At 43.7% G+C, this 72,089-nt stretch overlaps 1 long non-coding RNA gene across 5 annotated transcripts; it reads right to left on the bottom strand.

The window, feature by feature from the left end:
• Positions 1-25,718: 25,718 nt before the first annotated feature.
• Positions 25,719-66,168, bottom strand: LOC146789784 (uncharacterized). Of its 5 annotated transcripts, none has more exons than XR_014970168.1 (7): positions 66,081-66,168; positions 65,809-65,934; positions 65,600-65,713; positions 65,258-65,385; positions 58,091-58,181; positions 42,289-42,391; positions 25,719-26,418 (listed from the first exon to the last, which is right to left on the bottom strand). It is a non-coding gene; the product is annotated as an uncharacterized LOC146789784 (long non-coding RNA). The 5 variants fall into 5 exon arrangements; XR_014970167.1 differs by having other exon boundaries at positions 65,268-65,385; XR_014970166.1 differs by lacking the exon at positions 42,289-42,391.
• Between the last annotated feature and the right edge of the window lie 5,921 nt (positions 66,169-72,089).

Genomic DNA, 72,089 nt, shown 5'->3' with positions numbered 1-72,089 from the left:
TTACATCAAGTTTTAATATTGCAATGCACTAAATATATGGCTTTTTGCAGCTTTTCAGGTTTGGGGTTCAAAAGAATATGCATCAGGTGTTATTATTTTCTGTCACGATTGGTGTTTTTGTACGATTATTAACAGATGGTAATTGTGCGTAGGATATTATTTCAGTAAATAGTGTTCAAGACCACATTTCAGATATTAGTTTGTTTCGTTGCAATGGTTTATGGGACATGTAGTTAATGAGGACGAGAAGGAGGGACAGGGATTTGAACATAAGGATAACCGGGTTCGCAGTTTCTAATTGGATGCGAGTTTAGCCTATTGAGGTAATCTAGAGTAACCGGTGCGAAAGGGAAAGTTTAAATGGCGCACACAGCAACATGAGAGTTGCTCTAGCATTCAGTCGATTTGGCAGAACAGAAAAGAACAGCGTTAGAAGCAGGTAAATTGGAGAGTATGGAACCGCGGGAGGGCATAGTGTTAAACTGCAGGGTAATAGGACATGGACATACAATTCATATTTAATTAATGTTTGATAGTAGGGATTAGAGTTGCATTCAGCGTTCAATTTAGGTACACAATTATGAGGGATGTTCAGTGTTTACTTAGCAACGCGGGCAGAGTGGCAGGTTAAACATCGAGGATGGAGTGGGGGAGGTTACTGCGTTCAGTAAACTCTTGACAATGACAGAATACAAGTGAGGTTTTGTTTACGGTTTATTTGTAAGGACAGGACTTTAACATAATTACTGTAATATGTGCATCTGTGAAGAAACAATAGCGTTGCTTTATGGAAGATTAACATGGGTTTTTATCTTATCTTTAATTCTAAACAGCTTCCCATGACGAAGGGCAATTAAAAGGCCCGAAATGCATTGGAATAAAGATTTTAGCTGTAATTCATGAAGTAAATGTCCTGACGTGATGTAGTAAGAGGCCTGGATTGGCACAACTACTTTATGTGAAGCAAAGGGATGTTTGGATGGTTCTCATCATGTATAAAGCCAAGCTGGATGAAATGTGACAAGCACAGAATAAAACGAACTTTAACAAGAAAAGTTTGCATCGTATTTTGTCGCTGCTGTGCGATTGGGTATGTAGCACAGCATTGCTGCAATCTTTGTTTCTATGCTCCAGGTCATTGCCAAGCAGATATTCCACAGGCATGGATGGACTCACAGCTACCTTCAAGGAACCAGAGACCCACTTCCTACTCAAATGGAACCAGAGGCACTGGATAGTGACTCTCATGGTTGTAAACTGCAACAACTTGGTGGAACACATTGGGGATTACCTGCTTTGAGGACACCAGATTACATCTGACTGTTGTCATGCTGGCTCCAGTGTCTCTCAGAGCCTCCACCCTCTGCCCATTGATGGTGACCCACTGCCTGTACTTCCTAGTATTACTAGGCTTATGAGTCATATGCACCATCTCTCCATCACCCAGGGACACCAGGGTAACCTCTACTGTGCCCCGTACACTATCTGGGACAATCTCCTCCCAAAGCGCTACACTAGCCAACCCCAGTGACTTGGCATCCCACTTGTAGGGCACTTCCGTTTGGCACTCATAGCACTTGAGTGGTGCCTACCCTGAAGACTTAATGTCAGGGAGTCATCTCTTCTTTTTCTCAGTCAGGGATGGGAATCCTGACCCATGCACACCAGGTTTAGCAAAAATGACCCTTAGGAACTAGTTTGGGGCCCTTTAGAGAACTCCTTGTTTTTATGTTTATCTCCCCCTTTCGTCTTCTGCTGGGGATCCTGCCCACTCTTGTGGTGATCTCCCCAGATACCTTTTTATGGACCCAGGTGCTGATCAGCGGTCTGCCTCTTGAGCAAGCTCCCTGGGGTCGGAGAGCCTGCTGTCAATCAGGTGTTGGCGCAGATCTGGAAAACAAAGACTAAACATGTGCTCATTTACAATTAAATTATACAACTCCTGATAATCTGTTACTATTATGCCATCCACCCAACCATCCAGTGCCTTGCAAAAGGAATCCACACAATCCACCAAGGTTTGTTGGGCCAGTTTCTGGCTGTCCCTGAACTTCTTTCTGCACTTTTCTGGGGTCAGACAATATACCCTGACGAGGACTTCCTTCATGGGAGAGACATCATTCTGTCCTCCTTCTCTAGGGCCAGTAGAGTGTTCCTCCCCTCGCTAGGAATATGCCTCCACAGACTAGCCCCCCAATCCCACTCAGGGATCTTGTGCATCTTTAAGGCAATCTCATGAGCCTCAAACCACTTATACCCCACAACAAAGTCAGGCACCAGACCTTTTGGAATATGGACCCTCTGGTCTCCGAAGGGAACTGAAGAAATGCTGCCATCCTCATTGCTGGACTCTGCCTATTTGGCCTTGATGTCCAGCTCCTTGGAGGTCCTCTCATGAGCCAAATGCTCCAAAACAATGATCTCCTCCATCCCCAGTTTCTTTTTCTCCATGGCCAATTTCCTTTGCTCTGCCCTCATGGCCAGGCTCCTTTTTTCCATTTTGACCTTAGTAATTTCCATTCTGTACTCCCTCTCCACCTTCCTCTCTGCCTGCTTCTCTGGGGACAGGTTGTTTGGAGGACACACTACTCCCTGCATGTGAAGGGATCTCCAATCCTGGTAATAGGTTACCCCGTGCGTCAACAGGTCACAGTCCAAGACCCTCTTGTGGATACTACTCTGACCCTTTCTCATCCTCCTCATCTTCCTGGTCATCTGTCGTGCCTGGCAATTGATGGGCTTCTGCCCATGCTCTCAAGGCTTTTTGGAGCTCCAATTTGTTGATGCTCCTTTTAGCAGGCAGCCTCCTCTCCGGGCAAAACTCCTTGAGCTAAGCCACGACAAAGCTCTCCAAGTTGACATCTTCAAAATCCATCTTTGCAGGTGATGTCAGAGACACAAACAGTCAAGTAGAGCAAGTATTAATTTGGAAAAAGAAAAAAGGCCAATCATGGAGAATTTAAATTCAAATTGGTCTTAGATATGGAAAAGTAGTGTACACCAAATCACTGCACAAACACAAGTCCTATCCTCACTACTGATTACCAATGTTAGAAATTGGGTTACTGGTTGACTGGGGTGTGAGCCCTGGTCAAGCAGTGACCACAATCCTAGTCAGGGGAAGTCACAAGCACACCCCAAATTAACCTTCGCTCAACCTCCTGGTAGCTTGGCACAGAGCAGGCAGGATTAATTTAGAGGCAATGTGTAAAGTATGTTTACAACACTTCTAACAGTAAAACAGTTAAAATTCCAAAGAAAAAGATCCCACACTAGGTTTAGAAAAATAGACTGATTTTTAGTAAATAAAACAATGCCAAAAAAACAAAAGACCAATTAGTAGTAACAGGGATATTGAATCTGAAAGTTTATAGTGAAAATAGCGCCAAAAAGCACAAAGCATCAATATCTGGTTGCGATGGACCGGGACAAAATCACTAGTTCAGATTGACCACAATGGAGTATAGGCCGGCTAAACTGACCCAGTTTGGCCTGCTGAAAAAAAGTACCTTAAATCCTGGTTGCAGAGCGTTGTGCAAATCTGCATCAAAGATATGCCACACAGTCGAAGCGATGTGCTGCTTGACAAATAATTTCCTAATCTGGGAAGTTGTACAGCTATTTCTGCAGTTGAGTGCTCAATTTCAGCAAACTTTAATAACCTTTCTATTACCAAACCCAACAAAGTGTACAGCAGGTGTACTGTGAAGAACCCATCCTTAAATGAATTAAAATTCCAATACAAAAGTTCCACTGATGCTCTCACCCCAGTGCCACCTACTGGTGGAGGGGTGGCAGATACGTTTTCTATGTGATTTCAAACTGTAAAATGTAAGCTAATATTCACCCAGAGCATAACCTACAAGTCTAAGAGAACACACATCAAAACTTTAAGTAGAGACGAAAAAAGGCTTCACTGAGAGGTTTAAAAAATAATTTGACACAGCATGGCTTTCAAAAGGACAATGGTTAAGTTGAAAGGTGTTGTCTGTTTTTTAGGAGAAAAGGAGAAATGTATGCCAAGATTATAATATATTGTAATATATCTATGGCCCTGATGACCAGGTGGGGGATGCAATATCAATTGCGCATGATGAAATCTGATACCCTGGGTTCAGTATTTCTTGAGTACAATAAATACAAAATGTTACAAATGGAGCATGCCAATCAGATTTTGGTGCTTTCTGCAGCGAAATCCCAATGGCCCAATATTTCTAGTGCATTTTCGCCGAGTAAATATCAGCAAATTTGATATGGCAATATGTACCTGGAGAACATTGCAGGGGTGAGTCCTTAATTACAGCTGGAAATTGCTGGGTGTGGTAAACTCCAAACAACTCATAATTCTTACTTGGCTGTAATCAAAGTCCATGTCTAGCAAATATCAAACCATTTAATGATTAAAGACGACATGGTTGGTGCCAGAGATCACCCATTCAAGTAATAACTATTGTCGCCTCACCCATTGCATGGTCACGTACAGTGAAGCTACAGTTCAGACTAATGATGAAACTTGTTTATCAGTGCACACACTATGGGAGAACAGGAGTGTGTCTGGGTCAGCTTGTTACATCTGGGCTGATGCAGCCATCAGTCAGGACTGAGACAGTAGGTCTCAGATGTTCCACTGGCTGTCAACAGAAAAGAAAGGGACTAGCAAAGGTTCATCATCAGCAGGTATCATATTTTTTGCTAGCTGTCAACAGAGAAGAAAGACACAAGAAGAGATTCATCAGACAACTGAGATATACGAGGTAGAGTACTGCAAGAAGTCCAAGAAGTTAGAGAGATAGAGCTGATAAATGAACATGGAGCACTGTGATAATTTATAGAAAAGTGAGTGAGAATCAAATTAAAAGGTGCCAAAATCTAGGGGATTTTCATGAGTAAATTTTTAGCTGAGAAATAGGTCAAGAATCGGTAAGCAAAGGAATCTTCCAAAAGGACTAAAAGCTAACGCTGGAGACAAAGTAATCCATTGCAAAGATAATCTGTCCATTCAGACTTGTGCACAGGTGAAAGAACAGTCAATTGTATGCAGCCAACACACTCGAATGTTGCCCCTTACCTATCATTCTATGAATGTTGATGTACTAGAGCTATAGATTCCGCAACACACTTAGGCCTATATTTTATCTGGCAACAATCCAGTGGCAAAGACTTGCACAACCACCCTTCTTCCTCATACTCCATTTGCTCCCTGTACCACTCTCAAACACCTAATAGTGTCCCTAGGAACAGGGGTCACATCAAGAACATGGCAGGGTTTGCAGGCAGAATGCATCATGTCTCTGAGGCTAGAAACAGTGAATAGGGAGTGCAAAACAGTTGACAGAATTGTCAGTCTAGAGTTGTGAAGTATAAAACAGAGTATTTCTACCATTGTGTTTGTATTGTGTTGTTACATTAATATAGTGCTTTATATGAGGCTGTGAAGGGCCCAGATTTGTATCGGTTCCTGTTGGCTCTTTCAGAGTGTAAGGGTAGGAGGATGACCTACATGAGAAATTTTTGTTCATTTGCATGAGGGTCAGACAGGTTCTAAACATGTTAGAGTAAGCTTTGCAATGTTAAACATGTAGTGTTGCCTAGAGTGTGAGGATAGGCACAGTCGTGCATACCCACTTATTAATTTATTTTCTCAGCTCACATTATGATATTGCATGTATACTGTTGGTAAGAACCATTTTAGTAGGGGTGCAACAAGATATATTCCTTTGAAGAGATGGGAGAGTACTTGAGCAATAGCTGTAGTGTTCTTAGACTGGGTGTGCTAGGACACTTGCGTTTCTTGGGAGATTTAACAAGGAATTACGTAACTTGCTGGGAGGTGGTAAGATATGGTTATAAACAGTTATGACATAATGAGAGTGCAGTGTGTGATTGTATGCTGAGTGATAATGAAGTACAATCCAGGACTCCATGTGTGCCATATTCCTTTGAATGCCTTTGGGACTGGGAAGGCCATTACAACTGGCGAGGAGGGTGGAATCCGTGTCCCGAAGAAACAAGACTGCTCACCCTGAGAGTTTGCAACTCTACAGCAAAGTGCTTGTGCGTGCCACATGCACCCATGTCAACGAAAAGCAGTTCTATGTTGGTGTGTGTGGAGTTAAAGCCCAGCTACAGCCCATATACGGCCCTCAAGAAAGTTGAAGGCCCTGTTGAGGAGCACATTCGAAAAGCCTACCAGAAAACCCCTGGTAAGGCCAAAAGAAGAGATATTGCGCAACATCGTAACACAGAGCCATCATAGATACAAAGTGAAACGCTAAAAGCAGTGATAACCAGGAACGAAAGTGCAAACATGCTTACCAACAAGAGAAAAGGAAGTGCCACATGACCTCGAATCAGGTGTGATGACCAGGCCCAGCTGAGCCGCCGACGTATGCACAGCGACAAGTGGCATCCAGTGCACTGAAAGGCCTTTAGGATAGTGACATATTTCAATGGCTACAGAATGGAGCATGAAATACAGTTCAGCCGTATTCTTGAAACCACCACCACCACCATTTGACATGGCCAAGAAGCAGAATATTAGCACCAGATGGACTGCATGGATTAAGACGTTCTATGATTTTATAGACACACTGAAAGAGGCAGACAATGAGAAAATAATTAAGTGCTTAAAAATCTTGTTGGTGATAGAGTGAAAGAAGTGATAAAGAAAATATCACAAGCCGATGCAGCATCATACGTCAAATCAAGGAAGCGTTGGAAGCTAAATTCAATCCGATGCTGAATGTTAACTATGAACGGTACATTTTCAATCAAACTAGAGAACAGCTGCTGAAATGATGGAGGAGTTTGTTGAAAGACTTGATGTGCTTATCAAACACTGCAGGTCTCATTTATGAGGCTTTGTCATAGGTCAGCACCGCAAGGAATCATCCTGCGCTGCCCTGCATCAAAAGAAAAGGGCAGGAATGTGCCTTGTCTATAAGATACGGCAAATTCCTTTCCTTTTCCCCTGCATTGGCGCACAAGGAGCTGCCATGCCCCAACGCAGGCCCGCTTGTGCCATGGTGCAAGTGTGTCTCCATTGTAGGGGTGATTATTTTTGTGCAGGAAGGGACACCTTCCTGCACAAATACAATCTCAAGACATGTTTTCCTCTTTCTATGTGTGCTGCAGAATGCATCACACATAGAAAAAGGAAAAATATTGAGCTCTAAAGGTATTTTCTCCTTGTTGCGCCTCCTTTATGCCTCCTCTGGGAGGTTTAGGAATACTACGCATTCCCAACCTTGTAAATCTGAGAATGCATCAGATTCCATAGATGTTGCGTGGGAATACCCATTCACGTGAGGTATTACTTGAAAGGGGGCCATATTAGGAAGACCTTGCAAAGCCACGCAGGGTGGCTTTACGTGGCCTTGGAAATATGGACAGGCCCACTGCTCCACCGGTCCATCAAAAATAGTGATGCACCAACAGTGCAATGGGCTTGTAAATAAGGCCCCGCAAGTTTAGTGAATTTAAGGATGAAGAAGCCATACGTCTCTGAGTCATCGATGGCTGTCTTTCAGACTTTTCAAAAGACACATGTTGAGAGACATCCAGCTTAGAGAAAGTACTAATGGCAGCAAGAGCCAAGGTAAGAGCAGATCGATAAGCCTCGAATATGGAAGCTGGAACAGCAAAAAATTAAACAGTATTGGTCATGAAAAGCAAACACAAGTGCAAGGTAGATGACTGCAAGTCAGCGTCTACAAAGAAGAAAAAGTTGTTTCCGATGTGGCTTTTCATTTCGTCATGAAGGCAAATGTCCAGCCATAAGACAAACATGCAAAGGTTGCAGTAAAGACAACCACTTCATAATGGTTTGCATATTAAAAGAGAAACTAACTATGTCACAGCGATTAGAGAAAATGGACCCAAGAAGGTTCCAGAAGCATTCTTGTCAAGCCAAAAAGCAACATCAGTTACGACAAGTAAAAACCAGACAAAACCGATCGTTGCCAAATTCATCTTACAAAGGCTCGTCAACATCATTATCGAGCACCAGTGAAGAAGACGGATCAGCAATGATGGCATTGACCTAGGAATACAATGCTGTGGGGAGCGCGTGAATCACGCTCCACTCCCAGACGCACTGCGTTAATGGATTCCAAATCCAACCAATGATAAACCGTTTAACCTTGTTCAAAATACTCCAATTTATTCCACAATATTTTTCAAACTTTCTTCATGTTGTTTTTCTTATCCACATATATGACGTGGTGTATATGGAATGCTTCTCATATTCACGTGTGCCCATCCAGACTTCTTCGCAAATACGATCCAAATACACAAGATAATTCAGAGCAGCATATCTTTATTAGGAACCCAGTGAATTTCGGGCTTATTTCCAGCCCTTCGTCAGGGGTAACTGCAAGTTAACAATTTCAGAAAGTACATCATTACTAGAATGTACCATTATCGGCAGTAATCACATAAATCAGTGTTACATCTCGCGTATATAACTTTTTGTGCTTAACCCCTTCAGTGCCCATGACGAGCTGGACTCGTCATGGGCTGCGGTGGCGCTGTGCCCATGACGAGTCCAGCTCGTCATGAACTCCGCCCGCTAATGGAAGGCGCGGCACTGGGCGGGGAAAGGGGCGGGCATGCAAGGGGTTAAACCATCAATTTAAAGTGAAGGAATAAAACAAAACTAAATACTAATCCCCCGTGACCCTCTAACCGTTATTCCTTCCTACGCCGAATAAAATAAAATTGTAATCTACCACGTATACACCCTCGTTGCATTTGATGTGAAAACTTTCCCTCAACCACAATCCCTCTAACATCCTCTTACACACATCTGCCAAATCCCGCATTTCTCCCGCCTTCTGTTAGGCTGCTCCTGCTAAACCATGATAACATATGAATTCTAGCTCTCTCTTTCACAAAATCATCACATTTACTTCTCTCCCTGCAGGATGAAAAAACTTTTGCACATACTCTTACACTCTTAATATGCAAAACCTCTATGTATTGCATGTGCCCATTTAATCTAATAGCCCAACTAAGCGAATACCTGCTCATTGTATAATCCTCTCACCGCTCGGCGTGCGCCTCAGGCAATTGTTTGTCTCTCTTGTAACCAACCCTCCGTTACAACCCACTTTTGAAACCCGCGTGCTCCACCCCTACGTGTCAACTAATTAATCACCTGACCTCAAAGCAACTACTCTGTGAACTATAGTACCCATAATGCATTAAATGGGCAGGTGCAATACATAGAGCTTTTGCATATTAAGAGTGTAAGAGTATGTGCAAAAGTTTTTTCATCCCGCAGGGCAGTGCTTTAAATGGGGAAACATAAGTGCAGGTACTCATTAAATTGAGCTCAGGCGTGGTTAGTGGGCGGGGCTGGAGGCGGAGCGAAACATAGTGATAGACATTTCTATCGAGTATTCATTGTGCCCTTACATTTCCGTTGATAGTAGTTTCAAACTTCCCATATCTGCAGATTAATATCTGGATATGTTAATAGAAGGTGGTGTGAAGAACTGCTGGGAATAGGCCCTAAATCATAACAGATGTAGCTTTTAAATGAAAGCAAACCATCAACAGCACTATTGAGGCTAAAATTCAGTGTGCCTCAGAACAAGAGAGACTTTTGAATAGCAGCATTAATAACGAGTTGTACACCAGTTGCAGGACATATCAAAACATGTGAGTAATGTATCAATATAAACAAAACTTAACTCATTACACAAAATGAAGGCCAAACACAATATGTTAATCTTTTCTTCTTTTTGCAATATTTGCAGCTTCTTACTATCATACTGTTCTTACTTGGTTGCATTTGGCACAATATCCATATATTCTAGAGTGCACGTGCACATCACACAGAAACAAGCGGACATGCACACACTAAAGCACTCCACACATTTCTTTGAATCTCTCTCTCTCTCTCTCTCTCTCTCTCGTTTCACTTGGGATTCTTCCTGCGTTTCCTCACAGCAAGGACAGTGTGAATGTGATTAACAGGGCTTACTCTATCAAACACAGCAGGACAGTGACATTTTCAACACCCGGGCATTCCCTGCATAACGCAAATGAGCCACTGCTGAATGGTTCAGCAGTGACTCAGGTAAGAGCTAGGAAGGATGCTTTGGGTGTCAGAATGCTTTATAGATCTGCTTCGCTCTGATACCCTCGAGCGCATCAGTGACCTTACCTTTCATGAGTACCGGTACTCTCCCTTGCTGTGGAAAAGTGGCGGTACTCAGAGCGCTAAAAATAAGAAGTGCCGGTACTCAGTACCTGTGAGTACCGGCCCATTTAAGCACTGCCGCAGGGAGAGAAGTAAATGTGATGATTTTGTGAAAGAGAGAGCTTGAATTCATATGTTATCATGGTTTAGCAGGAGCAGCCTAACAGAAGGCGGGAGAAAAACGGGATTTGGAAGATGTGTGTAAGAGGATGTTAGAGGGATTGTGGGTTGAGGGAAAGTTTTCACACCAAATGCAACGAGGGTGTATACATGGTAGATTCAATTTTATTTTATTCGGGGGAGGAAGGAATAATGGTTAGAGGATCACGGGGGATTAGTATTTAGTTTTGTTTTATTCATTCACTTTAAATTGATGGTTTAAGCAGAAAAAGTTATATACGCAAGATGTCACACTGATTTATGTGATTACTGCTGATACTGGTACATTCTAGTAATGATGTACTTTCTGAAATTGTTAACTTGCAGTTACCCCTGATGAAGGGCTGGAAATAAGCCCGAAATGCATTGGGTTCCTAATAAAGATAGGCGGCTCTGAATTATCTTGTGTATTTGGATCGTATTTGCGAAGAAGTCTGGATGGGCATACGTGAATATGAGAAGCATTCCATATACACCACGTCATATATGTGGATAAGAAAAACAACATGAAGAAAGTTTGAAAAATATTGTGGACTAAATTGGACTATTTTGAATAAGGTTAAATGGTGAATTATTGGTTGGATTTGGAATCCATTAACGCAGTGCGTCTGGGAGTGGAGCGTGATTCACGCGTGCCCCACAGCATTGTATTTATTATGGTGCATTCAGGGCTAGGCACTACCCAGTTCCGCACGCAACTAGTAAAGTTTGTTTAAATTAAAGGGATTATACTGAGAGAAACACGGTGTGCATACCACCTCTTATAATCGACCTAGGAATGACAGGCACTTGTAGGTTTGGATGCTTGCAAAGAAGAACAAAGACAGAGGCGAACCACCACACAAAACAACAGAATTCATTTGGACATTTCCCCAAGAATACAATAAAGGTCAACAGTTGCCCCATAATCTTTATCATAGACAGTGGTGCAGTGATTAACATCATGCTGGTCGAAATGTTCCACAGCGTATCTCCTGTGCCACGCCTCACCCTGTCAAACACAAAAGTATACGTATGGGCTGCTTCTAAACCATTGCAGAGTCAAGGATCATTCAAGGTGACAATGAAACACAAAACAGTATCAGTGCAAGTGCCAATTTACGCTCTTTAACGAGCTTTGTCCAGTGCATGCCTACTTAGGTCTTAATTACAACCTCCACACTCAATATGAAGTTCTAAGTGTGTTTCCATTGTTATTTATGGCCTAGGCAGGCTCAAGGTAATGAAAGTGTGACTTCAAATTAATGAGGACATTCGCCCTGTTGCCCAGCAGCCCACAGAGTTGCTTTTCCCTAGAAAGAAGCTGTTGAGAAAGAACTAAAAACTTTTTTGACACATGAGATCATTGAGTGTTCCACAGATCCAAGTCATGGGTTTCGCCTATAGTGGTGGTGCCAAAAAAGGACAGTGGAGGTGCAGTGCACATCTGTGTTTCTATGCACCAGGCTAACAAAGCAATGGAGAGAGAAAGGCATCCTGATTGACACACAGCCGGCATGATAAAGCAACTGAACTGTGCCAAAGTCTTCTCCCAGCTTGACCTGAACAAGAGATACCATCAACTAGAGTTGGAAGAGAACTGCAGGTACATCAATACTTTTTTGACTCATGTTGGTTTGTTTAGATACAAAAGGTCGAGTTTTGGAGTGTTGTCTACTGTAGAAACATGTCAGGATGTTATATGGTAAATAATTTGAACTCTCACTCATGCTTTTATTCACAGTGATGACATACTGGTATTTGGGGCAATGAAAAAGGAGCATGACAAGCCTCTGACGCAAGTGTGCCAGTTACTTGCTGATACAGATCTCACTCTAAATGCAGCAAAATGTGAGTTTCACATGCAGGAATGACTTCTGATCCAGATAAAGTGCAAGCATTATCAGCTTCCTGCCCCCTACAAGATGTGATCATGCTGTGATCCTTCTTAGGCATGGCCAGTTATTACTCAATACACATTTGTGACTTTGCTACTGTGAGTGCTTAATTGAGACACTTGACAAAACGAGATGTGTCTTTCCAGTGGTCTGCTGAATGCGATCAAAGCTTCAAAAGAATAAAACATGCAATTGAAAATGCAACCGTGATGGCCTATTTGACCCCAAGTTACACACTGAGATCACAGTTGATGCGAGCCCAGTGGAGCTGGGGGCAATTCTTGCCCAACATAATGGGCAGCCAAATGCTCAGAGACACATTGTGGCCTACGCCAGCTGAAGCCTGTCTGACACAGAAAATGCCCATTCTTAGCCGAGAAGGAGAGTCTGATTGTAGTGTGGACCTGCTAACATTTTCATGTGTTTCTATATGGAAATTGTTTCACTATTATTACAGATCACCAAGAGCTGCTCACTTTTTTTGATAACCTGAAAGATAAGATGCCCCCTCTCTTTGAGAGGTGGGGATTGCGACTGCAAGAGTTTGACTATGCAACTGTACACAAGCAGGTTAAAGATCAAAACCCTGCCAATTGCTTTTCACGAGTACCATTACAATGGCGAAGTGCAACGTCCAAAATGGTTGAGGAGTAAATTAACTGTTTTTTTATTTTTTATATTTATTTATAAGTTTCAAGATGTGCCTTTCAGACACATGCTCAACACCTGCAACCGTCAATGATCCCAGTAATACATATTAATCCTGCATAGCACAAATACACGTTCAATGCCTGGTAATACAATAATATATCCCCATTCACCCCTTGCAGCCCACACCAATTAAATATCACAATTGCTTGTGGCACTCGGCAGGTTGGTATCCTGTTCAGTCTGTGAGCTAACAGATGTCTGTTCCAACAAATAGGACCTATAAGGCTGCCATATATCCAGCGGCCTAGACACTGGGTGTTGTAGCTGTGCATATATCCCACTGGTAGTATTACAATATGACGTGCTGAACATCCAGTCTTTCAGTGTTAGCGGGAATTTACTCCCCCAGTAAATTGCCACTTCTCTTTTCGCTAACAATAATGCAATTGCACCAAAATGTTTGAATGGTTTAGCGATCTCTTCCACATACCCTAACAGTGCCTGCATAGGCGAAGGGGAAAGGCCCAAGCCGGTCATTTTCGAAAGCTCACTAAATACTTGAGTCCAAAATCGCACCTCTTTGACACAGGTCCAAACCATGTGCACGAAATCAGCCATCGGAGCGCTACATCTGGGGCAGGTGTGTGGGCGCAGTGGATCCATACGGTGAACTTTGACTAGAGAGATGTAGGCGCGCCATAAAAATTGTAACTGTAATATCTTATGTTTATGGTTGAATGAAACTTTATGTGTTTGTTTGCAGCATGCCTGCTACTGTGCGTCAGTAAGGGGGGCAACTAAGTTCCGTTCCCAAGCTGCAAGCACACCCTAATCCCTAACTGGGAGAATAGCCACAGAAGCGCTATACATCCGAGCTATGAGGTGCTCACCGGTTATATCCTTAATAAGTAGTGTCAGCGGGGGGAACTCCTGTGGTTCCAGGGGGTAGCTCGGAACCAGGGACCTAAACGCTGTCTGCAATCAACACAAAAGGGACTGGTCAAGGAACGTGGCTCCCTGAAATCTTCCATCCTCTTCCCTGGAGAATATTTGTCCGTCAGGGAACACGTCCCCAATTGTGCTCAGGTTAAATTTGGTTACGGTTCGTTGCATCGTGACCTCCTTAGTAATGGGTACCCAAATGTTCCCAGCAAGTGGGAGGGCGGGAGACTACAGCAACTGTTTTCCTGCAGTTCGAGCCAACTGCATCCAGGCCCAACGGGTTGTCGACAGCATCTGTATGTCCACCAGGTCCCTTTTTAAACCAGTCAGGCGCAATGGAGACAGGGGGGTGGGGTGTGATAAATATGCCTCGGGCGTAAATATGGAATTCGTGAATCAAAGTGAAACCAGTGTCTTCAAAAACGACACTGCGCAACTAGGTAATATATGCGAAAATTAGGCAACCCACCCCCGCTCATATGGGAGCGTCAGCGTGTCCTAGCTAATCCTCGGCTGTTTGCCACCCCACACCAATCGGATTAATTTAGAGTGCAGTGTGGCAAAGAAAGTCTTATATAGTGGCATTGGAATGTTCTGGAACAGCTACAAGAATTGTGGCAAAACCACCATCTTGACCAGCGCTATCCTACCAGCCATGGCCAATGGGAGATTAAACAACCTCTCTATTTTATCATCTAGTTTCTCCATGGCTGGACCGTAGTTAAGTTGAAGTATTTGAGCCGGAGCCCTATGTATAATTATCCAAAGATATTTAACCGTGTCATCGCACCGTTTCAAAGCAAGTTCAGTGTCCCGGCTACAGGGTGCCTCCGTCAATGGGAAAATGTCAGATTTACCCAATTGATATGCAATCCCGATAGAGCACTAAAGCGGTTAATCTCTCGCAAGAGAGGCTCCAGATTTTTTTACGGGTGCCGCACGTACAAAATAATATCATGAACGTATAGGGTGATCAACAATGGGCCCGTTTTGAATTGAATGCCCCTTTGAAAATGATTATCCTGGAGGTGATGTACCAGAGGGTCCCTTGCAATTACAAATAGCATCGGAGAGAGAGGACACCCCTGTTGTGTTCCCCTTAACAGTGTGAAAGACGGCGTCAACCTACCGTTTACCTGAATGGGAGCCGACGCAAGCGTATATAGTAACGAGACCACTGCAATGTACCTGGGCACCATCCCCAACCTTATCAATGTCCCCCTGAGAAAGGGCCACTCTAAAGAATCAAAGGCCTTTTCGCCATCCAAAATCACTGCAGCTGCTGGTAATGCAGGTGAGATCTTGTGAAGTGTGGCAAACAGGGTGCGAAGTTTCAGGGCAGTGGACCTGTACGGAATGAACACTGCCTGGGCGGGCGAAATCAGCTGATCAACTATCAGGGCCAGCCTGGTAGCCAACATTTTCGCCAGAATCTTGTATTCAAAATTCAGCAGAGACTGTGGCCTGTATGAGCCACAGCTCTTAGGGTCCTTACCTGCCTTAGGTTTTAGTGTGATAACTGCCTATGGGAGAGTGCGGGGAGTACACCTTTTTCTATTGCTTCCTGATAGACATCTATCAGGCCGGGGGCCAGTGCCCGTTTGAAGGCTTTAAAGAAACTGCCAGAAAAGCCATCCAGACTGGGAGCCATGGACCCATCCTTTGCGTCTATGGCCCGAACCACATCATCTACTGTAAATGGCTCAGCCAGGAATTCCCTATGTGCATTCTCCAGCCATACTAACGCTGTTTCATCCAAATAGGCATTACTGGCATCCGTATCCTAGGAGACTTTCGTAGCATATAAATCTTTATAATATGATACCCTCGCAATCAGTTATAGTCTCACCTTCTTCCCCATTCAAGCTGGTTATGTATATTGGGGTCCTGTGTGGCTTAATCAGTCTAGCCATCGTGCAGCCTGGGTGCTCTCCCTTCCCGTACCTCTTGGCGACCGCATATTTCCCCTGATAGTGGGATTCCCTCTCCGTGGCCTCATAAAAGTCCACCAGTAGTGCCGCCCACCGCCTCAGCTGGGTAGACGTCCGACCGTCTCCCTGCTCTTGGTCGATAGCCACTAATTGCCTCTCAATTCTGGATAGGGCATTACGCAGGTCCTTAAGTATCCCGGCCCCTTTCGATATGCACACCTCTTATATATGATTTAAATGCTTCCCATAGCATCGCTTTTGTGTCCACTGTACCCTTATTGAGTTCAAGATAATCGTCAATGGCCTGACCTAGATCGCTAGCAAATACTGAATCACGCAATGCCATCTCAGGGAACCGCCACCGCTTGGCTCTAACACCTGGGCCAGGGATCGTCAGTCCCACCGTAACCAGGGCATGCTCTGACAAGGTATGCGGCAGGTGCCCAGCCTCACTTAACCATGTAACCACATCGGGGGAGGAACCAATAATGCAGCCTTGTCCATGTATTATGTGGTGCCGCGTAGTGCGTGTACATCTGTGTGTCCACATGTAAGTGATGCCAAGCATCAGTCAGCTGATACCCCTCTAGCAACCCTGTCAGAGTTTGCCTGGCTCTTGCTTTGTGTCTGAGGTGCTAGCTGTGCTATCCAGTCGTGGGTTCAATAAAATATTCAAATCCCCACCCATACATACCCTTTTTGCCTCCATCCTGTCGATGCTAGCATGCAAGTCAAGAAAGAATTCCGGATCGTCTATGTTTGGAGCATACCCTCCTGAATAGGTCTGTAAGTGTCAAAATAGCGATTTGTGCCCCAAGTACAGGCAAAATTGGGGGGGGATTATGTGGCAACAAATGGGTTTCCTGCAGGAATGCAATGTCAACATTGTGACGCTGTAAGTATTGTAATACTTGTTTTCTCTTCCGAGCATCAGTAAGTCCCCACACATTCCAAGACATAAGAGCTATGGTATCAACAAGATTTTCACTATGCATTATTCTTCAATTTGGTATCTAAGCTTCTTTATAGTCTCACCATCGGTACATATATGCAGTGCACGTGTCTACAAGCTTGCAAAGAAAATAAATCTGTAAATCTTTCCTATCCCTAATCCCCCCTCCCATCCCCTCAATCTGCGCTAGGGAAAAACCTCAACTCCCAAACAGTAAAGTAGTCATAATACTGAAATTCGTAACACACAAACAAGTGTGTTAAGTGTACCTAAGCACTGGGGGGGGGGGGATGATGAAATAAACCCAGATCCTTGTAACTGGGGGTGAATGTTTGCATTGTCAAGCATTCCGTCCATCAACTGTTTCTTTTGCATATTTCGCCGTAAGTGGGAAGGGTATGCCCAGACGTGGGCCCGTGCTCACTACACCACTGGATTCAAGATAGCCTGGCTGATGAAGGGTGATGCCCTGAAACTGGTCTCGGGATACTCGTTTCCGGTCCAGAGAGGACCTGGCTTGGCAGTTCGGGCTGGACTGTTCCCATTTTCCATAAGGAACAGGGTCAAGACTGATTTACATGTGGCTGGGTCCAAACTCGGGTGGTGTGGTGAGAAAAAGAATGATGGATTAAACCCAGATCCTAGTGACTGGGGGTTAATGTTTGCATTGTCCAGCATTCCGACCATCAACTGTTTCTTTTGAATAAGCACTGGGGAGTGACATCGCTACGCCTAGTCCCCTATTGCACTCAATCAATAAAAGGAAAAATGTGTGTAAATCGGCCCTCCCCCCGGACAACGAGCACCCCAATGTACACCAATGTGATAAAAGCACCAGCAATACTCATCAACCATATTCATAGCGGGCAGTCCGTCAGCTAGCCGAGAACAAATCGGCACTGGCAGCATAGTCCGGTATCCCAGGTGATCGATCAGGCATTGGGAACTTCTTCTGGTGCCCATTCACATCTCTCAATTGAAGAAATGCTTGCACAGCAGCAGGTGTTTCAAAAATTAGGGACCGACCATCTGCATCCGCTCTGAGCCTTGCAGGATACAACATGCCGTACCTCAGCCCTGCTTTCCTCAATGTAAGTTTGACTGCAGCATATTCCTTACGTGCGTCCTGCACCATTACCTTGAAGTCTGGGTACAAAGCTATAGTCGATCCTTGTCAGTCCAACACTCCCTTCTCTCGAGCCATGCGCAATGCAGTATCTCGGTCCCTGAAATTGAGAAGCCTTGCCATTATGGGGCGCGGAGGACAGCCCGGATCAGGCTGAGGGGCGAGGGTGCGATGTGCTCTTTCAACAACGAATGTAACAGTGAAGGATTCCCGGCCAAACAACTCGACCAGCAATCCCTCCATGCATCCATCCAACCGACCTGTATTGGTGGACTCCGGCACTCCCATAATGCAAACGTTATTACGCCTTCCTCAGGCCTCCAAGTCCTCATTCTTGCTAGCCATTGATTTAAGCACCCTTTCCATTCTCTCGATCTTTTTAGTGGTTTGTGCTGCGCCATCCTCCTGGTCCGAAATCCTGCCCTCTGCCTTCTCCAGCCAACCTTTGTGTTAATCCAGCCGGGCCCCCATTTTATCAAGCCGTTTGTCTAGTGAGTCGAAGCGCGTATCCAGCGTCTTGAATCCCACTTGCAACTCAGACATTAGCACGTTGTTACTCTGGGTGCCATCTGCGTGGGACTTAATAGCGTCACCTCCTTCCACCATTGATGTGCTTGTGGCGTCCATCCACCACTCGGCTTCTCAAAGGTAAGTTTCCTTTGCTTAGGGTCTCCTTTGCCCATGAGCCTCCTTGTCTGGTATATCCGATCAGTCAATGCACACTCCCTGGCCTATTGTAGTAGTCTCTTTCAGCGCGCCGGTGTGTCCACAGCCCTGTAATGGATCAGGCCCATCAATGTCCACTCCTCTCTCATCCGGTTAACTGCCCCCCTCCTCGCATGGCACGGGACCACGGTGACTGGTATCACCAATGTGCGCAATATGGGCTCACGAGGTAGCTACTTCTCATGTACACTCTTCCGACAGCCCAACTGTTGCACCTCGAGCCCAGGTCTTCTCTTTGGGCGTGCCGTGTCCTGCACACTGCGGGAAAATTCTGCATCCAATTTTGACCCTTACTGGGCCTGCATATGGCCACTCCACCATGTGGGCTGCCCTCCATACTCGGGGGGCACCCGCTGGGTCACAGCCACTCTACATGCTCAAGTCGTTCAGCAGCATTCAAGTGGCAGGCCAATGACGCACAACCGCGATATAGTCTCCCGCCACTCCTCTGCGCTGCCCGCAATTCTCCTGAGACTTCCAGAGGAATAAAGTGAACCCCGCTTGCTTACTTGGTCCCGGGGGGAAGGTGCCACAGTTACCGCAGTTCCGCCGCCGCTCCAATGCACGCACAGCAATTTCAGTGCGTGGCCATGTTGTTTTTCAATACTCCGGGAGCAGCGAGACCCCAAGCCAGTCCAAGCCTTCGTCACTGTGCCCTAGTAACTCAAGTTCCCGGCTCCTCATTCACCACGCCTCTCAGAGGCCTGCAGACAGGGGCACCTGCAACTCCGGCATGGTTCCTCCGTTCAGAGCCAGGGCAAGATCATCGTGACGTCCAGCTCCCAGGCATTCTCCGGTGCTTCCAGTTTCTACTTAGGGGTGCCGCTACCCCCAGGCAGCCGATGTTGATTGGGGATTTTGGCGGAGCTCCACAGCTACGCGGCCATCTTGGTCCATGGCTTGGTCACGCCCGAGGAGTAAATTAACTTCATTGTGAGGTCCAGCACGCCAGCAGCCCTATTTATAGAACAGATATTTGCCGCTACTATTGCTGTTAAGAATATGCTTATTCTCAAAGACATCATTTCAACTCATTCATGGAAGTAGCATGCTCGGCCTTTTGATGATGAAGTTGAATTTAATAACTCGAACATGTACAGGATGAACTGTCCGTTTCCAAGGAAGGTGTTGTGTTGAGAGGCTCACAAATCATCATACCTGAGAGCCTTAGAAAGCAAGTCATTCAACTCGCCCATTAAGGACATCTTGGCCTTTTCAACACCAAAAGAGCCCTAAGAGACCAAGTGTGGTTCAGATGCCTGGATGAGCGAGTGGAGAGAGAAGTAAGAGTGTCATCTTTGCAACTGTCTATCTACCAAAGTGATGCAGCACCCTTTGACAATGTCTGACCTTCCTGCACATTCGTAGGAAAGAATTGCAGTTGAATTGTTTGGACTTTTAGAAAATAGATATCATCTCATGATAGTCATCAATGAATATTCATGTTTTCCTTTGGTAGAGTAGCTATCGTCAGCTATCCATGACAAGGTCCTCAAGCGGCTGGATGACCTTTTTGCAGTGTGGGGTATCACTGCCATTCTTAATTCTGACAATGACCCACCATTCAATAGCAAAGAATTCAAGGACATTCTGGTCAGATAAATGTCAAGCATGAAAAGAGCACACCACTGTGACCCCAAGATAATGGTGTTGTGGAACACTTCTTAGGTGCCCTAAAATGGGTAATTCAACGAGCATTGATGGAGGGAATCAAGTTAAACCAGTCAAGCCCTATGTGCCTATCGTTCAGCTCATCACTCCATAAATTGTGAGAGTCCTGCCACCTTGCTATTTGGGAGAGACATTGGAACTAAACTGCCCCAGTGGGCAGTAGCCCGATCCTTGAATGTGGATAAAGTTTGCGTCCAATCAGAAGCTAGAAAAATATGAAAAAGAGCTACAAGAAGGGAAGCTCCGGAAATTTAAAAGAGACACAATTGACTACAAACTTAATGAAGTCTATACGTGGGCTGACATTTACTCCAGAAGAAGGTTTGACAAGAAAAACACCACATCCTCAGATGAAAGTACAGTCTCAGATCAAGAATTGTCAACCAAAAGAGGACCAGTCTCTACAAGTATACCAACTACAGGAGTACCAACTTCACCTGTTGCTTCAACATCAAACCAAGCACAAACCTCTTTTTTATCCCAAGCCACGGACCTCAACCGCCCTCCAGACCACCAAGGCGGTCAAAAAGACAAAACAGGCAAATCACTAAGAAGTGGGAAGACAGTGATTTAGTAATTAACATTTCATCACATACTCTAAGCCCACAACAAAAAGCCATCTTATCCAAGGGAATGTCATTTGTACCCACTAACAAAACTACCTTACTCAACGTAGAAGCTGACCTGTACAAATTCATGAGACAACTTCGACTTAAGCATTTTTTTACCAATATTGTTCAGTCTGAGGAACAGAGTACAATGTCATCATCTAACCCTTTCAAACCACGCAGCAAATTCATTCCTCCGGTTTCACATAAGATCCTTGATACTTTTGAACGCTTTGTACGTAGAGATATTGCAAGCATCAATTATCAATCCATGAAAAACAATAACCTCTCACAACCCGAAAGATCTATCATCAATCAATTGGCTAATAACTTGGATATCACTATGAAACCAGCGGACAAAGGAGGCGCCATCGTCCTGATGGACACCACATACTATACGTCTAAAGTCAACACCCATATACAAAATCCCAACACCTATATGAGACTTCCTCGAGATCCTACTACACAACCGGAAAACATTTTGTCTAAAATTCTCCAAGAAGCAATAGATCAGGATTGGATAACAGAACAAACCAAAAATTTCTTGACGATTAAAAATGCGAGGAGACCTAAACTATACATGATACCCAAGGTCCACAAAAACCATCTTGATCCACCTTTTCGACCCATAGTTTCTGGCTGTGGGTCCCTGTTTGAACCCCTAGGAAAATTCGTGGATCACTATCTACAATTATTCGTCCAGCAATGGCCCTCCTACATCAAAGACACCACGCATTTCCTACAACAACTGAACACGATCAAAGACAGGGACCTCACAGATGTTCTCCTGTGTACCATAGATGTCACGTCTTTATATACATCCATTCCCCACGAAGCGGGATTAGAAGCCACAGAGTGGGCTTTACTTCAAATTTCTGAAATTGATACAGAGAGATTGTTCATCCTTAAAATTCTTCACTTTTGTCTACATCACAGCTATTTCGAATGGAAAGAGAATTACTATGTACAACTCACTGGCACATCAATGGGCATTTCAGGAGCACCTGCCTACGCTAATACATTCATGTCACTATTTGAATCCGAGAACATCATGTCAAACACCTGTTGGTGGAAACACATATTGATGTACTGTCGTTACATCGACAACATTTTCATCCTATGGACAGACACAACTACAGCTTTTGAGAATATGATATCCACACTCAACACAGTTAATCCAAGGATTCAATTTACCCACAGCATTCAACAAAAACAAATACATTTTCTGGATGTTCTCATCTCTAAATCACCAGACAACCAGACCTTCGAAACTTCAGTCTTCCAAAAATCAACAGATCGCAACAGCACATTAGCTTTCACCAGTTTTCATCCCAGAAGTCTATTAAGGAATCTTCCATACTCACAACTGCTTAGAGTCAGACGCATTTATTCAAACCCAGACAACAGCCAAATCAAAGAACAGGAATTTGTTCAACGATTTAAAGAACGAGGATACCCTGATAATATACTACAAGATTGTTTGACACGTGCCCAAGGAATTGACAGAACTAAGCTATTACAATCTACAACTAAACCAATACAAGTCCGCACTGTTTTTGTATCCAAATTCTCTACCGCATCCAAATCCATACGAGACATCATCAACAACAGATGGGAAATGTTATCTACAGAAGAAGACTTCAACAACATTTTTTCAGCAAAACCTTTGTTTGCATATACGAGGGGCAAGAACCTCAAGTCACTACTGTCTACACCGGTCCACACAGTTCCTACTTACGAATTCAAAGGCACTATTAAATGCAACAATTGCATCCATTGCAACAATGTCATTTGTGGTAATGTATTAACTCATCCCACCTCTGGTAAATCCATGAAACTCAATCATTCAAGCGATTGCAATACAACTAACGTTATCTACTGCATCAAATGCCCTTGCGGAAAAGCCTATGTCGGAAAAACAGAAAGGAAAATTAAAGTAAGAATTACCGAAAATAAAAGCAAAATCAGGAACCATAGTACCACTTCACCGTTATCTACCCATTGGCATGAAACTAAACACACTATCTCATAATTCAGATTTCAGATTATTGAACACGTGACACCCAAACCAGGAGTAGACATTACCCAAAAACTTCTCCAAAGAGAAATTTACTGGATCAAATTCCTAAACACCTTGTTCCCAAATGGTCTTAATGACCACATCGATATGAGTTGTTATCTTTAGTAGTCTGGTCACCCTTTAAGACTTACCATGCATAGACTATCACCATGTTCTCTATTGGCCATGCAAGCCAAATGTCCATTTGTATTTGCCAATGCTTATTGTTCCATTTTGCATGTCATTGAACAACATCATAAAACCAGGGTCCACACTAAGTATCGTTGTATTTTATGTGTATTTGCTCACTTTTGGATCATCATAATTTATTGCTTTTTGCATTTGTGTCTGTTCCCACACACAACACACACGAACATTCAACAGGATTATACACACACCAATTTTCACACATACCACAGTCAATACAATTTTTAGATCCCCCGGCAACAAGGTACTTTATGATTTACCATGTTTCTACCTTTTTCTAAACTAAAACTTTATTGACTTTCACGTTCGGCATCACATTCCCATTCTTAGTCCCATTTCCGCTTCCATGAATGTACGTTTATTACACGCTTCATCATTCACTTCCGTCACTCTGCGTCTCCTCGCGATGAGTTCCGGTACTTGGCTGCCATCAACTTCTTGCTGTGTACATCCCGCCAACTCTTGTCGTTTCAGGTACTTATTATTACGAACACCCAGCTCGTCTTAGAGACTGCTATTGGCACCTTAAGTGCGCGGTTAACTAAACTCTTGACATATTTTCAGAATTGATGATTAACGCCTGAGGTTTTTTCACCTACAAACATTAGTGCCGCGGCACGGTCCAACTTACGAGCTCACCACGGACACCCAGCTCTTTTAGTCTCGTCGAGACTTCAGGTACCAGTTTCCCTTCATTTTTTCACTTGGGTGAACAGGGGTCACATTTCTCGCTAGTATACCATCATGCCATGTTATTGTTTCTCTTCATAGAACTCGAATAACTTTTTCTTCAGTCCATCACTGGCTGACCGCTTGTTTATCTTCATTTACATTATCCTGTATTGCCGATTTATTAGGTGAGCCAACAAAAAGATCGGTCTCATTGTTGCTTTCTCTTTCACGACCTCACATTATGGTTACACTGAGGTAAACGTGTTCTTTGCTTTATTCTTTATAACATCACTGTAGCATTCGTTCTAATAGCACCGACCACACTCTTTATATATGGGACTATTACTCGTTTTTATTCATTCAAAGTTGGTCTCTGTCTCGGAGCACATTATTGGACCTACATCAGAGTCCTCAACATATGCGCGATCTATATAATACCATTGGACCATCTGCTGCACTTTCCTACCACACGCTAATATGGACGGTTCGCATTGGTTACTAACCGTTAGGTTCACAGTTAATCTTGGTCTCTTCCACCTCGTGGATTGGTTCTATCAAGACCCTTACCAGACGAGCCATTCCCAATACACCATTGACTTACCTACTAACTTCATATGCATCTAATCCACCTATGTACCATCAGACAGATTTGTATTTGTATACTGACTGTATATTGTCTAGAGACATGTTTCTGTTTTCTGTTTATGTTTTAGACTGCCCCTGACGAAGGGATTCTACAAATCCCGAAATGCATTGGGCTCCAACACCAATGAAGATAAAAACAAATTGATTGATTCTTGTCTTTTCCCCAACGGAAACCTTTGTAATTTACACAAGATGTATTTACTGTTTAATATATTGTGAAATTAACAATATAAATGTGACAATGAAATTGTTTTCGGCTTTGTTTTGCACTTGAGGTCTAAATTGATTGAAAGTTAATAATAGATGACTTGCTTACGACTAAGAAATATTTGTTTAAAATTTGTACTTTGACTAAACATATCCAGGGATTTTTTTCCCGCCTAGTGAACAGTGCGAGGCACTCAGTGGGTTCTCCCACTCTTCTTTGTTTCTAAAGTTTGCGTCCAACACTTCTGGGAAGTGCCAGATGAACATATATGCCGATCATCGTTGACTAGCTTTGATGAAGGTGACTGGGTCCTGGTCAAGCAGAAATTAAAGCAGATAACAGACACTCTGTTTGTTGTTGATCCTTTGAGGGTTGTGACATGCAAAGGACATATGGTGACGGTGCAGCATTCCAGAAAGTCTATCACACTGGACTTGTCGCACTTTAAGCACCTACCTCGAAGGTCGTCAGCTCCTCTAACATGAATGAGGTGACAGTCCACCTGACAGTCCAGATCAAGCATCCGAACCTGTGCCATCTGTCCACAATCAGAGTGCATCTCAACCCTCTCATATCACTCAGTCTGGCCAACTAGTGTGAGGGCCCCAACGCCTTATTGAAGAGATATGATGTGACTATTGTTTGTACATTTTATTTAACAAAGGGGGAGATGTAGTGTTATGAGACTATGTGTGCTAGGACCCTTGCGGTTCTGGGCGGACTCAACAAAGAGTTACGTAACTTGCTGGGAGATGTTAAGGTGTCGTTATTAATGGTTATGACATGATGAGAGTGCAGTGTGTGATTAAATGCTGAAGAATAAATACGTACAATCCAAAGTTTTGTGTTTGCCTTATTCCTTTGCATGCTCCCGGGGCTGCTACAATGGCGTCTTGTATTTCTGTGCAAATAGAACCTTCGTGAATTTGATGGAGTTTGGTCCCATTTTCACAGTAACACTCAAACAACAATCTTTTTGTGCGACATGAGAAGTGAGGAGAAGGACGCTTTCAATTCAATATAAAATTTTAGTGTAGTCAGTTTAGGATACACAATAACTCAATTCTACACCAAGTCTCGAGTTAGTAACTTTATTCCAAATTCAAATTCAAAAACAGATTAATATATATCAGTCTGAGCATTATTGTATAGAAATACAATAAAATAGTAAGAAGCCAAATCTTCTGAAGCGGTTCACTCTATATAGCGAAAAGAAAACAACCAATTCTATTATGACTATGTAAATAATAGGAAAACAGAACTTTTCATCGGATTGCATTAATTTGTTATTGAAAATAAGCATGGATCCCTATCTATCCCTGTTCTATCCTACTCTACAGGGGCAACCCTAATTTACCGCAAGAGAAAGAAAATAGAGAAAGGTATCAGCTGTCAGAGTCCTGTGCAAAGGATCTCTAACATGGGTCATATAGCATAGAGCCACAATAACCAAGCAGAGGTCTGTACTTCCAGGTGTTCTAAGTCAGAATGCTAGCTATCCCTCACTACATTGCATCATAACATCAGTTGTATCCAAAGTACGTCCCACAAATGGTATTCAGTAAATTTCTATCTATTCAGCACAGTTTGGCTTCTTCACACCGTCTTGCGATTCTCATGAATCTTTATTGCGGCCGCCCTTGGTCTCGTCTCCGTTTCCTGTGAGAACTCGCCTCCCATCTTGTTATCGCTCTCCTTGTACCAGTTGCCGCTTCACATGCCTCACTATCTACTAAGAACAAATACCCTTTTCTCTTTACTAAGAAGTCTTGTCCACCTGCATTGGGAACACAAAATATATGCATCATTTCTATGGCAAGAATAGAATATGAATTTGAATGTTAAAATGAACCGTGATCTTGAATCCCAATGCATCTCAGGCCCACAAATTAGGCTAAGTTAACATGCGCACAGTTTACATTATGTGCACTCCTCAACGCACAAATAAATCCAAGTTTCTTAATGTTTAGCTTTTTAGAATGAATACAGAAAGAACGCAGTCATTCAATTAGGGCATCTGAGCACACGAGCTTTCATTTAGTAAGCACACCACTATGTTCACTTATCAGTGAACACTCCTACAAACAACTTCACAAAGAGTCAGAATTCTATCAGTTAACGTCTCTAAGCACATATATTGCGATCATTTCAGGTATACTTTAAATATGCAATACCCCACTGTCGCTTTCGAAATTAGTCACACAAAATACACGTGAGTGCAGACTAAATGTGACTTCATTAGAGCTAGGCAGGAGTAGCATCCCCTACCCATGGTTGTACACAGATACTGCAACTACTGCTCTTGCTTCCTATTGGCTCTGGGGTAATTAAGGCTGTGGCAGGAACAGAAAGTAAACAGCACTCAGTTGGTCCTGTTTACTTTCTACTCTCACCAGCCGGTGCACCACCTCTGTCCTATCACCGGACACAGGGGGCCTTTTAAAGGTCTGGGGATGAGAAAATGCATCAGCCCTGTGACGTCACCAGTGGTAATAAAGCATGTGATATCTCTTCCTCTGGCATTTTGGTGAATCAGCGTTCATACCCCATCAATCTCATGATCCCCCACGACAGTTCCATGAACCCCCTAGCTCTTTTTGGGACAGAGCACGATGCTGCAGCCTCATTTCTGTAGTTGCAGCCACTCTGTCTCATAGAACACAATTGTCTCAGACTGCCTCTATCTCTTGCTCACTTTCTCTCTCCTGCTCTTCTGAGTGAACACACATCCCATCTCAGAATTTTGCTTACAGATGCCAGTGCTTAATTTGTAAAACAATAAGTGCCAGGGCCCTCGTCAGGAGGCTACGGCAGCTCGCACTACCCATTGCAATGAGTACCATTTAATTGGACAACTGTGTCCCCTGCTATTTAAATGAAAATAAAATGGCAAAATATATACATGAAAAACTATGGTTGTAGACGTATTAAAAATTTCCTCGCAAAATAAAGATGTTATTATATTGTATATGCTTGTCTACATTCCTGGTGATTAGCCCTGGGTTAAAATCTACGGTTAATATTTTATACAAAAAAGCACTAAAACAGGGTATAGGGACATCTCTTTCCTTGCAAATACATGAGTTGTAATCAGTTCTTCTTTATCACCTTGATTTGCCACCTGCATTTAATGAACTGAAAAAAAATGTTTTGAAGGTCTTATAAAATCAAAATCTGGCAGAGATGCAGATTTCCGAGGTAGAGTAACAGATAAGAAAAGATAATGTATATGCAAATTATGTTTAGTTACACATTTCCAACAGTGTACCTGGAACCCGGAAATCTACACATTTTAAAAGTGCTTTTGAGGTTCTGGTATATATTCCGTTCACTAACAATCAAATCATATTGCGATCATTGTCGTAGATAACTCACTCCCAGTGTATGCAATTTTCACAAAAATAAATAATTGAACTTGTGTACAAAGGGCGTTTCTGTTACAATGCGCAATTTAGTGACATGGTACTGTCTATAATTGAACTATGTATGTTTCTGGAGAAATGATAATCTTTTGTATGTTAAACATAAGCAACTGATTCACCTAAACATGCGACCACATATAGTACAGACACCATTACTATAAAGGAACAATCAGCAGAAAACAAGCATTTGCAATGCAGTCGGTCTCGCCTTTGGGACCTTATATGTATTTAACTATGCAGCACATTCGCCTGTATGCTGAAACATCTACTGTTCTTTAACATGGAGGTAAAGTAAGCACCAAACTGCGTGACACGCCAGGTATGGGAACACATGGAGAGAAATAAATATAGCCTTTCAGCGGGAAATGGTATAGTCCAAAGCTCTGTTTTTAATATAAAATCAGGGCCTTTGGTGGTCATATCACTGAAAATACAAGATTTGCAAAACATATTATTGTCTACGGGTGCTTGTGGAAGACAATTTCTATGGACTGGAATCTAGAGAATGCTAAAGTGATTCTGATATTTTACTGACCTCTGCTGGTCGTTTTCTATCAGGACAGTTAAATAGAGGCAGTTGAGCAGAAAAAAAGTCTCTAAGCAGAAGCAGACAAGTCCTAGGGCTGATCTTCAGAGCCCACAAAGTACATACACATATAAGTATATACTAAAGTATATACAAGATGTCTCGAATGCTCGACCTAAAGAACATTAAGTGCCCGTCTTATAAGTTTGGCAGAAAGGGTACTCCGTCGCAAACACAATGGAGCCAAATCCTTGATCAGCCTCCTTTGGCTCCATTAACGGAATACTTTCCACGATAGCCCAGGGGAAGGGCATTACACAATCTTGCCATTTATGGTGGATGGTGTCATGCCTTTTTTCTGTCCATCGCCACTAGAAAAAACCTGAAGGTAAGGGACTGGAAAAACCTAAAATGAACCCCACACCCTGGTAAAAAAAACTACAAGGGTGTGGGAGTCAATCCTTTTTTGTGTTGTCAAAAACTTTGGGAGTTTTTTGAAGAACAAAAAAAGTTTGAAAAGTTGGCCGGCCGGCCATCACAGCTGACATTGCCAGCTGTCAAACCTTTGCTACATTGACCATGACGGTGGTTCCTGTCAATGTAGAGATGTCCGTGCAGCCGGCAGATATCTTTAAATCTGGACGCAGAGGTCCCTCAGGATAGCAGCAGTAATGTCCTCTGCCATCCTGGCGGAGTAAACTCGTTTTGTCAAACTCTAAATCAAACCCATAGTTTGCCATTCTTATTGTGTATTGAGTTATGCATAGACAACACTACAGACACGCTTGCACACAGGAAACAATATGCAAATGAGCACAAATGGGTAATGAATGTAAGTACATTTAGACCAACAAATTGTATAATCACAGGCTTACTGATTGTCCTTATGTATTAAGTCATGTGGGTTGCAATGCAGAAAGTTTTCGGGAGTAAGCAGCAATGGACTGTGCTACTGGCCTTACCATGGAATTATCTTGTAGACTGGAGGCTAAGGAGCTACCTACCTATTGCGCCGATCCCTGCTTAATTGGGCTAAGGCGGAGGGTGTGACGCCACGTAGGGAGGACCTACTCGGCATTCGGAAATTTCCCCTAGCGCCTCAGTGGGACACAATGGTTTCCGAGTTCCAAGAAATGGTCACTAACACAGGGGACCCAAATACGTTATCTGGGGCCGGTACCCATAGTTCAACCCCCACCAGCAGAGGTGTTGAATAGCACTGACCTCCAGGCTGACTTGACTCTCCTGTTCCAGAACTTCATTGACACTGGGTCCTGGCAGCTCTGGCTACCCCGGCTACACTAGATGCAGCAGCAGGTCTCAAGCGACTCCCTTTCCCTTCCTTGACTTATGTTGTCCTCATTTTGTTGTACCCTATGTCCCCAGTTTGGTTCGGACTGCACTGTATCTGAACCATTTGCATGCCACCCGGTGGTGAGACTCATCAGCACTGATCCGCCCTGTATATGGATACTATCCCATGATTTCTTGTGGTCGCTGTGATCTACTCATCTGTCTCTCCTTTTGCTGTTGGGTACTGCACATTATGCTGTTGGCAATCACTTTTCTTTTTTTCTTTCTCGATGCACGAGCACTGCCCTGACTGTATGCTTAAAATGTGCAAATAAAAAAAAATGTTAATCAATAAAAAGATTTAGACAAAAAAAGAGCTACCTACCTATCCAGCCCAGAAAGCAAATCTGTGGGAGGAGTGGGTCCCTCAGCCTAAGCCACACCGGCGTTCAACCCAAGTTGTGGTCTCTCAAGTCTGTGCCCTGCCTGCAGTCCACAGTTTAATTACCTTCAATGTTGTTAGGACACCGCCGTCTCCCATTATCAGCTCTCTAACCAGGGAAGACAATCTCTGCTCTGATTCTTTGAATGAGTGTTGTGGGTAAAGGAAACATGGGGCCAAAAAAGTCCCACCATGGGAGCCTGGGTCTGGAACACAGGTCAATGTGTTGTGGTGGCAGTTATGGATTCTGCCCTGAGTTTAACTTTTGGGCTATTAAAATACTGGGATGGAGATGGGAATAAATGCTGCCTGTGAATTTCACCTACCGAAATTTGGATATTTTGATCCATAATTTGTCTTTGGGGATATTGATCTTGGAATTGTGACATATAAACCTGGGCCTCGCAGGTGGCACTGGCCTGGTTTTGTTACCTTAAGTGCTGAGAAGTTGCAGACTCTGGCCAAGGCTCAGTACCTGGCATAATGTGGCACTGAGGATAAATGCTAATCTGGTTCCTCTACGTCCTGATTATGAATAATGGCCACAGAAAAGTACTTAGGTTGCTGATGCACTATAATAACTTTCCTAGCTATGGTGCTTTAGGTGCTAAGAAATTTTGGAACCTGGCCAAGATATGTTGCTTTACGTGCTCAGCACTACTCCTTTGGCTGTTGCGTTTTGTATACTGAAGAGGTCTAGACACTGACCTAGCTACAGTGCTTTACATGCTCAGGTATTGTGGAAACATGACTAGCTATGGGCCTTTACACAGCAATGGTACTTTACGTGTAATACTGGCCTGAATACAGTGCTTCACATACTGTGATGTTAAAATATTGCATTACTTCCTCGTCCGACCTCCCTGTCACAGTCCTTATATACATGAGCTACAGCTCCCCACACAGCCATATCCAAGCAAAATCAAGCACTCAAACAGCCCCATCCCTTCCCTCTTGGCCACACCTACATCCTGTGAAACATAAACCACTTACCTCACGTCTGGAAACCCTGTTGCTGTTTTCTGCAGGTCGTCCTCAAGCAGGATCGCTAAGAGCATGTTTCAAGGATATGAGGGTGGCGAAGGTCTGCTCTAGTGACCTTTGTAATGCGGTCTGAGGCAGGACATTAGAGTCCATGCTTTAGTGGGACAGTCACCTACTCTGAATTCACGGCTTAAGAGCTTCGTGTAACAAAGCCCAAGGTCTCTGCCCTCCGGCAGCGACGCACCAGGAAACCAGGGAGTCTCTGGCTGGAGGCCGAGGTCAGGTGGCCGCACTGCCATTGGTGAAGTCTAGCTGGCCTCCTGGTGAGGGTATCATGCTCAGATTATACAGGGCTGCGTGAGTCTCCAGCGTTGACATTGTGTGCAAAGGGGGCTGCGCTGTGATTGGCCAGTGCGTGCCTCAGATGTGCATTGTCATTGCTGTGGCCCTCTGCTTGCAAGTTGGCACATTATATTTCTGGTAAGGGGTGATTAGCGGTTGTGACCGTTCGGTATGTTTTTGTCATACCCATTGGTGAGTCGGTGTCTTAGCAACTAGTGTTGCAGGAAGCAGGTGCTTTTGGGGATCGTTCATTGTCATTGGTCTGTTTTTCTGGTGAATGGGCTATGAATGGTAATTTTTTCTTTCTGGCCTCTTCCGCGAACATGGAGGGTGGAAAAAAGATGCAGAAGTGTAAGAATACTGAGGAGGAGGAGATTGCTGTGCCTCAGGCTGCCCCTTCCTTTGAGATGTGCAAAGGATGATTGAGGCTGCAGTTTCTGCTGCTTTTCAGGCTAGAGATGCTGTGGTGCCTAAAAAGCAGAAGCTGGATTCCCCAGATCCTCCAGATCTTGAATGTGCTCCTTGGCGGGAGGTGCAGCGGAGATTTATTCAGGGGTCTGAACTTAAAAGTATATTCCAATATGTGCAAGACAATTGGGCTTTTCCAGAATGCCAGGTGGCTGAGGACACAGAGGATTCCCTTGCCAATTACCGAAGGAAGGAGCCTGAGTCTCTTCCGTTGCATAAGTCTGTCCGGAATGTGCTGTAAGGTGAATAGAGGGTTGTGGCCAAGCATGCCTTTCCCCGATTCTTGACAAAGAGAGATCTACTGCATGGATTTGCAGAGGAATTCACTGCAGTAGTTAAGGTAGATAAGCTATTGGCTGGCCTTACTTCTCAGGGTGTGATTGTTTCCAAGGATGCAGTTCCTTCAAAACCAGGTGACAAGCGAGTTGAAAGGGCTCTCAAGATGTCTTTGCTGCTTCCAATTTTGTGACCAGGTCAGCTGGATATACCAGTTATATTGTTCAGTCCCTGATGAGGGACGAGCAGCTTCTTAAGGATGATGATCCCACTGAGTCTTTGGCTATGTTGTAACAGCAGTTGTGCTTTTTGTCTGACCTGTGTATTGATTCTCTGAGTGCTTCTGCAGTGGCTACTGGGGCATCCATTGCTGCACGGAGGCAGTTGTGGCTTAAGCCATGGAAGGCAAATGGGGCGCGAAAGGGAACGCTCATGAAAATACCCTTCATAAGTTCCAAGCTGTTTGGGGTTCCGTTAAAGGCCATGATCAAGAAAACTGTGGAGGACAAAAAGTTGTTGTCCCCAATCGGTCAGCCTCAGAAGGGAAACTTTGCTGGATATAAACAAGCATTTGGTTGTTTGTTTTGGAGAACAAAATGGCCAATCTGGAGGGAGGCCGGGATGGAGGTCGGCTTTGGAATTTTTTGCCAGTTTGGGGCGAGTTTGTCAGGGATAATTGGGTCCTACAAATTATCAGATCGGGGTATTGGATAGAGTTTTTGAATCCTCCTTTGGAAAGCTTCTGTTCTACCCCTGTTCTCGGGTTGCCAGTGAAAAAGAGGACACTTTTGGATGGGCTCAGGATCTGTTGGACAAGAGAGCTATTGTAAGGGTTCCAGTGAATCAAAAGGGCAACAGGACTTATTCAATCCTTTTCTTGCTCAGGAAACCGAATGGGGATTATAGGCCAATGTTGGATTTGAAAGCAGTGAATTTGTCCATTCCACACAAGTCATTCAAGATGGTAACTCTGCAGTTGATTCTTCCCTTTCTGTCAGTGGCGGATTTTTTAACCTCCATGGATCTGACTGACTCAAATTTTCATTATTTTGAGTGGATCAGACAGAGATTTCCATCCAAAGAGGTTTAAAAAGATCATTTAAAAAAACAAGATTGGAGACCATGATTACTACCAGAAGATTAGTTCAAAAATACATACAGGCACTAGAAGCAAAAGATTGTTATGTCTGTGTCCACTTAACTTGATCAGCTGCAATCACATGTAGTATTTTAATTAGCTTAGTACATAGGTGAGAACACTTTGAATATTTGCATTCAATTGATGACTTGGTTCTTTCTAGAGTTTCATTACAGAAGAGCATAAATTGGGGTGGCAAGAGGCACAAAATAGTGGCATCCAGCCCTTGATGAAAGGGTGACAATAAGGGGATGCTTCCGTTTGCACTCCTGTTCGAGTGAATTTACCGATGAAACTTGAAACACCAGAGAGTGTCTACATAGAAAGTGACAAGAAAGGTTCTTGTATGTTAAACGTTTTTTCAAAATACATATATCCCTTTGATTTTCAGGATATTTACCTGAAAAGGGACCTATGAGAATGGGATTGTTAGTCCTGAGGAAGGCTAAACTAACCTTACTGGGCGGTAAAAGTGGCCAAAACATGTCGACATTAAAGCAGTAAGGAGAGACAAAGTTATCCTAATTATCCCCTAGACCATCTCCACCTCTTAATTTTTAATCCTATCCAGCGAACCTATGATTAAAGACTTTTGAAGGGTATTCCTGAGGTAGTTTTACACTTACACTATCACTGTTTGTTTATATGTAGTTTATTGCTTGGATTCTAACACATATTTGCTTGTATTGTCTTCTCCCTCCCTTTGCTCCATCCCAGGTGTTGCTCTACGAAGGGATGTTGTAGCAGCCCTATGATGAAGCATGCCACTATCTAGTGGTTGAGCGCAATTTTTAAAAACCTAACGTTTTCCCAGAGAGGAGTGTGGTTTTTCACACACCAACCTCTTCCTGCTTTTCCTCTTTTTGTGGATATTGAAACAAGATTACTTGCTCATAACAATTGATGTGGTTTACCTATATACATCGATTATACAATACATTGGTTGAAAAGCGTGTCATTCGTTTTTTGAAACAATGGAACATAAAAGAATGAGTACACACAAGAATGCCTAAGCAACCTAAACAAAAACATATCTATATTTAATAATGACATCCATACACAAATATGTGGAACTGCCATAGGCATTTCATACTCAACAAGTTACACTAATCTCACAATGGGGAGGTGGGAGAAGATGATATCTTGGGGTGAAGAAAATGCGCAATTAGTGGAAAACATAATTTTGCAGGATTGCAAGAAGGAATTATTAGATACATGGGATAGGCTTGATAAGTTTGGGCGCTCTAACTATAGGAAGAGAAGGAGATCAAGTGAGCTATATGCTTGCTATGCTTATTAAAGGCGAGAAACACAGCGCCCCAATAGCGGGACTCCGGGACCAGCACGGTAAAATTTTTCCTCACAATGCGATATAGGGGAAGTGTTCGACAACACTTACAGGAAGTGTACACAGCCCCAGCACACACAAGTTCTTCAGAGATGCGGTCATACCTCGACACAATATGCATGCCGAGCCTGTCTAGGGAGGATATGGATACCCTAAATGCTCCCTTAAGCTAAGACGAGATAATGGCGGCAATAAAAGCGATGAGGACCATGAAGGCCCTGCGTGGGGAAGGCCTACCAGCCGAATTCTACCACACTAGATATGGTGATGTGGCTGAACGACTGCTGGAAGTCAATAAAGAGGCCTATGAGGTGGAGCTGTTGCCTAGATTCGATGAGGGAGGAATTAATAGTTATGCTACTTAAACCCAATAGGGATGACTTAGTGGTGTCCTCCTAATGCCCCCTATCTATGTTAAATGGTGATCTAAAAATTCTGAGCAAGGTCCTAGTCACAAGACTATTGAATTATTTGCTGCAGCTGATCGCAGATGATCAATGCGGGTTCATCCAGAATAGGAATACACTGTATAACTTGCGTCGGCTGTCCCTGGTGTTACAGATGGATCAGTATGCGCTTGCCCTGCTGGACATCGAACAAGATTTTGATTTATTATCCTGGGAATTCCAGTGGGAGATGTCACGTAAAATAGTAGGCATTGGGGACACCTTCACTAAATGGGTCCAGCTTTTGTACAAACGACTTACATCCAGTGTGCGACTGGGTAGGACGGTATCGCAAAGATTTGGGCTGAATTGGGGGACCCGCCTGGGGTGCCCTCTATCACCACTGCTTTTCGTGGTGGCCATGGAACCACTCGCTTTCCACCTAAGGAAGATGCTAAAGGGATGGGGCATAAAGATTGGGGGGACCACTTACGTGGTGTCCCTCTGTGCATATGATGCATTAATATATCTCAGAAGCCCCAGGCACTCAGTACCCATCATGTTGGCAATTCAGACTGAATTCGGGGAACATACCCGGTTGCACATCAGCCACACCAAGTCCAAGCTGTTTCCCTTGAGGACACTGGAAGGGTGACTGGATAAAGATATGCAGCGTCCGTACCTCCCTTGGGAGGCCAAGATGGTCAGATACTTGGGGATTTGAGTTACACACAGGGCATACGACTTTGAAAAGGCAAATCTGGGTGGGATAATAGATGGCCTGAAACACAACATAAAATTCTGGAATAAGCTCAGAATATCCTTGATGGGTAAAATAGCCATAATCAAGATGGTTATCCTCCCCAGATGTCTCTTTCTCTTTCAGGGGACCCTATTCGACATACCGAGACGGATTTTCACAGATCTACATAAACTCGTAGTGGAACTACTCTGGGATACTGGGAGGAGGACCGTTAGTTTAGCTACGTTGAAGCGTACCTGGCGGAGGAGTGGGCTGGAGGTCCCCTGCTTGGAGTATTATTTTTTGGCCACCCAACTCCAACATGTGATTCATTGGTTGTACGAGCATGAAAACTGGGAGCGTAGTCTGCTGAGGATCTTATGCAGTGAATACTCACCACCTGAGGTTTTAAAGTTGGGGTCGAAGGCACCGACATGATTGCCACACATATAAACCGTATGGTCACATACTCTGCATGGTTTGTGGAGCCTGGAAACGGACGGTCAAGATGGTGCTGAAGAAAGCCCCGTTAGCGTCAGAAATGAATATTTGGGCTTTGCGTCCATTTAAAAATATTGACAGCTCCATGTCCTTACATAAATGAAGGGAAGGTGGTTGTGAGTCACTGGGGGATCTATACCCCAACAACCAGTTCATGACTTTGGCAGAGGCCTTGGAGGTATTCCAACTAGGAAATGGGCAATTTTTAGAGTATGCAAAAATAGCGGGAACAGCACAGGAGATATGGCCAATGTTCCCAGAGGCGCCTCTTGCCTCTCGGACACTGGAAACACTACTGACAACGGTCGGGGGCCGGAGACTGATATCGAACCTCTACAGGGACATGAGGGAGGATACCTCCATGACTGTACTTACTGTACAGTGTAAATGGGAGCTTCAGTTGGAAGTGCCTCTTGATAGGCATGCTTGGGAAACTATTTATGAGGGGGTTAAGACCACCTCCACCAACACGAGGTTCAAGCTACTCCAATATAATGTGATCCACCAGGTGTACATGATGCCCAAATGGCTACAAGCCATAAAACCAAAGAGATCGGTGGGTTGCCCCAGTTGTGAGGAGCAGGCCGCTGACTTCCTGCATATGATATGGGGGTGCCCAGACATAGATGGCTTCAGGTAGACCATTACACATAAGCTCAATTTGGTAATGGGATGGGAGGTCCCTAGGGAGATAGCCCAGTGTCTTTTGGGGCACATTCCGCTCTGCAAGAAAACAATCTGAGTGAGAAATTTCTTGTTTTGGGGTTGCTACTGGCTAAGCATAAAATCGTGATAGGGTGGAAGTACCCTAGATGCCCGAAGGTCGAACACTGGCTGAAAGATATGGCTGAATGGATTAATGCTGAGGGTTTTCATATGAAACTAACATGCAGGGATCAGAAGCTGGAGGAAGACATGAGGCCATGGACAGCAATGCTTACCAAATTGTTGGCACCGCCAGATGAGTTACCACCATAGACTACAGTGATATGAATGTTGGATGCGGTGGAGGAGGGGCCTTAAGGTAACATATAGAATGACTGCAACACCTAAGTGTGGATTATGAGGGGCCTAGGCCCGCCTCACCCACAGCCCATGTCTTTAACATAATGCTGTATGGAAATGCAAGTTCCACTCATACTATGACCTGAGCCGGGGGGAGGGAAGGGAGAGAAGAGGGAGCCGAACATATTGCAGAATGTACTAATTTGTTACGATCTCACATCCGGCTTCAGATTGATGCATGTTGTTTTGTTATCTGAAAAGCTAATAAAAATTATACAAAAATAAAACTATAGCTTTCCTTCATCTCTGTTGCTCCTCATTCAATTGAGCATCTGCATAATTACGCACTGCTCTTTTAGATTTATCTGGTATTTCTCTCTCTCTTAAGCATGTGCTGTTTTCTCCCAAATGTTTAATGCTTCGTATTGTGTGGGTCTAGATGGTGGCTCCATTTCATATAGTTTTTCTCTCAATCTTTCAATAATTCTTAATTCAAATGTACCACATCTTTGAAAACTCAAAGGACCTTCATTTTCAGTGATCTTGCACCATTGATTAAGCCAAAACTTGTATGCAGTTCCATATCGTTGTCATAGAATATGCTGGTGTACCCTCAGGAGGCGCCTCTTCACCTTGCCGTACTGGAATTGCTACACCACCTTTCAAGATTCCTAAAACCTTTAAAACATTTCGGGCCAGATGTATCAAGTGTATTCATGTTCGCAAACGGGCCGATTCGCAGAATCGTCCAGTTTGCGAACGGGAAAAAGCCTTTTGGGATAAATCATTCCAAAAGGCAATCGCAAAATAGGGAATCGCAATATGTGCGATTATCTATTTTACGAATGCATTTAGAGAATCGCAATTTGCGATTCTCTAAATGCAATGCAGGAAGCGCTTTTTAAACTGCGACCCTGCTTTAAGGAATCGCAATTTACCACCAACTTCAAGTTGGTGGTAAATTGCAAATCCTTAGAAAAATGCGCAATTTTGCATTTTTCTAAGTGCCATGTGGCGCACATACATGCCCTTAGGGCATGTATGTGCGCCACATGTGCACACATGCATATTTCCGGGGTGCATCAGGGTGGCCTTTTGGCCCCCTTGCACCCATGAAATTGCATGTGCTATTTGCGAGTACCTATTGGGTACTCGCAAATTGTGCATGCAATTCCCATTAATTCCTATGGGCCTCATAGAAATGAATGGGAAGCCAGTCCTTATTTGGGACTCGCAATTTGCGAGTCGCAAATAAGGAATGTGTAGGAATATCATAAAATCTGCTAAATCCTACATACCTTGCATTTTGCGAGTTTATAATAGCGAATCGGTAAAATACGCTATTATAGACTCGCAAAATCCAATTTTGATACATCTGGCCCTTTATGATTTTAGATTATTCAGCAAATACCAAACAATATAATTCAAATTCCCAAATGTTTTGATTCTGTTCCGTAAAGTCACATTTCTTTTCTCCAATCCTGTTATAGCTGTAATACTTGAAATTTTTAGGAGCCAGGAGGTTAAGCAGTTTTCCCAAAATCACAGGGTATACTAGGGACAGCGCCGAGACTCAAAGAGCGCTTAGACTAAAGCCACCTGACGGGTTGTTTTCAAAAGCCTGTTTTATTAACAACAACACCACCAATACCTCCACCACCACCATTACCACCACCACCACCATCAACACCACCAATACCACCAACAATACCACTACCACCACCACCAATACCACCACCACCAATACCACCACCAATACCACCACCACCAATACCACTACCACCAATACCACCACCAATACTGGTTTGCCACTTGTGCTGCTGTCTTGGCCACTCAGATTTCTTGGGGCAAAAGTTCACAGCAACGGTTAATCATCATTGTGTTTGGCAATTAAGGCAAGGGGCTAGTGGTGGAAAGCAGGGGGGTCTCTGGTTGAAAGAGGATGAGTCTTCTGTGGTAGAAAGTGGAAGGCTATGGTTAGTGCTTGAAATGATTTATGAGTGAATGTGTGCTTTTAGTTTTTGGTGATTTGGCAGCCTAATGTCCTCTTACCGTGTCTCCATGAACTCACGCACACTTTCACACAATCACACACTTAACCACACACCCTCAAAAATCCTCAAACTTACATACTCACCCACTAGTCACTCAGGCGCACTTCTCTCCACTCCCACATGTATTGGCTCACACACTCCATTAGACTTAGTTACATATTTATACACCACAAATTATTTGAGGTGGGTAAATACGTCACTAATTAGGTCAGATAGAAATTCCCACTCACACACACTTCTTCACACTTCCACTCTGCGTTAGATCTTCTTGTTCTCACACTCCAGGCCTCAGTACAATCTTATCGCAAAGTCAGTGAGAAGTTCTCTGGTTATACTGACTAAGCAGCTACCTACGTCATTATCATATGAAATCTCTTTATTGATGTCATAAATACAATTTCACAATTCCTTTATTAACATTCTTGCTTTCTCAAATTTTCTTTAAAATGTATTTTCCCACTCTTTTAAAAAAAACATTCTCAGGGGGAGAAGGCCCCAATCTCCCTTATGACAGTCGGGCTCGCTCACATCAGGGCATTCATAACAAACTTTTACACCCCCACCACTTTCAAATGTCGCCAGACGCCACTGTCAACAACCAGAAAAGTCACATGTTGTTTTACTACAGCAAGTGACTAGACATATTTCCAGTCAACATGCCAACAGCAGGCAGATACCATATGTTAATTTTTAAAAAGATACACCCACACATTTGTTTTTTAAAACAGGCCTTTATTAACTCTCCTGTAATTGGAAGATTCAATTGCTGTAACAGCCTGCCAGGAGAACTTGCATACTTATTTCCCTGAGTTCTCAGGACAGCCTGAATTGAACTCTGGCTCCTTCTCCCTCACTCAACTTTTCTTTAATATTTCAAATGTCTCTATGTAGTGGCATTTGCATAGCATGAACCTATCTGGGAGATAAATCAGAGCTGTACATGGGGGTGGGGAAGTGGGAGACCATAAGACATCTTTGGATTATCCTCGCATGAGAGCGTTTGTGAAGAAGCATCTTGGAATCTGCTTCTATGCCAAATAAGTAAATACAGAAATAGAGATGTTCTTTATTTGTAGTCAACATTCCCCGAAATAGAAGTTCTCCAAGCTTTTATGTTTACTTTCGTGTAACCAAAGACACATGTTCAGACTGATGTTGGCCAGAAGAATTTTTTTAAACTAAATCCACACAGCCATTGTGCAAGAGCACATTCTCTTTATGCTTGCAAATATGCCATCTCCAAAAAATGTAAATGAAAGATTACCCTGGATTCCACAGGGCATTGTTCCCTGCATAGCATGCCACTCTTCACATGTTCACAAGCGGCTTGAGAGTGGTATGGAGGAACAGCCAGCACATGTAATAGACTATTTGTAATGATCTAACACACTGGTAGTTTATGTGTAAACTGGTAGTTTATGTGTAAACGGTTTCTAAGTGAAAACAAATAAGGAAGTACACAGATAAATAACCATCTGATTGACAGCGCAATGTGCAGTTAATGACCGCCTTCATGCTCATAGCAGCCCAAAACAATATACTTGATTGGCACAAAGCATATGGATTCAACCATGATCTCCTGTGCTGTGTTTCAGGCCACCAGGGAGGGTAACTATATCTGCACTTCAAGACTGTGAAGGCGCTGAATTCCAGCAAGACTGGCAGAACCCTTCATCTGTCTTAAGGCCATAAATTGGGTAATAACAAACCTTATTAGTAAAAAGGCCACAGCTGGTTTGTGTCTACTTATTCATTAAGGTAATGTCCTCTCTTAATTTTATCAAACAGTCAATTTACTTTCCACAGCAGACATGCAACACCATCACATCTGAATCATGCAAATAGTCTGCTTTCCAGACCAAGAGACCACCATTTCATAGCCTCTTACAGTTACTGTAAACCCAACCTGGCAAGGCCCAACAGGTCTAAGGGGCAGATGTACAAGCCATTTTGTGGTCAGAATGAAAAAAACAGGGGCTATGTGACTGCAAAATTACTTTTTCAATGTACTAAACCCAGTTTGCCATTCAGTAACAAGTCACTGAATGGCAAAATGGATTATAAAAGGCATAATTAATTGCAATTTGGACGGGGTGTGTTTAGGGTGTCTGTAGTATCCTGATGGTATGGATTGCCTTTCCCATATTTCCCTGTCCCTGGCTGCTCAGCCTGTGTGGGTGTTCTGAATGGAATGTTTGGTGTGAGGGCTTTGAGTGGAATGCTTGGGTGACTGAATGTGAGATGACAGTTGATGGATGGGGCTGAGCAGCTAGCAGGCTGCTCCCGGTGGGGTTTGATATGACTTATACCTGGACTTATTCTACCTGTGTACCTGTTTACCAGATACCTGAATAAACCTACTTTGACATCATCACTCCAGTGTGGTCTCCTGATTACTACAGTGTCCTTTTCAAATAGCCATTGTTTATTTTATGTATCAATGGGTTGCAAGCAAAACCCAGTCTCAAAATATTGAAAAGTTACTGACTTCCGAGTTGGTGTGGTAAAACATTAGCATTAGGAAAAGGGTCCTCCACTTTGTGAATATAAAAAAAAAGTTTGATGGGGGCTGGGAGGTGATCCAGGGGATCACAGTCAATCCCAAACAAAATCGTACTTCTCTTTTAAATACAGTCCTATTTCTTTTAAGGAAAACGAGTTGTATTAATACATTTCTTTACAGTACTTAAGCCCAATGACAGACGTGGTTGTCTACTGACCCCAGCAGGCCATTTTCACATGATGGCATCCAGTCATAGTGTGTCGTGATGAGGTAGGTTAGATTGCCACCCGTTATGATTCGGAATTTTGTGAAGCCACCTACTAATACATAAGTCAGTTTGGAAAATTATTTTCGTTCACAAAAACTCAGTGCGCAATTTTCAACCACTTTTTGCAAATGGACATTTCAAACATCAGGCACGGATTTCCTAATCTTTCCCAATCCCCAACTTCTCAAAACAAAGAATGACCTCAAAAAATGACATCCACCAACTTATCCCGGTGTACTTGATGCAACAATCTTCACTTAGAACTCTTGTGCATGTTCCATTGATGTCAATTGCAACTGTGCTATGGGTTTTCATTACTCAATACCTCTCTACTCATAACCAGGACTCAGGAGCAATTACTCTGCGGCGTGTGGTGTGCCTTGACCCTAACCAGAAGATTATACTGGTACAAAGTCACAAAAAGTGACACAAACTGGTGCGAAGTTAATATGTATCTACTTTCCAGCCAAAATTGTTTTGGGGCGAAAGGTAAGTCTAAAATTAACACAAATAGCATTTTGCACTACTTCACATTACTTTTCACCATGGCAGCATTCCATGGATGCTACACAGGCGTTCCTACGTTACCAGCAATGTTTGTAATGCATTAACATACTATACAATACTAACAAAGGTGGACAGGGCTTTGATCCAAAAATGATGCCTCATTGAAGCAGGCACTAACAAGGTGAAAAGTGTTTAATTCTCCTAATTTTTCACTCATTGCATGTGTCCTGCACTATATAGCATACATACAATGTGGGAAAAGTTTTCAAGTATGTGTACGCATAGTATTTTTTGACTGGAAAGGTACCGAATGTCATGTTGCCAAGAATCAGCTAGACTGCAGAGGAGGTCGGCAATCTCGCCAATCAGCAACTGGACTTTCTGGGTGGGCCAGGAAAGGGAAGTGAGCACTGAGTAGGCAAAGCACAGGAATGACAGATGTTGGAGGCTATCTCCAACATGAGTAGGACCCTACCTGTAACCAGCAGTGAATAATAAATAAATAAATATGCTCATCTTCAAAAGATACTGACTGCTGCACATCCTTGAGTCTCCCGCATGGTGTGTAGTGATGATCGTTATCTACCTATGTACAACGCTAAGTTAGCATCACCGCGTTAGATGTTAGAAAGCCATCTTGCCGCTTTTGCTGCTTTTGCACCCGACACTGTAGTCACATGTTATTAGAATTGAGAAATGCTTACTCGACTTTGCTTCACATGAGAACTGTCTGTTGTTAACATCTTAAACAGTGAATAGCGACCTTGGTCTGTACACAGTGTAACAGAAACAGTCTGGATCGCTAGACGGTGCATGTTGTTGAGTTCAGGTTGATCGGCCCACTAGTTTAGCCATAACACGCACGCAGCTGCAAATACCTGAAAATCAAATGCTTTTAATATTGCAGTGTTGCATGTTTTTCAACACATTCGGAAGAAGAGCGTTCCTAGGAGCAGAGCATAGCTGATCCTGTGATGTGAATTCTCTGAGCTGATCTATACGGTATGGGGTTCCCCCTTCAAGCCTAGAGATCTTTTATTAGTCTAATAATACTATTAGTGTGTTAGAGAAAGGAAGGTGGCCTAGAGCCACTGTCATTTTATTATGATTGCTCCTTTCATTTTCTATGGTATTGTAACTATGCTGATGGTTTTGATTTTAATCGTTTGTCTGCTAATGTTAGCCAAACTGCTGCATATTAGGACACGAGGTTTATAAAATAAACTCTTTAAACTTTTCCCGTGTCTCTGTTTATTCTGTTGTGGACTGGTACGAGAATAATTACGAAAAGGTGTTTCTGATTCCCACCATTCCTGAGAAATATACTAAGTCGCTTGTTCTGGGTTGTTTATACATTGGGACCGCCGAGCTAAATCTCGGATAACGAATGGAACACTGATGCTGGCCGGATAGGGGTTCTGGGTTCTGAGGTGAGTTTTTGGTACACCGCAATTCACTGAGGGCCTGGGTTCCTGCGCATAGTTCTGCGCATAAGCAGAATCCCTGCAACATGGCGCACCCAACGTTTGGTCTATTGATTTGAGACGCCTTAGTAGTGCTTGTATTAGTCCACAACACCCTCACTCTGGTTTCCGGATAACGGGAGTGACGGTTTAACCTACCTGTGTTTCGACTAAATAGGTTCATTCAAGCTTGAAAATTAAAAAGGTTAATTAATCTGAACCCTAGTGCTACTGTTTATTGTAGATTTATTGTTGGAGTCCTAATGGTGGTCGATATTCCGCCTCATAGCCGAGCACCCCTGAAACGTCATCTGGCGCAGTATGGGGTGCCAGACGATGGTATGGCTGTGATTTTTGTAGTAAGTGCTGATGCGTTGTTTCCATTTGAGTTGTTCTACTCTTGGGTTACTTTGCCGGCGGTAAGTGAGGACGATGATACGTTCCACACCTATACTGCCACGGCGTTACCAGCCAACTATACGCCATATAGGACTCGAGAAATTCCTATTTCTGCCTGGCAACATAACATTTGGTTTAATGGCGCCCTTCCCCATGCGGTTATACCGGCGAGAATGGGCCCTTTGTCAATCCCAGGGGCCACATGGCCGGTGTTAGCCGGATTTACGCCTCATCCCCGCTACCTGCAGGTAACGGTGGATCAGTTGCGTGTGCTGCACACAGCCCTTATTACAGTACATAGGGCTCTGGTGCAGTACGTGTCACGCAACGTGCAGGTGGTCGCTACTGCTGTTGCGGGACAACCGACGGACCACCACGCGGTGGTTATTAGTCCTGTTATGGTCAATTCGGTAGTGGGCAAGCGACCACAAAATAGGGATGATTTCCCTTATTGGCTTGCTGAGAAGTTTGATCAAATAGAAGCGGTTTATCCGCGTACATCTCCTGTGGAGAAGCACAGGATCCTTACCATTGCTTTGCCTAAAGACTTGGTCCCAGATATGGCTGATTGCGAAAACTGGGGTAAGGTCTTTGCAGCGACATACGCGAAGTGCTTTGGCACTCCGTCTCTGTCGGTACTGCCGTCCGTGATTAAACGTGTTCAAGAGAATCATGGAGCGGAGGCTGCTATTGAATTGGGAATGCGGCTTGTCGGTGTGTTCGATGTGGTTGCTACCATGATTATGGGTAACCTCAAAGGAGATGCTATGCAATTCCAAGTGCTTAATAAATTAGACGCAGTGAACGAAGACGACAAGCCGAGGGAATTTGCGAAAATTATCACGAACGCCTATAGACAGGTTGGTCGTAGCGCCTTAGGTGTTAAACCAACTGTGAAGATTCCTGATTCGATACAGCAGACGAAGGCAAAGTCGTCTGGTAAGGACGATCGCCCTAATTTTCCTAAACAAAGTTGGAAGGCGAAAAAACAGGAAAAGCAGCAACAGAAACAGGGGTCCCGTCCTGCCTCTCCAGTTCAGTCAAGTAGTGAGCGCACTTATGATCTGCGTGATCGTGCTACTATGAAGTCACCTGATCAATTTCAGGTTTCTGACCAACGTTCTCCTCGTTCTTCACAGGAAACATCGGCTTCACAGTCCGGTGGCGGAGGCGCTGGCAAAGGTCGGGGTACGTCACAGCAACGTGAGCAGCCCCGACCGGTTGACGGCAAAGGCAAGCAAGAAGACTCTGCACGTCAACGACCCCCGTTTCAGAAGAAGAAAGTTGCTGCACTGACAGCGAGGTATGCCTCAGATGGTACGGACGCAGCTTCAGAACCTAACATGGGCGCTAACGCTGCTGGACAGCGCGGCGGAAGTTACAGTAGTGCGGCAAGCACTGCGTCCATATCTGGTGGCGACAGTAACTGATATATTTGTGAATATTGAAACTGCTGATACTCATGTGTCTCCTCCTGACAGACTATATAATATAATCTTACACATTGAAGGTGACATACAACGCACAATTCAAGGTTTTTTTTGGGATAATCTGACCACTACCTATGATATTCTGTTGGCGGAGGCAGATTGGCCCCCGGCTTTTGTGTTGGCTGCTCCTAGAGGGGAGGAGGTAATCCTCCCGTCCTTTGCGCACACAGTGCCTAAGGTCCTAGCTGATAAATATGCCGGGGAATGGGCTCAGGTGCAAGCGCCTGTGTTGTATCGGACTCAAGTGGGTTGGGATAAATTGTCCCCTGGCCATGAGATTCCATTGCGGACTACGCCCCAGCCACAACCCCAATACCCCATGCATCGTGAAGCTAGATCGCACGTAGCATCGATCCTTGAACAATTGGAATATCAGGGAGTAATCGAAACATGTGTGTCACCTATGAATAATCCCTTATTTACTGTGACGAAGCCTGACGGGTCGTACCGCCTAGTTTTGGATTACCGGCACCTTAACTCTCATTGCCGGACTTATGCAGTACAGAATACCCACAGTTCGGCTCTCGTCGATAGTCTCGTTAGAAAAAGGTTTAAAACCACACTTGTCATTTCCAACGGCTTTTACAGCTATAACCTGTCCTCTCTTAGTAGTGAGTGGACGGCTTTCACCTCTGGTGGCAAACAAAAACAATTCAAAAGATTACCAATGGGCTATAAGAACAGCCCGGGAGTCTTTGCCGCTCGCGTGGTCTCCCTCTTAGAGGGTATAGACCCAGATGCGTACTCGTACGTGGATGACATTTATCTCACGGATGACGAGTTGGACCCGCATCTCCGACGCGTTGACCGCATTATTGTTTTGTTTGCAGACTTCGGGTACAAATTCAATTTTGCAAAGTCGCACATTGCAGAGTATACAGTGTTGTTCTTGGGGTACGAACTCAACCATGAAGGTCGAGGATTGGCTCCGCACTTTCTAGAAAAGTGCGCATGCCTCCGTGCTCCTACTTCACTGAAGAAATTACAAATCCCTGCTGGGTTTTCTGAATTTCGGTCGAACTTACATCCCGGATTATGCCCAGCGTATCAAGCCGCTTTACACCTTGGTACAACCTACTTTTTATAAATCCTGTTGGCTGCCTGAGCATTCAGCTATATTGCAGTTATTGCAAGCTGATCTACTTGCTTCTAAGTACTTACTGACACGTGATAACCACACTAACCTGGTCATAAGAATAGTGCCCGGCGCAGTTGGTTTCACATACTTAATGTTCAATGAGGGCGACACCGTCACCATTGCTTACAAATCTCACTTGTACACTTCAGCTGAACTGCGTTTTTCCGCTGTCGAGAAGGTTCTGACAGCAGTGCAGATGGCGATTCTGAAAGAACGAGCGCTGTTGCAAGGGAATCGCATGTTGGTGGTGACACCCTATCCTGCCCTAGAGGCAGTGACGAAAGCGAGTGTACCGAATTCTAAGGCTTTGCATCCTAGGTGGATACAATGGGCCACGTCCTTGACATCGCCGGACGTCACTTTTATCTTTGACGCGGCACTTCAGACTCAGGAGTTTTTGCAGTATGAATTCGTTCATCCAGCTCCTCTGTCCTTGCGCCCGCTCGAGGATTACCATTGTGTCATATACACTGACGGGTCTGCGCAACCCGCAACTGGATCAAAGCACGCCTATTCCGCGGCTTGCGCAATTGTAGTCGGTACTTTCGTAAATGGTGAATTCCTGTCCGATGTCGTGCACACGCAGTCATTGGGTGATTGTACCGCTCAGTTGGCGGAGCTTCGTGCTCTGGTGCTTGCACTGGAGTTTGCTGATCCCCGAGTCACTACTCTTATAGTGAGTGACTCCTTTTACTGTGTTCAGTCTTACAACGACAATCTGCATTTTTGGTCTCAGAATGACTATCGTGATTCCAAGGGCAGCACTATTAAGCATAAATTGCTTTGGGTTCGAGTGGCAGATCTTAAAGACCGTCTGCTTCTCGTGAATGTTATTCCCACTCTTGGTCACCAACGCGTTGGTGTCCATGCTGTCGGCAACAGCTTAGCTGACGAGGCAGCAAAAACAGCAGTGGCAACATACTTAGTAGCAGCAGTTAAAAGATCCAAAAGTAAGATTGATGATGACATCTTGGCAGCTATTGCTGCTACAGAGCAGGGCATGAAGCCGCCGAAAGGTTTCCCTGCTCGATACCATTATCACTTAAGTCCTGATAAAGTCCCTTTAGTGAGGATTAATGACGTTGGTGACAGATTGATTCCCAACGCAGACTGCAGACCTTCTTTGATATCAGCAGCCCACGAGGGCATTGCGTCCGCGCATGCCGGCGTTGCGGCTACTGTGTCTTTGCTACAACAATGTTACTGGTGGTGCGGTTTGTACAAACAAGCCAGAGCTTATGTTCTTAATTGTGACATTTGCCAGCAGATTAAACCTTCTTCTGCGGCGCGCCCACCACAGACTCACTTGTACATATCTAGTAAACCATTGGGTTGTGTTTATTTAGATCACTGCGGTCCTTTCACCTCTGATACTGCTTTCAAATACATCTTGGTTGCAGTGGATTCGTGCACACGTTTTCTGTGGGTATGGCCCCAAAGGAGTGCTGATTCTCGCACTGTCATAAAGGATTTGCGTGTCTTTGTTGGAAGTTTTGCGTGTGGTACCTTTCATTCTGATCAGGGCCCGGCGTTCGCCTCTAAGGCGTACAAAGAGGCCATGAGAAATGTGGGGGTCCAAGTCAAGTTTTCGTCTCCATACCGGCCTGAGGGCAATAGTGTCGTGGAGCGAATGAACCATGACTTAAAGCAATCTTTGACAGCCCGAGTTTTGGGTACTGGCCGGAACTGGCTTGCCCACTTATATGACGTGCAACGTGCACTTGATAATCTCCCTAGAAGATCTCTGGGAGGGCGGACCCCATACATGATGCTCTTTGGTGTTCGAATGTTTGTCCCAGACCTTGATGGTCTAGACATGGCGGCGTCAGCCGCACCCTTTGACGTAGATGAACACTGTGCTGTATTGCAGACTCTACAAGAAGCCAGAAACAGTCTAGCGAAGGAACACGTACCCTCCTCATCTGAAGCTGATGTACAGATTCCGGTAGTCGGCTGGCTACCCCGAGTTGGTGATCTGGTCCGTGAGAAGGTGGAGAACAAGAAGGAGTTCGGCCCCTCTTATCGTGCACCGGTTCCAGTGCTTGGAGTGCAGGGTACAAGAACTGTCATTTTACCTCCTCTTCCTGGTCGAAAGGATAACAGGTACATTTCGATTGACAATGTCAAACTACAACGAGTGGCCGATTCTTCTTAGTATGACTCCAGCGGTTTCCTGCCCTTCGATGCTGAGAAATTCTGTTGTGGCCCGAGCTTCTGACATAGTGCCTGATGTTGCCATCGAGATGCATGCCGTTACTGGTCCCTTGTTGCCACAAACACCTAGTGGCGTGCTTGAAGAAGTTGAGTATGCTTATCCTGCGGATGTTACCTTGCCTATTTTACAATCCACCACAGTTGCCCTCTCACATGACTCATTTGATTCTCATTCAATGACTTCCATTGCCCCGTCCAAAGTTTCGATTTTTGTGGCTTGGTTCAGAAGACATTTTTTAATACCCCCTTGGACTTACATTTGGCTGGTGCTCATATGTGTTTTTTTGTTTATGTCCATTGGCTTTGTGGTAGTGTTTTTTAGACTTATCAATGGACACTACCTGAATGAACGGTCAACAATTCGACTAATTGATGGAACTTTGGCCTCCCACTCCTCATCACACATAATGAAGAGGGACCAGACTTTGTGAACATTACTGCCTGGCCTGTTTGTGATGGGATCGCTTGGGATGCCGTTAAATTTCAAATTCATGGCCCCACTGAAGTGATTAATGTGCCAAATGTATTTCGTGTTTCTATGGGTGATGTCGTGAAGCAGAACATTCACTCGGATGATTGGGATGTTCAAGCCATAGAAGCACTGTTTTCTGATTTGAAATATTATGCTGCATTTGATGCTGAGGATTTGTATTTAGATACTGCTAATTATGATGAACAATTTTGTTATCAACACTATGGCACACATTTCCTGCACAAAGCAAATACGTTTAGAAATTTTGTAAATTTTACACAATGGGAACACTGCCCCGCCCCTAGGATGGGCAGTTCTGCCAAGTTAGTGGAAAAATTCACTTATTTTTCTGACTTTAGTGTGGCCCATCCGGCCTCCTTTTATTTTAAGGTTGCCCCTGAGGCTGCTTCTAAAGTTAGACTGACACACACCAAATTGTTGTATTCCAAGTCATTTATGGACGAGTTGGCAATTGGCGGGTATGATCTGTGGAAAGCTACAGTCGATCTTAAATCGGTTTGGGGCTCCAAACGATGGCAAGTACAGGGAACAGAGGCTTTGCATCGTGCCTGCCTCATCCCGAATCATATGTTATTTTTAAATTCCTCGATTTTTGAGACAACCTGTTTTGGATTGGCTACGTCTAAAAAGTTAAATTCTCCCTTAATGCCAGATCTGGGTGCTTATCCCAATTGGGGTAATCATACAGATCTATCACTTGATATGTTGCAGACACAGGTTTCCAACACCTCCTTCAATATTTCTACATTGAATCCGAAGGGGTGGTTGGTGTGGCAAACAAGTTCGGACTCCTGTCAACATAGGTTTCTGGATTTAAAGCAGGGGTATACACAGGTTCGTGTGGACCCCCGTTTTGAATCTTCTCATACTGTAACTACCTATTCAGTAGGAAAGTTATGCCAGTCTTGGCTGCAACATTCCACTTTAGCGTCTGTTAAACTCCATTTAGTGCGATTAAATGACAAAATAGATTTGAATGATTTTGTTAAGGGTCCTGCTGTTGGCAGACCCAAACGATGGGTGTATGCTGTTTATAACGAAATTTGGAAGTTGTCCCAAATTGAGGCTGCTTCCAGATTATGTGCAATAGATCAAGCCAATGTGGAAAAAGTTTTGGCTGTTATAGATAATAGCATTAACACCCTGTCTTCCAGAATCTATGCTTTAGATAATATTGTTTCATCTGTGGTAGACATTGTGCAGGATGATTTGTCTGTATTGTATCATGGTCAGAATCAATTGCGGTCTATTATGCAGTTTGCATGGACATTGCAAACGTTGAAGGCAGGGAAAGTCCCTTGGGATTACATGAACATTTCATCTTTATTCCTTCCCTTTAATTTAACTGCGAAACAGCAATTCATGTCCATGAAAGATGCTGCATATTCATTGCTGCACATTGAAAAATTAGAACCTTTGCCTTTCTCTGTTGCTGAATTAAATTATGCCGTGTGGCTAGTACATGGGTTGATCACTTTACCGTTCCCCTTGTTCAAGTTTAGTTCGTGCATGAAACATTATGCTTTAGGCAGGTACGAACAGTTGGGTACTGCCTTCCTGCATGAAGTCTGGTCGCTCCCTTTCACATACAGGTGTGTAAGGGACGGCAAGGAGGTTTACTTGAAAGGTGAAGAGTGCACTTCCGCACCGGATCACTCTGTTGTGTGTAGGCACATTCAATTGCATGGTGCATGTAATGTCCATGCCCCTAATTTAGCTTGCGTCCTGAAAGGGATTCCGGTGCCTGTTATTACTCCATCTTTCACGCTGCTTGCTAATGGTAGTTATTTGCTGTTAAATAATGAAGCTTGCTGTGGGATGCTGGTAGGAATTCCCTACATCGTGACTGTATCACAGAGGGTAGTTTGCTGTAATAATGTTCTTTTCCCACCCCCGCATGGCCAGCTGTATGTATCCATATGGCCTTGAATTCCAACCTTGAAAGCAGAGTTCAACAAGATGAGCAGAATAAGAGCTCTATTGTCTCAGAAAGAAGTTGCTTCAACTTCGTCCCGGGAAACATTTGTCCTTCACGTAGCTAACACGCGCACTGAGGTGCAAGCGCTTTTGAATACTGATCTCCCACTCCATTTTGGGACCTTGATTAATACTATCTTTAATGCCTCATCCACAAGTGGCATAGCTCATTCTTTTTAAATCGTGGGCTCCGGCCTCGTGACCTCTTTTCAAACTATTTTTGGAGTGATCCCGGCCTTTTTTCATTCTATTTTTTCCAGCGTCTTCGGAGGTCTGCCTTTACTTTCTTGCCCTCGTGGCTGGAATACTATTGTTGATCTGTGCCTTGCGCTATGGATGCACAACTTGTGTGGCACGACAACATGTCCCGGCTGCACCATCTTCGTAACCAGATGATTGAATACTATGGCGCCTTACCGCTGGCGACTCTGAGCGCAGCCTATGGATTGTCCTTTCGGTTTGCCTACTTTACTTGTGTGCAGCCTGTCTTTCATTGCCTAGATTGTCCGTTCCAATGGGCTTTGGATTTGTGTCTGTCAAACTCGGTGTCTCCTGATCCGGATTATGTTCGGCTTATAAACCCCTTAGTGGCCCACGAGTTGGACTGTTCTGGTGTCGGGATTATGGCCTGTGCTGCAGCGCATGGAGTTCTTGGTAATTGGGACATCGGAGCGGCGGCGATTGACTTCTTGACGAACAGTTACCTTGAGGTGCACCCCCGGTTGTCCTCGCCAAGTGCTGGAGGCTCCGGTGGTTGAAGAACATGTCTGTTCTTTCCCCGTCCTGAACTGGATGGCAGATACTTTTGCGGAACGTTCCAATGATTTCCTCTTGGAAGCAGTAGCAACGTATTGTGCTTACACTTTGATGGATTGACTTTTGAACTTCCTTTCGGTCCTCAGTCCGTCATCGATTTTTAGTTAAATACATGTTTTTTTTCTCCCTACGTTTTAACTTTTTCCATGGATTTTTTTTTTTTTTTTATTACTTCTCTTCGAACTTTTTCTCTTCCCTTATATGGACTTATAGTTCATGCCCTTGGTTCCGTTCTATCGAACTTGATCTCTGCGTTCTTGCTAGTGCGCCCCTAGTGGTTAGTGGTCCGATCATGGGGGGGTGTAGTGATGATCGTTATCTACTTATGTACAACACTAAGTTAGCATAACCGCGTTAGATGTTAGAAAGCCATCTTACCGCTTTTGCTGCTTTTGCACCCGACACTGTAGTCACATGTTATTAGAATTGAGAAATGCTTACTCGACTTTGCTTCACATGAGAACTGTCTGTTGTTAACATCTTAAACAGTGAATAGCGACCTTGGTCTGTACACAGTGTAACAGAAACAGTCTGGATCGCTAGACGGTGCATGTTGTTGAGTTCAGGTTGATCGGCCCACTAGTTTAGCCATAACACGCACGCAGCTGCAAATACCTGAAAATCGAATGCTTTTAATATTGCAGTGTTGCATGTTTTTCAACACATTCGGAAGAAGAGCATTCCTAGGAGCAGAGCAGAGCTGATCCTGTGATGTGAATTCTCTGAACTGATCTATACGGTATGGGGTTCCCCTTCAAACCTAGAGACCTTTTATTAGTCTAATAATACTATTAGTGTGTTAGAGAAAGGAAGGTGGCCTAGAGCTACTGTCATTTTATTATGATTGCTCCTTTCATTTTCTATGGTATTGTAACTATGCTGATGGTTTTGATTTTAATCGTTTGTCTGCTAATGTTAGCCAAACTGCTGCATATTAGGATACGAGGTTTATAAAATAAACTCTTTAAACTTTTCCCGTGTCTGTTTATTCTGTTGTGGACTGGTACGAGAATAATTACGAAAAGGTGTTTCTGATTCCCACCATTCCTGAGAAATATACTAAGTCGCTTGTTCTGGGTTGTTTATACATTGGGACCGCCGAGCTAAATCTCGGATAACGAATGGAACACTAATGCTGGCCGGATAGGGGTTCTGGGTTCTGAGGTGAGTTTTTGGTACACCGCAATTCACTGAGGGCCTGGGTTCCTGCGCATAGTTCTGCGCATAAGCAGAATCCCTGTAACAGGTAAAGACTCGACAACTCGTGACAAAGGTACGATATGAAGACTTACATCACAAGTTACAGAGGAAGAACAAGTGGAAAGTCACAGGTCTATAATTAGCCCACAAGTGCAAATCACCACACAAGCGTAGCTTTCAGAATAAGAGGATTGTGAAAGCAAGTGGGTCACATCAACAAACAGGAGTGTGGGCACAGAATCAGCCCTAACCATGCAGTAAATCAAGAAACTGTAAAGACGCTGCTCTACAGTGTCAAACTCATATAGTACTCATCGCGTGGTGAAAGTCGGCAAGAGCGTATTCATTGAAGAAAGGAAACCAAATGCTGCAGACCATGTGCATCAAACATGTGCCACCCCAGTCACAAATAGAATGAGCAAATAATTACGGCACACAACCAGGTGCCATCTTAAAGTCAAGCACCCACAACAGCAGGAGCATACAACCAATTATTGTATGCCATTTTGAAACCACTGAGGTGGCCATTTTAAAACAAGGCGTTCCATTGACAATCATTGAAGATGCCATTTTGGATTAAAAAAAAACTCCATTTGGAAGCTCTGAAGTCAATATTTTAGGGACAGGCATTCCAAGCTACACTCAAACAAGGCCAGTTTGAAGCCAGTCACACTATGAAGTATCAGTGAAATGCTCTGTGGTAAGTAAAACACCACAATGCTGTACAAAACAGCAAAAAAAGAATTACTTCTGAGACAAAATCTAGGAAAATTCCCATCATATCTCCAGCCTCCAGACCAAAACCTTTATCTGCAGGAAACACCTTATATAATCATAGTACATTACTTAGCTTATAGTATATTCACATTAACCCAAGTGTGCATTCTTAATGTTGACCTAGCTGCTCAAAGCCTTTAGCTGTCAAACATAGTGTTGATTTTGAAATGATATTTTCTGTCTTGTTGCAGGTGCAAGAAAACCTATGTTAGTTAGAAGCATAACTCATTGTTCGCCTTTAGAAATGTTATAGCAGATAGGATTAATTAGAAGTTTGTTGTGGTTTACAACAGTGCATGGGATGAGAAAGAGCCTCCTATACCATACAGTCCAGACTGATGATACATTCAAGGTTGTGAAACTGTGTGCCCTCTTGTTCAATGATGGGAACAAGGGGAGTTTACCTGTTCCATGTAAATAGCTCAACCTCATTGGTCACAGTTTGGAGGAGTTGGTGGAGAGAATTTCGGGGGAGAATGAAATGTATTTAATTTTGTGTTTTAGAATAGTTGTGAGGAGATCAAGTCCTCACTTTGCTGAGGGAAGAACGTTTCCCTAACTCTGCTGGGATTCCATATTCCTGGCTCTTGAATTAGACTCTTGAACTGTTGTGCCTTTTCCTTACCCAGAACCTTCCTTTGAGTCACTACATACTGACACATTCTGCTGAGGATTTCCTGTTGCCATCATTAGTTGCCTTATGTAGTTTAGGGAAGTCCCTTAAAGGAACTGATACTTCCTCTGATTTACACATTTGTACCTTGTAATGATTTACACTGCCATCTATCTGTTATATGCTGGCGGATTGTTTAACTAAATTGGATTGATGCTTAACTGACAAATGATTTGCTAAATGAATAGTGCTTGTAACTTTGACTAATTTACTAGTAAACCTCAATGGTTTGGAAACCATCCTCTCTGTCATTTGGAGCCAAATGGGTTTCGCTGTAATTTTACTAATTACACTGATGTTAGCTCCCATAATGGGCATTCAGCTGATCTCTAAATGTCCATACGACCAGAGCCATCTATTTGACCACCACACTAGAGCTCAAGGTAAAGGAAATTGCACTGTATCACACCTTTGAACTATGGTACAAAGGTGCATGTGAGGTGCTAGACAGCTTGAAAGAGCACCAACGTTCAGGTAGAGTGCTTGAGCACGACAGTTTAGCAGATTTAGTGCTCCCTTTCTGTCTCCTCGTAGTGCAACACAGTGCAGCAACGTTTGTTGCTGTGCTGCCTTGCACTAGAAATTAGTAAAGCTCGACCTAAGATTTTACACTCCATACAGTCTGACAACTGCCTCCTTGTTATACACTTTGCTACTCTCTTAATCACTGTTTATTAATATAATTGCATTGACACATTGTGCATAGAACACATAGGCCCCAGTTTCTGAGTGTTTTACAGTGTTCAGAAAATTGTGTACTTAACACTATAGACCCTCTCCTGGTAGCAACACTTGAAAATCTGCATGCCTGGTATAATTAAGAAATTTGGCAGAAAAAGCTCTTGTGGTGGCACCGCAGAAAGACCTAGCTTCCCATTGTTTTCTATACTTTATACTTTGACCATGTCTTTCTGCTTTTTTTAGTTTGTGCTCCTTGGCCCATTTTTCCATAAAATTCAATATGGCATCCCCAGAAGTCCTCTCTTGCAGCTCCTTGATGTGGATGCTGTACCTCAAAACTTCCTCTGATACTCTATTCCTTTCTAGAGAGACTTCCATCTCTCTAGAAACCACAGTAACAGTTGTTTGTTCAACTGCAGTCTCTTCTGCTTCAAAGCTATTGCTTCACACAGTGCGACGTTCATAGTTGGTGCGCTTGTACACAGATGTATGTGTCATGTCTATGACAGAAGCGGCACGTCCCCGATCTTCCCATGCCTGGGTAAGTATTTCTTGTTTCCTTTTTTCAAGCACAACAGTATAAATCCGCCTGCTTCTTTAACTTCCACAGCATCACTGGGGATCAGGGCACAGGCCTTAACATCCACCTTGGGTTTTAGCCCGGGATCTGTGCACAACACCCAGTCGGTTTCAGCCACTTTCTAATCTGGATGCAAACATTTGATTCAAACACAACCTAGATCAACAAGATGAGAGCACTTCGGAAATGAACTCTGGAATTAACCTTTTGGTCCTTGGTTACACTCAAGCTGAGGAACTGCTGGTTTGTAACGATAACTACAAGGATGTTCTTGGACCTACTAAAACTATCTCAAATCCTTTGACTCAGAATCTTGCTGCCGTAACGCCTTGTATGGAACCTCTTAGTTTGTCCCAAAGTGACAATGGGATGAGAATGAGCAGTGTTGGCATGAAACCCAATGACACCTTAGCCTTTATCGCTTGGAATGTGGCGGGTCTTCGCTCAAAGATATGTGATCCTAATTGGCTGTCTTTTATAGATCCTTTTGATTTCATTTGTAGCCAAGAAAAACTGGCCTTTGACAATGTGATAATAGATGGGTCAGATCCTTTTGTTCTCTAGCAGTCCCATCTAATGCGGGCATGGGTAAGGGAGGCTTGGCTGTCCTTGTTTCAGCATTCCTGCCACAGCTCACCTCTCTTGACTATCACAATATATCGGCATGACTCATATTATTCCTCCTGACACTTATGAATGAACAAACATCTTGTACCCTGACTTTTGGCCATATTACATGCTGTTGGTAATAGGTAGCTGCAACTTGTGTTACCCAGTTTGTTCGAGAAGGCTTAATAGCTTGTACAAATGTTTTACCATGAACATGCAAGGTCAGGTTTCAGGTACCACAGAAACATCCAAAAAATCCATCAGAATCAACATTAAGCAACTGGCATAGATAACCTCAAAGTGAACCTTCTTGAAGACAGCCCTCATCAAATGAATCCCCTGCACCTGTTCCTTGCTATAAGCCATTAAAACGTGACCTTTGTGTACATTCTAAAACACCTTCTAGGAGAGAGCTTCATCAAATTAATCCCCTGCACCTGTTCCTTCCTATAAGCAAATAGAACGTGACCTTTGTGAACATTCTGAAGCACCTTCTAGAAGACAGCCTCATCAAATTAATTATCTGCACCTGTTCCTTGCTATAAGCATTAGAATGCGACATTAGGGAACATGTTGAAGCACCTTCGTGAAGGCAGCCACATCAAGTTAATTATCTGCACCTGTTCCTAGTTACAAACAATTAGAGTGTGACCTTCATGAATGCTCTAAAGCAGTCTTATTTAAAGACCATCCACACTCCTCCCCTTCGCTTAGCCTCTTTGCCTGCCACTTACCTGTTTCTGCTTCGGGGACTCTGTCTTGCCAGCTCCCTTCTTCCTTCCACTTCGACCTTACCACAAAAGACGTCCCACATCAGTCTTAAACCTGGATGGAAAAACAAGAAGAAAAGGAGAGACGCATTAACAGACTTGATTTTGCTACACGCTGAGCATGATTGCAGACAAGGTAACCAGTGTTTTTGTTCAACTTGTACATTCTGTTGGCAGGGCTCTGCCAGAAAGGGCTTGGGTGAAGCTAACCCCGTCCAAATTAGCTTGTGATTTTGATGCTGGACTCATACTCACTACAGTTTCGAAACTTTGTTGAAGGAACCTCTATGGACTATCTAAAAACATCTGACAACAAAATTAAAGGTTGGTTGAGATATAAAAAGCTTTCGTGAGGTGATACCTTAAAAGATATAGCTAATACTAGACGAAAGCCTTATTATTTGTTTGTTTATAGATAACATATCTGCCGGTACCATTAATCAGACTGGTGTGAATGCCTACTGCAGTGTTGCGGTTGAGTAGGCAAGCCACAGCATCTTTTTGTCTCCTTCTGTAAACCGAGGTCAAGTCTCGCGTGGATTTGGGAACTAGCGTCGCCTCGCCTTTGGAATAACCTGGGATCCACGTAGGTGGTTTATGACACCTTATATCAACTAGGCTCAAAAATCTATCTGTTATAGAGATAATCTTATGTCCATATTATCAGATCCTGAAGCTTTTCCTTACTACAGAGCTTAGTGTCCTCCTGTTAGAACTGGGGGTCTCTAGTTGGCAATGGAATTCACCTTTGTCCAAATAGGGACCCTTGCTTCTAAGTCAGGATAAGGGGATTACACTCCTAGATAACCCCTGCTCACCCCCTTAGTAGCTTGGCACGAGCAGACAGGCCTATCTCAGAGGCAGTGTGTTAAGCATTTGTGAACACATACAGTAATACAGTGAAAACACTAAAGATGGACACCACACAGGTTTTATAAAAATAAGTATGCTTTATATAGACTTAACACAAGACCACAAACGACAAAAATCCACAATACTGTACTTAAGATTGACTTAAAGATGGTAAAAGTTAGGGGCAGCTGTACACGGACGTTGGTGGCCCTGGGGGGGCAGCGCGGGGGCGTGCATGATGCATGGGGAGAGCGGGATGGATAGAAGGGGGAGAGTAAGACTAGTTGGAGGAAGTGCGATCATTGGGTGTTGGGGGGAGGGGGGGAGATGCGAAGGGGGGTGGAGGGTTTTTTTTTTTTTTGAATATACAATTGTCTATTGCCTGTATGTACATGTATGAAGGATGTGGCAGACGTCTATGGGTTACAGAGCTCTGCATGGCGATGGCTAAATTGACACAATAAAATTTGTTTTCAAGAAAAAAAAAGATGGTAAAAGTTACTTAGTTCAAGTTGATGATAAATGCGACACAGTTCTCACAAAATTACCTGGATGCGTAACGCAAAATAAACAAAAGGCTCGCAGAGGGAGATGCGTTGGTTCCATGCTCCGGGGGAGATGATGCGTCGCACCTCAATGCTTGCGCAGAGTAGGGGATGCATCGTGATCCTTACCGGTGCGGGGGTGATGCGTAGGTTCTCGGCCTGCGTCCCGGTTGCAATGCGCAAGATGGCGGCTCGATGCGATGCAACAATCCTGGTGCGATGCGAGAAGATGGCACCCTTGATGCGACGATGCGACGGCGATGCGTTCACGTCTTGGCAGCCTGGCGACGACTCTGTACTTTGGAGCTGGGACGGGCCCTGCAACACGCTTCTCCGGCGATGCGATGGCGACCCTCTCGATGGCGTCACGCTTCTCCGGTGATGCGACAGCAGACAGCTTCGACGAAGACACGCTTCCTGGGAGATGCGGCAGCGGCACGCTTCTCCGGCGATGCGACGACTACAGCTGCGGCGGCGACAAGCTTCTTCACGTTGCGTTGCGCTACCAGCTTCCAGCGACACGCAGGCTTCTGCAGATAGAATTTCCAGCAAGGAAATTCAGAGGGGAGCTGGTGGTGAAGTCTTTTGTCCCTGAGACTTCAGCAGGGGGCAAGCACAAGTTCAAGCCCTTGGAGAAATATTCTGTAAGATGATGAAAGTCCTTTGAAAAGTTCCTTCTCCTTTCCTTGGCAATGAAGACACCACTGGAGGCCAACCCAGCAAACTGCACACTGGCAGAGGGGCAGTCCAAACTCCTGCAGCTTCCTTGGTTCTTATCCTTGGCAAAAGGTTCGTCTTGTTCCCAGAAGTGATCTAAAGTTCTTGGGTCTGGGTCCCAATATTTATACCCCAAAATCGTTTGTTCTCTGAAGGCAGAGAGGCCTCTGCCTAGTCCAAACCAGTTCTTGAGCACTTTGTTTACAGGACTCCTTATTTCCTTTCACAGTGCAGGGCAGAAACATCAGACGCCCCACAGGAGGTGGAGCCAGCATTGTGGAGGGAAAGCACAGCCCTGGAGCACTTTGTTGACATGATTCCGTCTCTTCTTTCACAGTGCAGGGCAGAGAAATCAGCCGCATCCCAGGAGGTGGAGCCAGCATTGTGGAGGGAAGGCCCAGCCCTATTCAGGTCCCAGGTGCAACTCCTTCCTCCCATCTAGATGCAAATTTCCCTATTCACTACTGGGCTGACTCATTCTGTCTCCTGGAATCCCCCAAAACTGTCACTCAAACTCCAGACAAGGAATACACAACCTAGCAGAGGCAGGCTTTGGATAGTTAGACAAGAAAATATTTACTTTCTAAAAATGGTATTTTCAAACACAGAATGTTAAAACCAACTTTTCTAAAAGATGTATTTTATCATTCTGAGTTCAGGCATACTAAATTCGAATTTCTACCACGTTCCCTGAGTCAGTTAGGATTATAAGATGTAATAATCTAACTGCCCATTCTGGCCTATGGAGAATAGGTAGCCTTGCAATAGTGAAAAACGAAAATGGCTGTAATCACTATTAGGACATGCTACACACACCAGGGCATGTCCTACCTTATACTTACAATGCACCCTGCCCTTGGGCCTACCATAGGGGTGTCTGATATGAAGAAAAGGGAAAGTTTAGGGACTGGCAAGTAGGTGCACTGGCCAAGTCGACATGGCAGTACTAGACTGCACCTAGGCTCTGCAATGGCAGGCCTGAGACACACTTTACAAGCTGCGTCTGTGGGTGGCACAACCAGTGCTGCAAGCCCACCTGCAGCATTTGATTTACAAGCCCTGTGCACACATGGTGCACTGTACTACGGTCTGACAAGTAAATCAAATAACCCAATCATGGAGTCACTAATCAATACATCAATTTTACATAGGGAGCACTTGCACTGTGGCACTGAATAGCAGTGGCACAGTGCCCAGAGCATATAACCAGCAAAAACATATAAAAAACAGAGGAGGCAAACCGACAAAATGGAAGGGAGACTCGCCCCAATGATGCCAGGTCGAACACCTCCTAGTACAGTTTTACTACAATTTTTACACTTCTCAACAGGTGAATATTGTTGAGGATCTGGGGTCTGCTATCCTATGCCTAATAGGTAAAGAGTGCAGTGGTCTTTCCATAATATGGGCAGGTGATTTTGATATTGCTAAATGTACCTTCTGTCAGAACCCCACAAGTCTTACCTCGTATACTCGTGGAGCTATCTCGCAGGGACGACGGGAGCAACCTCCACCGTCCCCCTCCCTACCCGATCAGAGGTGAATATACTGATCAAGGCAAGGATGGGACCAGGGGAAGGAGTCTAATGGTGTTGGGAAGGGACGTCGTCTGTGAAAACCTGGTGAAGAGTCTCACCAGACAGAGGGCACTCTCCTGGGTATCGCCAGCTAGATAAGAGAATAACCAATTGGTTAGTGCGTCTGCCCACCCTTCTTCCCTGGTCATACACATACAGCAATCACACCAGTACTAAGGGTGTTGTTTTTAGGGTTTGTATAGTCACCTGGAAATGAAGGCTTGCACTCCGTTAGGAAATCTCCAAGGGGGAGGAAGTACGACAGGAAGGCAGGTAGGGCACGCTCCAGTTCCTGCAGCTCTAGAAGTGGGTGACACCAACGCTCCCAGTGAAAAAAATGCCATGCTCACCCGCGTGGTAGTAGGGCAAAAGTGAAAAAACAAGCAAGGGGCGCTCCTGCGCTGTGAAAAAGAACAAGGAAACCGCGACCCCGCTTCCCTGTGCGTGTCGCGAGGGGCAGTGAAAATAAGCACTCCTGCGCCGTGAACAAGATCAAGGCTACCGCGACCACGCTTCCCTGTGCGTGTCACGAGGGGTAGTGAAAATAGGCGCTCCTGCGCCGTGAACAAGATCAAGGTTACCGCGACCACCCTTCCCTGTGCGTGTCATGAGTCGGCACACAGCAACGTGCTCCTGTGGAGATTGTCGGCAAAGAAGACGCTTCCCTGTGCGTGTCTTAGAAGGAGAAGTTCTCGGGAGGGGCTGGCAGGTAAATCCAGAGATCCGTTGAAGGCAGCAGGCATCTGGCATGAATCAGTACTAGAAGCACCGATTGGTTTGAGCTCCGCGGCTGTATGCAGTCTCACCCGGTAGTGCTTCTCACTGACCTGGTGCACTTCCTGGTCGGAGTGCTAAACCGCTAACCTGTCCTGCAGTGTTGCACTCTACATACGGTCCGGAACCCACCACGCATTCCACTAATCCCCCCGGGCGGAACCATGACACCTTCGGTGGCAGCCGGGTGTGTGGGATAGTAGACGGCCAGGATGTTAAGGTGGCACACTTTCACTATTCCCCTTATGGAGAAGCATTGACAAGGATATTGCTGATGAATAACATGCACTTTACATCTGAAATCTCTGGTCATCCTGATGACTACACACCAACTTATGTGGGAAGGGGGAGAGGAGTGCTATTGATCACATTCTAGTATCTACTACCTTGATTCCTTTTTTAAGTATATATGAGATCTTGTCTGTCTTCTTCCATTAGTGATCATCGTCCAATTAGCCTAATTTTTTTAGTTTCCTTTTACACTCTACCTGCTTTCCAGACAGACTGCACCCTTAACCTTCTTGTAAAACCAAGGGATCCGTAGAAACTGTAAAAAGGTAGATCCCCGAGAATTCATTCCGAACTGGTCTTGTCTAGTCTTGATGAGTTTATGCATTGCTTATCTGAAAGCATAGATGTTAGGATAATTCGAGAGAATTTTGAGAGAATCTGCACTTCTATTGTGGGTCTGTTAAATGAGGTTAAACCTTTAAAAAAACATCCAGTATACTCATAGTTTAATAAAGACTGCACTAGAGCTCTCAAACGCCTGAAAGAAGTAACTAATAAAGTGGTCCGTGATGCTGTGGAAGTTAGAGAAGCGAGGTGTAATTATACAGTTGTGCTTGAAAAAAAAAAACAAGATACGCACCCAGGCATATGAAGATCTGGAACGTGCCGTTTCTGTCAAAGACAACAAGGCTTTCTGGGAGATAGTAGAACATCCTTCTTTAGCTGTAAAACCTCCTCAGGAACTAACTGTCTTATTTTAGAGCAAGATTGGGTTTGACACTTTTTGAAAATATTTACGACTAAGTTAGATGAAGTGTCTCATGTGGACGCACTTGATGCTGCTTTTAATTGTGAGGACCTGGTGACTCTCAGTAATTCAACTACAGTTGGGGAAGCCTGAAAAGCTATTGCCAGCTCAGCTTCAGGGAAAGCTTTTGGCCAAGACGGGGTTCCTGTAGAGCTTTTTAAGTATGATCTAGACCTCTGGGCTCCATTGTTAACAAATGTCTTTAGGGCACTGGTTATTAGAGGCTCAGTTGATTCCTGGAAGGAATCAGTGACAATTCCCATTTATAAGAAGGGGGATAAAAATGACCCGTCAAACTACCAGCCCATCTCGCTTATCGATTCTTCTGCAAAACTCTTTGGGGGAGGGCTCTGGTGAAACTGCAAGCCTTGGCTTTACAGAGGTCCAATACGGGTTCCAACCAGGTTTAGCACCTCAGAACAAGAACTTAATGTGTCCCTTATATTAAATAAGTATGTCAAGGCCAGGAGAGGTGCCATGCATAGGCCTTTATGGACCTCTCCTCGGCCTTTGATTTAGCTGACAGAGATAAACTTTGGTAGATTATGGGGCGAGGTGGGGTTGATCCCCCCATTTTTATTGTTTTGAGAAGGTTACATCATGACACTTCCATGAGGGTTTGTTTTACATAAGACGGGGATTTGATGTCTCCGATTCCAGTTACTTGGGGGTTCAGAATAAGGGCCCCCTTTTAATTTATATTTTATATTAATTCACTAGATGCATTCTTAAGGGGCACAACCATTGATATCCCCAAAGTGGGTAACAGTCTGGTTCCGTACTTCTTTATGCGGATGACACTGTGCTTTTATCGCACACCACTAATGGGCTTCACATTTTGCTGGATTGGTTCAATACCTTTATGGGTGATCTGAAGCTTAAGGTCAATCATAAGAAATCCTACATTTTGACTAATGGCCCCAAAAACACCCGCTTTAGAAAGTTTTTGTGGGTGGTATGTCAATAATGAAAACATCAACCTTTAGCTATTTGGGGATTTTATTTTCGGCGAATCTGACTTGGGACAGACTTGTGAATCAGAGTTCACAACCTACTGAAGCAGCATGCAAGGCTCTCTATAGAACTAGTATCAACTAGCAATCCCTTGAATCCAATAACATTGATTTACAATTACATTCAAACACTCTATTTAAAAAGCCATTGACATTTATTATGTATAAAACATGTATTACATCATATTTAAAAACACAGAACCTGTAATAGTCCCTTCTTTGCACTGATCTAGACAATAAATTTTTCCTTTTGGTGACAAACGAGGAAACAAATTGGGAATATACAGGGAAGACCCTAAAACAAAGCTTAACCTCTTCTGTGCCCATGACGAGATAGTCTCGTCATGGAGCACGGTTGCGCTGTGCCCATGACGAGACTATCTCGTCATGAACCCCACCCACTAATGCAACGCCAGGCACAGGAGGGGGAAAGGGCGTGGCACTGAAGGGGTTAAATTCTTGCACAATAATCAAACAAACAAAAATACCCCGTTATGAACCCGCATAACCGAGAAAACACAACATGAAAAGACAGTACACTTTGTCATATATTGCACATCCACTTGAACACTACGATTGTACCCCTTATGAGATATTAATACATTCATCTTTACAGGTAGGTACCCGTTCCTTGTGCTTTTTCTATGCGTCGACGCGTTTCGATGGGCTTGTTTTTATGCCGCTATCTTTGTCAAGACCATTGTTGAGGGTTTTCTCAAACTCAATGTTCAATATTTCAATCCTGTATTGAGATAAATATATCAATCAGTTATCCAATTTCGACCTTATTTCCTTCTCCTCTTCCCTATCATCAATTCCAGGTACCCCTGATTTTCATGTAAACCTGCCAGTTTAATGTTAAAACATACTTTGATGTGTATGTTTCACTCTTATCCACCTACATTTTTATGTTTAGATCTGGGTGGCTCATGTTATCTTTATACCAGGGTTCTCACCTTCTTAAACTTCCACTTTTTTCTTTTCCTTGGTTCAGTCTACTAAAAATATATAGTCGCTCTTCCTTTTGATTATGGTGAGCCGTCCAAACTTTCTGCGTGGTTTTCTGTAATCTACAAAACATGTATATTTACAGTCGTGTCCATTCTAAATTCGCCACTCCCGACTTCACCCATTTGACCATACGACTTTCTCACTAGTTGCCTACCTTAAAGTTGATGCTGGTGCTATTCACGCCTTCTTTAATTCTAATTTTTATGTGTTACGCACCGGACATAGGGGAAAAGAATTCCGGGTCTACAGCGATCCTCCCTGTTCCATAAACCACCTTCTCCTAGAACGAGAGGATTAGAAAATTGCCCCTTAAGTCATTGCTGTTTATTGCTCACCCAGCGTACGTCTAATAAGACGTGCTCTTAAATAAATCTAAAGCGGTAGACGAAATTCCCGACCCACTATTATGCCTCGTATTTGTCTTACCTGTGGCGTGCAGGCAATTTCGTTAATGCGGAAATGTTTTCTCGTTGTTTGTTCCGCTGCTCTCTATCGCGTACTGCTATTTGACCTCACTAACTTAATTACCGATTGGTCCTAATTTACACGTGACCAACTACGGGCTAGTGTTATCGCGTTTCTTGTCAATCCCTATCTTTATGTACTAATTCTAAATTCCTTAAGTCATACAGTTTCGGGAAACATCGCTATTGGAGTTATTCTATAAAAGCAATTTATTTCATATGTTTATTGAAATTCCAACTTTTGGCTTACTCATCACGAGTTCACTGATTCATATCCTTGCTTCTCGCATTTGTTTTTTTCATTTTGTCGATTACGTCTAAAACTTTATTGTGCACTCATAGGCTCAACTGAATTAGTAATCTTATCCAATTGTCCAAATATTAACCCAATTTTTTATGTATATTTATTGTCTCAGATCATTATGTTTGGTATTGACCTTGTAATGGATATTAACCTTAACCACAATATTTTTAAACGATATCGCAAAGGCTGCAACATACCTACTATTCTTGATTTAAAATTGCTGTAACAACATCATATATTTTTTTCTCAAATACCCACTCCTAATTGTTATAGAACTAAATCATATGAGTCAATGCGGTCCTAGGACTGGTTTATAACACAGAGTTCAATTTTATTAGAGTGCTAGAGAAGCAACCACATATCCCCTGCTCATAAATATAAGTTGTACCCTTACCGTTATGTCTTTTATACCTAAGACTGCTCCTAAGTATAATAAGACTCTCTCACATAGCTCACGCAGTTTATTATAGTAATCGATACCACCTCTCTACATATTTAAGGGGTGCTCGAAGGCTCCCTGAATCCCATGCTCTAAAATGCACGTTACTAATATCTCCATATCTTTTTTTATATACATGAAACCTGTCCTCAATTTAAGCTCGCATATAGCTACTGTGGCATATTTATTATCTAGTGATGATGCTCATCCAATCTTCCTTAGAGTTTAGTTCCCTGTCAACTGTATTTAACTGGCACATAAACCATTGCTCCCGTTGTTTCCTTTTAGCATTCAAGTCGCCCCCTCTCCTATTTATTGTCACCTTTTCCAGTATGAACCATTGAAATTGATCACAGTCATGTTTCAATTGTTCATAATGGTCTGTGAGCGGAGCATTTGCTTTATTATTCCTGATTGCAGACTTGTGCTCCAACAGGCGAATGCGGAGTTCTCTGCTTGTCTCCCCTACGTATCCTAATCCACAAGGACAGATCAGGAGATAGATTACATTTTTGCTGCAACAGTTATTCAGAACTGCCAAAAAAAGTGGGACATAAACCCCTGAATGAATTAGTGATGCTATGTAAAAGTAAGTGTCTGTCACTGATTACGTATGGAGTGGGACTATGGAGCTATGCCCTGGTGTTGTCCTTACAGACTGTAGAAAACACATTTCTGCCCAAACTCCAGATATCCATTATGAGCCTAATTACGCACAATGAAATGGGGCATGGTTTCCTGGAAGATGCGGTGAGGCTAGCTCCTATTATGCTATGGGTCAAATATGGCTGTCTCCGGATCTGAACTTTTCGTGTGACATTGTTGAAGTTTGTTTAAAACAGAGTAATGCACAGGCCATTCCATGGTTAAACTATTGTATCTTTGCAAGAATTGGGGCAGGCAACTCTGTGGGCAAAAACAGGATACTTTAGTATTCTTACTAAGGCGCAGATTAGGTTAAAATTCTTAGAATGCAAGGAAAAGCTAAGTATGTAGACAGCTATTGACATGAAAACAGTCCAACAGTATATAGATCTTTCTACATGTATTGGCATGGAACCGTATCTTTTGTGAATTAGAACTCCCCAACACAGATTTTATCTTTCACATTTTCGTATAAATATAACTAATTATCTAGGGGCATTCCCAACCACAGGTTCTTTGTTTGCCTTCTTGCCACCTAGTCATTGTTACAGGATTTTCCGCCAAACTGCCAAGCACTTTGGTATTCTGACCACTCTATGCAGTCTAAAGATCCCATTTCTTATGGCCAATCCTTAAGAGAGGTCTTTTAACTTGCATCTTGTAAGTCTGACTTTCTTGCAGCGTTTAGAGTCCCCTTAGATTTGTTCTGCTATTTTAAATTTTAGACCTTGAGCTTGAGAAGAAGGTATCCATCATGAAGCTAAATTGGTGATGTGATGTTTCAGGATTTGTTCTGATTAGATATTTAAATGTACTTTTTCTGTCCTTATTTATACACTGCTGAACCGGAGAAATATATATGATTTATTAATCTAAACTGACAATGTGAGGTTTTATGATTTTACATGATACTTAATAGTACTTTTACGTTTTTAAACTCGGTTGTATATCAATTGTTCTCCCTTTATGAGCTTTTATGGTTGTATACCGACCGAATAAACTATTATGAGTGATTAATTGGTATGTGTCCTGTAATATTATTCCATAATGCTTGGCTATCACTTACCATCCTGCCTTCTCTGTGTGCCTAAAATGAATCCACTTTCCACTGCATGCTGCTACCTCAACTAGTACTTACTGCTATTCTCTGTCTACACCGGAGGGAGCACAATTAAGAGAAGAGGCTTCTGAATTTGTTAACTATGCCCAAGTGGAAGGCTGTTGGCACAATGGACAATTGGTCTGTTTATGGTCTGCCCTATCTTTGATGCATTACTTCCCACTTGAAGAGGCAAGTACTTCAAGATGGTCCATTTCTCTGGAAGGGTGATGCAACCTACAAGTTCCTATGCAGCCTCTGGTTTTGACATTAATAGGGTATATCTACCCTTTTTTATTTACTATGTCTTACCCACTTTCTGCAAATTTATTATTTGTTGCAAGTGATCATTCTGTGAGTGTTCGTCTGTGGTTCTTAGGCGCAGCCCAGGGCAGTATGGACTTTCTATGTCAGTCCCAATTTTAAACACTGATAGCTTCTGTTTTTCAGCTTTGGTATGCTGGGCAATTCATTCCCAGTTCTTGTACCCAAGGAGAGTTCAAGCTCCCAAGGTCAGTTAATCTGCTTTCCAGTGCAAATCACCCTTAGTCTTGAACATCAGTGTTGTGCCTTTGGATGACTCTTACCTGCAGTATATAACCCGTACTTTTATGCCCAGAGTATGGGCTGGTAGAATGGAAATGAGATGCTTCTTTCAACATAGATAGACATGCACTCAGATCATTTGTATATATACCTTGATACATGCATTAAATGTGCATTTCCTCAATATTCATGTAGGAAACAGAGGTGAGTATTAAGCTGTCTTGTATGCCATTTAAAGCAATAGCAGCTAGCTTTAAAAAAGTAAATTAGGAAACTGAGAAAACTTTCACAGAACAACAATTCCTGGCAAGCTTAGTGTTGGAAATGGACCTGTCTGTAGGGTCACCCCCCCCCCCCGAGTTTTGCTTTCCTCCACCCCTTTTTGCTGAATTTATTTTTGTTGGCCTCAGGTCTCATTGCTCTTTACCACTACCAACAAGTCCTAAGGTGCTTGTTCCCACTCCCCTAAACATGGTTTGACCTGTTTGGATATTTAATTGACTTGTAATTCCCCTGTAGAGTGATATAACATGTACCTAGGGCCTGTAAATTAAATGCTCCTATTGTACTACCGACCTAGGTGGCACTCTAAACACTTGTTCCAGGCCTGCCATTACAGCCTGAATACAGTGTTACACTGCCACGTAAACTTGCCATTAACAATCCCTTGCTGAACCTTAAACTCACATTTCATTACATATAAGTAACCCCTAGGGTAGGCCCTATGTAGCCCATAGGAAAGAGTGCTATGTAAAAGGTAGGACATGTGCGTTTAAGTTTTACATGTCCTGGTAGTAAAAAACTCCCAAATTTGTTTTTCACTACTGTGAGGCCTACCCCTCTCATAGGATAACATTGGGGATTCCTTATTACATTTAAGAAGCTGGTATTCCTAATTGAGAGGAGGTAGATTTGTCATGTTTTGGTACCTATGGAATTCTAATGATAACTGTTGGAAAAAATAAAGAAAACAGTAATTTGTGGCAAGGTTTTCATCTTCAATTTCTTATCACTATGGCGATTTATAGAAGCAAAGTATTGTTACATTCAACAGACCCTTCTGATTGTGGTGATACATAAGGTCTACTCAACGACAACAACTGAGCTGTACCTCGCAATAATTTTCATCAGGTACCGACTATACAGCAATCCATATGGTAAATTATAAAGAATAAGAAATGGGTATTTAGAAAATGTATCCATTTCTGAAATGTACACATAATACTGACTTTAGGAACAGTTTTTATTTGTACACCTATGAATTTGTGTTTACCCATACTATGATGTGATTCAGAGAACATTTTGGAGAATGTCTTCTTTCTTTTACACTGGCTTACATATGGAAGTCACAAATGCAGAGAAATCAATTGGTAGTAGAAAAAATGTTCTACTATTTTGTGTTCCCACATGTTTCTCAATAAAAATGGTATCTCATTTGTGTAACTGAGCCTGCCGCCTGTAACCCACAATAACCCAAAATGGGACCCAGAGAAATCACATTGCACCCAGCAAAGGTCAATGTTTTATTTACAAGGTGGGTAGCTGAGAATTTTGGGCCCTATGTCAGCTGCCACCCAGGGAAACCTGCCATACGCATACATTTATGAAAATTGACACCTGGGGAAGTCCGGGGTCGTATGACTTGTGTGCTTCTCTTGAGGTTTTGTTAGCAAGAAACTCTTGCAAACCTTAAACTTTAAACACACATTTCCCTCACATTTCTGTGAGGGAATGTTCCATTATCTGCGACGACCCAAAAATCTCTTACCATCCACTGTTCCCACTTGTCTTCCGATCAAAATAGTACCCCACTTTTGTAGTTGGGCTTAGCACCCACGACAGGAAAAGGCCAAATATGTAACATGAACAGATCAAATGTTTTGACTTAAAACCAACCCCGTATTTGCAGTTTGAGCCCTAGCTTGCCTGCCACCTAAGGAAACCTACGAAACGTGGACATTTCTGAAAAGTATGCATGGGTGTTGTGATGCATGGATCTAATAAGGAGTTCTTACCCAGAAGTCAGGGTTGTAATGCAGGCCCCTGGAGCCCAGTGTGGTGCAAGGGGCCCCAAACACTTTAGGGGGCCTCCTTTAAGTACAGAGTAATGTATATTTATGAGATATGGGAGACTCAGAGGCCCCTCATCAAATTCTGCAGGGGATCCCCATCTTTGTGCATTATGCCACTGCAAGAAGCCCAGACAGACTTCAAAATTTGGTATAAACACACATTTTTGTTATATTTCTTTGAAGGAAAGACGTAGAATCTGCGAGAATTCACACATTTCCTTCCACCTGCACGTTTCCGCAGGTCTTCTGATAAAAATGCTGCCCCACTTGTTCCCATGAGGCACAGGGTCAGACTGATTTGCATATGGCCATGTCTGAACTGGGGTGGCAGAGTGGGCTAAAGAACGGTGATGGATCAAACCCAGATCTGTTGACTGGGTGTGAGTGTTTGATTGGTTCTGATGCTCCGTCCATCACCACCCCCTTTTGTACCGCTTTGTTCACCATAAGTTGGCAGGGTATGCTCAGACGTGAGTCCCTTGCTCACTTTGCCACTGGATTCAAGCAAGCCTGGCTGAAGACGGCTGAAATGCCAGAAACCGGTCCTAGGAAGCTTGTTTCCGGTCCAGGGAAGGCATGGCTTGGCAGTTCGGGCTGGACTGTTCCCATGAGGCACGGGTCAGACTGATTTGCATATGGCCATGTCTGAACTGGGGTGGCAGAGTGGGCTAAAGAACGGTGATGGATCAAACCCAGATCTGTTGACTGGGTGTGAGTGTTTGATTGGTTCTGATGCTCCGTCCATCACCACCCCCTTTTGTACCGCTTTGTTCGCCATAAGTTGGCAGGGTATGCTCAGACGTGAGTCCCTTGCTCACTTTGCCACTGGATTCAAGCAAGCCTGGTTGAAGACGGCTGAAATGCCA

This window comes from Triturus cristatus, chromosome 10 (assembly GCF_964204655.1).
Source record: "Triturus cristatus chromosome 10, aTriCri1.1, whole genome shotgun sequence".
Taxonomy (NCBI): domain Eukaryota; kingdom Metazoa; phylum Chordata; class Amphibia; order Caudata; family Salamandridae; genus Triturus; species Triturus cristatus.
This window is presented reverse-complemented; position numbering and strand designations above follow the sequence as displayed.